We start from the raw sequence: 70,949 nt of genomic DNA on the forward strand, positions 1-70,949 counted from the left end.
TGAGCGAGTCGGACTTGCGCCGGGCTTTTGACCGCTTCGGGGTCATCACAGAAGTGGACATCAAGCGTCCGGGTCGTGGCCAGACCAGCACCTATGGCTTCCTCAAATTTGAAAATCTGGACATGGCACACCGGGCCAAGCTAGCTATGTCTGGAAAGGTGCTGCTGCGCAACCCTATCAAAATTGGTTATGGCAAAGCCACTCCTACCACCAGGCTTTGGGTGGGTGGCCTTGGCCCCTGGGTGCCACTGGCTGCCCTGGCAAGGGAGTTTGACCGTTTTGGCACCATTCGCACTATTGACTATCGTAAAGGAGACTCGTGGGCTTACATTCAGTATGAGAGCCTGGACGCAGCTCAGGCCGCTTGTGCCCACATGCGTGGCTTCCCTTTGGGTGGCCCAGACCGCCGCCTCCGAGTGGATTTTGCTGACACTGAGCATCGCTACCAGCAACCCTACTTGCAACCGCTGACCCTACCACCGCCTGCCCACTATGAGCTAGTAGCAGAGGCAGCTGCCTTTGGGGCTCACCGTGGAGCGCCCCCAGACCCACTTCGGGGGGCACGGGACAGGACACCACCACTGCTCTATAGAAACCGCGACAGAGATCTCTATCCTGAGGCAGACTGGGTGCCACCACCACCACCTGTACGGGACAGGAGCAATCGAGCAGCTGCCTATGACCCACTGGAAAGTTTGGAGTGCCGACGGGATGGCTGGTCCCTGGAACGGGACCGAGGAGAGAGGGAGCTGGGTGGCACCAGCAGCAGTAGGGACCAACCCAGGAAGCGAAGATTGGCAGAGGATGGTGGCCGGCACTTAGACCGCTCTCCAGATAGCGAGCGTTCATCTGTGTCCCGTAAGCGACATTGTTTGGCCACAGCCTCTCCCCCAGACCGCAGTCCTGACCTTGGTGGGAGCAGGGAACGCTATGCTAGTGACACAGAACGCTTATCCTCCCGTTTGCTCCTGCTGGAGCGGCCATCACCTGTTCGGGAACCACGCAGGAGCAGTCTTGAACGAGGTCAGAATGAAAAGCGTGACCGCAAAAACTCTGCTGAAAGAGAGAGGAAGCACCGCACCTCCACTGCAGCAGCCGCCCAAGAGTGCAAGAGCCCAGCCAAAAAGGACGAGCGAACCACGGAAGGAGGCAGTGGTGGAGGGTCCCGGCTCAAACCTCCACCCCAGAAGCAGCAGCAGCAAGATGGAACGTCACAGGCTGGCGGGGCTCCCAAACTATGCCTGGCTTGGCAGGGAATGCTCCTGCTGAAGAATAGCAACTTCCCGTCCAACATGCACCTGCTTCAGGGGGACCTCAGTGTAGCTAGCAGCCTCCTGGTGGAGGGAGCAACTGGTGGCAAAGTGGCCCAGCTCAAGATCACCCAGCGTCTCCGCCTGGACCAGCCCAAGCTTGATGAAGTCACCCGCCGTATTAAAGTGGCGGGACCCAATGGTTATGCCATCCTCTTGGCTGTGCCTGGCACCTCGGACAATCGCTCTTCATCTGGGGCCAGTGATGCTGTCACCACCTCCACACAGAGGCCGCTCAGGAACCTCGTGTCCTATCTAAAGCAAAAGCAGGCTGCCGGAGTGATCAGCCTCCCTGTGGGGGGCAACAAAGACAAGGAGAACAGCGGGGTCCTGCACGCCTTCCCACCCTGCGACTTCTCCCAGCAATTCCTGGACTCCACGGCCAAGGCCCTGGCCAAATCAGAGGACGACTATCTGGTCATGATCATTGTCCGTGGTGCATCCTAAAGCCCTTGTGTTTTCTGTATCCAACCCTGCCTATTTCTCCTCCACACAGCCCCTCCAGTGTGTGCCAGGTGCTATGGGATACAGCCTTAGCCAACTCCACAATTATTTTTAATTAGATCGTTATTTGTAGCCAATTTTCCCCACCTGTTTTTCTGTAACTACAGTTTTCTATAGTTAGAAGCCAGGAAGGTTTAGCCTTCTGCCTGAGTAGGATATTTTGAGGATCCTTTATCAATGAAGCAGGCTTAACCTCCCTGCTACCCTCAACTAAAACTGAAAAATTCCCACTTCTTTTTTAATTTTAACTTTTTTCATTTGATCATTTTTTTTTAAAAGCAGGTTTAAAAACTTCTCTAGAATTACAAACTTAAAAGACCAGGTATAAAGCACTAAGTAGTTTAAACAGAAAACCACATACCAGATAGTGGACTGGCATTGACTCATTTTGAGTCTTTGAAATTCTGTGAAGGCCTTAGACCGGTAGCCCTAAGTTAAATAAGTCCTTTATCAGGCACCTGAATGGTTTCACTTTGAGTTGACTGACTCAAGGTTGATTTCTTTTAAGCGACTAGCACCTCATCTTGTGGTACACTGTAGCTCGAACATTGAATTCCTTTGTAGGTATTAATTTGAGGATTTCACTCAGTCCACAGAAATGCATGCCCAGAAGGTATGCTTTTAACAGGTGTGTTCCTCCTGTTCTGAGTTCCATTGTATCCCATATATGCACTTTGGGTTTGTAGCAGTAAGATTTTGGTAAATAGGTGAGGACTTTGTTACAAACCTTGAATGTCTTGTGCTTACTCTAGTATGCAAGAAACAAGTAGGTGCTTTAAGAACAACTAATCATTTGATGGGTTTTTTGTTTTTACTGCCTTTTTCAGAGTTGCAAGTATAGTGGATTCCACAGTGCAGACTCCAGACAAGTATACTCTTCAGAGAGGGCTTTTAATTCTGTGAAAATTAAACTATGTAAAGTTTTCATCACCGTTTTATCTTTGTTAATAGAAAGAAACTGCTGTCTGTCTTCTGAGGTACAGTAGAGTGGGCATTATGTGAGGTTTCATAGTCATTGGGACTGCAGTGTTTTTTAGCATTTTGGCAGAGTATTAAAAGTTCTCCAAAATGTTGAAAAAGTAGTTCACCTTGTTCAGCAAACCTAGTTCATTTTCATTTAAATTTTTCTCTATGCTTTTCTCCCTTGTCTTGATAAAACCTAGGGAAAAAACAGAGATCAAAACATTTTAAAGCCCCCCACTTTAGGTAGTCCCCAAATGAAGTGTAAATATGAATATACTTATTTACACTCTACAAACTTCTTTGTAGAAACATGAACATGATCTTGAACTTGGGTCTTCTTTTTCCCTAGGTTTAAACTATGGTTTTTGAAATGCGGCTGTGTGAAAGTGACACTGACTTACTCAGACCCTGTAGTGTATTCATTGTTCACTACTGACTAAAACTAGTTTTTGCTGCTCCTTTTTTCTAAACTAAAATTACAAACCTCATTTAATACTCTTAATGTTCAGTGAAAGTAAAATCCAGGACTTCTGGATTGTCCTTCAGCATGACTGTAATAGGCTTATAGAAGGCAGAATGCAGCTGTTTGTCTTGCTATTAACAGTGAGAATTGTGGTATTTTTGGAAATGGCACCAATTACATAAGGGATGATCCATATGTTGTAGGTAATTTAGCATATTCACTACTTGTGACAAAGAATGTCTGTTTTATTTAGCTGGTGTCTATGTTGCATATTATCATGTAATTCATCACAGATGCTGTGTTGCCCATTTCATTGTCCTTTAAGCATTTGTTGCATTTACAGTGAGTTTCCTCATTGAATTTGAGTTGCAGGAGTAAGTTAGAATCACTTTAAAGCACTGGGCTAATTACTCTTAGTGTTTTAAAGACCACCCATCCAACTTTACCACTGGGAATTCAAAAATGTAAAATACTAGCAGTAAGCTTGTTTGTATTCAACATTTAAACTTGCCAAGAACAGTGTTTGTTACTGTCATATGCAACAAACACCTTTTGGTGGCTTTTTTGTTTTTGTTTTTTTTAAACAAAAGAAACCAACCAAACTTGGGGTCAGAGTACACCTATCAGCAAATCTCTGACAACTAACACTTAAGGAAGTCCTCCTAGGAAGGCGCATTCTGGATGCACTTTCATTTTTCCTTGAAAATTAAGTAGTCATGTTCATTATCTCTGGCTTCTATGAGCTTGAGATGTGCTATACTGAAAATTAACATGGGATGGACAAGATTGTACTTCAAACTCCAGGTTTCTTGGTTTCTTATTTAATGAGGTATCTGCTTCTGTTAAATCTGGTTTATTTGCTGTTCTGTTTTGCAAACAAGGATTTGAAAACCCTTTAAGGGTACATAAAGTCAAAACAAGTGACAGGCAACATTTTGACACAGCACTTAGCCACAGGCTGCATCAATTCTAATACAGCTCTTTTGGCTGTATTTTCCCTTGCGCTATAGAAGCGCACAGCATTGGAATAACTGTCCACTTAAACCTCCTTTGCCATAGCTGACTGCTAGCAGAAGTCCATATTTAATGCCACTTCTGTATAGAGTAAAACAGATTTAGCAGAGTTACGTTTTCTGGTTATATTTGTTATTATGTGGCTCTGGTAAGAGCTCAGTATCTTTTCTAATGCTGTGTGCAGCTGATGTTCCTATATTTCATTAGATACAATGTACTGAATTAGCGTGGAAAAGGGATGTCCCTTTCCTGAATCATCATTTCATAGTGTGCTTTATACTTTGGGGAAAGAACCTCAAGTGACTCATACTTTTGTTAATATTTTAGATTTTTACAAATTGCAAACTTTATACAACTCTCTTGGCTGTTAGCCAATGGCTTTGTTTGCTTGAATCTAGTGTACAGTCTGTTTGCTGGCGCTGTGGCGTGAATCTCAAGGCTACCTCAAACTATTGCAAGGTATAGACTTCTGTGGTTTAGACAGTGATGTCACCCTTGCACGGATCGCAGAGGGGAGATGAGAGGTATAGGCAACACAGACAAATAGGTCTTAAACCTTTTTAAAGAAGGATGAGTTCTCAGTCAGATGTCTCTTCTTGCCAATGGTTGTTGAAGGTATTTTGGAGGCAGCCTCCTATGGAGGGCAGAGAATAGAGAACACAAGTTCCTTGCGTAGCTTAAGGAACCATCTAGTGGATGTTAGCTGTGGTGTGTAGGGCCTTGAGTATTAGTGGGGAATAGAGAACAAAATGGTGGGGTGAGAGTCTAAAGACTTCTGAGGTTTTGCTTGAAGGCTTCTGGGGACATCCTTTCCCAATTCAGTGTTGACAGCAGTGCTTATTGGGAGCCTGCTAAGAGCCTACTATGAAAAGATACCAGACTTGAAGAAATTGTTGCCGTGTAACTAGAGGATTTGGGATTCTTTCCCCCTGCCTCCCATTCTTAATGACTTTCTACAAGTAAAAACCAAGGACAGCTACTCCAATGAATCATTAAACTTGACATAAAAGTAGTCTTTGTATGAGACTTAAAGCAAAGCAAACCATATTATTTTGAAAATGTTAAATGAATTTAATTTCATGCAGTTCTAATTGTATGAAAATGGTGGAGTAGAAATACTACTTGAATAGTAACATCTTAAGTTTTGTTTATTAAGTGCATCCTTGAGTTGACCTCTTTGCTATAGTGCATCCTGCTGTTGGAATTATACAGCAAAATGAGAAGATATCAACATGTAACACTACATTTCATGTTTTTATTGAGAAGTTGCCTTCAGGAAATGTCCTTTGAGGAAAATCAAGTGAATTATAAACCATTCAGTTGATTTTCCTCATGGCTGATTTTTGACATGTTCTGTTAGCTGTTAGAAACCTGTTGAATATCTTCAATCCTGTATATCTTCAATCCTGTAAACCTAGTTTAACAGCAGTCCAAAAAAAACCTGCATTACTTGTTATGCATTTATATACAGAAAGTGACTTCATTTCAAGGTTTTGTGCCGGTGGGTGGTATTGGTGCTTTTCAAAGTCCAAGTAGAATACTTAGAAAGGCCTTGTTGTTTTTTATGTTCATCTGTATAGTGTGGGGAGGGGAAAACCTGTTGTTGTTTCAGTACAAATGTTTACCTTTTCTTTCCTCCTGCAAGCAAAGCTGGTGGACTGCGGAAGATAACATGGGATTCCAAGCTCTAATGGACCTTTGCGAAGAGAAGTTGTGGCTCATGTGGAATTTACATGGGCCTCTTGATGGAAGAAAGCTTATCTGTTTAGTATTTGTGCATTTTACTAAAATGGCAGCTTAAAAAAAAAAGTTGTGTATCTGCTATTGTGATGCCAATGCCCGTGTTTTAAAGTGGAAAAATGACCTCTTTGCTTTGTGCTGTGTACACAAGATTTCTGGAAAAGTAAAGGAATACCCTTTTTATGGCTCACACAGCTTAAAAGTAGCTGTCACTCAAACATGCGCTCACAGTTGAGCTGATTTTGTTTCATTCTAAATAAATTGTTTCTTTTGAGGAAAATGTTTTTCTGCCTGGAAGTGAATTGACGACAAACCTTTGACCCCTTTGTTTGCAGCTAAGGGGTACTTGCTGCAGCTGCTCAGTTGTTGATCTGATAGTTGTGGGTCTTGAGCAAGAAGCAGGGAGACCATCACTTTCATATTGACCATCCTGTTGTATCAGATCTGAAGAATCTAGTTCATTGTGTTGCTGTGGCACCTCCCTTTGATTGCAGTGAAGGGGGTCATTTGCTGCTAACTCCTCATCTTTACGAGGAAACGGTGCTGATGCGGGCATGCAAGAAACAGGGAAAACACCATAAAAGCCTCAGAACAGTGTGCAAGTCTGGGGCTTCGCTGGTTTGAAGAGCTGGAGTTCCTGAATTTTAAGTTTCTGATTTATTTTGTTCACCCAACTTGTTTGGCTTTAGTTCTGATTTTTTTTAATTTGAAGAAAAAGTGTGAAATTGCTTTGAATCATGCACGTAAACCTTTGCACCAAATTGCCAAAAGAAAAGAAAAATGAGTCTCATTAAAAAGTGTTAAATGATGTTAATAAAACCTTTCCTGACACACTTTGAGGAGCTCCTCCATCTCCAGGGGCTTTTCACCAGAGTTATGCAGTGATGGGTTTAGTTCTGAATGGATGAAGAATTCCAGAGAGCTAGTTTGTAATTAAAACGTTTGCATTGGTATCAGTGCCTTATTTTGGCCAGTTTTGAAGCAAATGTTCCACACGCCTTGGATGTGCATGCACCCTGATCGTTTCATAGGTACAACTGCACATTTGCTTGCAGTCACCTCAGTTTGTAGTACAGATTGTGAGAGGAAAATATGGAGGCACCTGTGAAAAAATTGTATGCTGTAGTTCCTGCATTATCCTGTACGGGGGCTCCTGAGCTTTGGAAGGCTGTTCCAGTACAGGAGTACAACTCCATGCTTGCTGCAGGAGACTTCGGGGCATTTGACCACACCAGAGCTCAAGAGGAAGCTAACACTGCTGCATCGTTGGCTTCAGAAACCTCTCGTGTTATGTTTGCCAGTCTTTGTTAGAATTAACTAGTCGCCGTATGACATGCAGATGAAGACACCTTGAGATGCGAGCTTGCTCTGGTTACCTTGAAACCGTAATCTACTGTGGATAAAGAACCCTGGTCCTGTCCTTCATCCATGCAGGATGATTGCTAGGCAACAGGTGCATATCAACAAAGGATGCCACGATTTTGTTCTGCAAGGTGTCCGTTCCCGTGGCAAACAGCTGTATAAATCTCTTATAAACAGGTAAGGGGGGTTTTAAAGGTCAAACTGAATTGTGATTTATAGGGAGAAGGTTATGTTGACTCAAGTGTTTTTTGTTCTTTATCCTCTACCCCTGAGGTTACCTACTAATTTTTACTAACGTGTTCACTCCATGTCAAAGAGCCATGACCACCAATCTTTGGGGATTGTACTGTACTCTTCAGTACCACTCAATGCTACATTTTAGTTTGGTCCTGGGGGTTCATGTTAAAGGATGCAAAGCACCTCTAGCAACTGGGGGTGCAAGACAGTGGTCTCTTGAATAAAACCTCAGGTTTTCTAGCAACCTAGCATATGTCTGCACTTCAAAAATAAAACCTGTGGCAATGAGTCTTGGAGCCCAGGCCTGCAGACTGGCTTTTGCTACAGGGCTAAAAATAGCAGTGTGGCTATTCCTGTTTGGGCTAGAGCGTGGCCTCTGAAACCTGGTGGGGATGATGGGTTTCAGTGTCTGAGGGGTAATGTACGTGCTACTATTTTTAGCCCTGTGGTGTGAACCCGAGTCTGTAGACCCAAGCTCTGAGAATTGCAATTGTGAGTCTTTTTTTGCAGCATAGACATACCCCTTGTCCTTCACCTAATGCTTGAATGAAAACACTAACAACCCAGAATACTACCTAATTTGTGTGTGTGCGTGTGCAGAGCTGGCATAAGCAGACTAAGCAGTTGCTTAGGGCTCCAAGCAGCTCAAGGGGCCCCCTATTAATTATTAGTGATGTTGTGAGGGGGTGGGAAATATTCCTGCTTAAGGCCCCCAATGGGCTAACACTCCCACAGGGAGGGTGGGTGTTTGTGAATGTGGGCACACTGAGGACTGGCCAATGATTCAGCAAAGCTGTTCATCTGTTTATGGTATGCTGGTATAAGTGTAGGATTAAGCTGCATAACACACATGCTCTGGAGCTGTTCTAGATATGTGATAACTAGAAAATTCCAACTTCATATGGAGTTTGTTTCCCACACGAGTTTGTATTCATTGTAGTCAGGAATAAGACATTTTTACTCAGTGTTTCCTCTCCCACCTTGCTCAGATATGCCATCTAAATCTTAAATTTGGTACAATAATTTTAATTCCATTTACAAAAAGTATGTAGACTTTGGGCCTGTAGTAGTACTGTGAATCAGAGGTGTGATTGACATGGCTGGGTTATCAATCCCAGCCAGGGCGATGGAGTTTTATTCATATGATCCAAATAATTGGGACATCTTCAAGAAGACAGATAATGGAGACAGGCAATCTGGGTGGGTGGATCAGTGATCGGGCATTTACTATCTGATTTTCATGTCCTTCCTGCAAATGCAATGTGGTGCCCCTAGAGGCTAATCCATAAGAGGCCCCTCTAGCTGTATTCAACATTCAGTATGAATCTCCTTTAATTAAGAGATGATTTCTACTCGCCCTGTATAAGTAGATACTTATACCCCAGTGATTTTAATTAGTGTTGGTGTGTGGTGCAGGGTGATTCTCTAATGGCTGTTCTGTAATAGTGAGTTATTTCTTCACAGGATTGTTCAGCCCCTTTGGATTGGTTAGAGGGATGCCTTAACGTGCCAGGTAACTGCACATTTTTGTTAAAATTAATAATTGTAAAGGTTAACAGTGCTTATATGCATTGAATTAATTTGGCTAGTGGGACTTCAGGTAAACAAGTTTAATGAGAAAATGGATTTATAAGACGAATCATTTAACTGCACTGCTGTGTTAACTGATTCTAGCCAAACAAGGGGAATTGGCTATTTTAATTCACACCCATGTTTCTTTGGAACTGTGCTCTTTATCTGCTGCAGGTGTGTTGTAAATAGTACAAAATTTCAATCTGCTCTTAAACTTGAAAAGCTGCTAACATTCACAGTAAGGTTTGTGTAAGACTTAGCGCTATACAACTAACATTTTATAGCAGAATGTCAAGAAATTAGATCATAGCGCGACACTGTCTCAGAGAACTGAGAGAGACAATATGTGCGGTGGTTTTCAGAGTGTGAGTAGTTTGGACAAATACTTTTTAGAAGAGTGAAGAATGTGACTACTTTGGAACTGAAGGAGTCTGCCAGCCATTCACTTGAGCTGCGTTATTGCTCACTTGATAACAAGATACTATTCAGCTCTCACTCCAGTAAACCATAAACCAATGGAGGACCTAATCTAACTTCATTTTGAGCATAAAGGATTTTTTCCATTGACTTTTCTAATGGGAGCTTGGGCCCTGTATGAGGGACCTGAGACGTTTGGGTATTAATTGACATCTTTCTCATTGAGTCAGGGCATCTCAAGCAGGAGCAGACCACTAATTGTACTGGAAACAGTCTGGATTCCTTTCGCTGGCTAGTCCTTGTATTGCCTCCAGTGAAGAGCTTACTCTAGTGATGTTACTTAAATCCAAAAAACAAATTTGACTGGAGAATCAGTTACATTCATATTAGTTTTACATCCTGAACTGAAGATCAGTTTGGCTTCAGATTTTAACTTTGGCTCAGAGTTGCTGCATTCTCAGTGTGCTTCTTGGACTATTTAATTATAATGACTAAAGGATCTATCGTGTTGGCAGCATTATCTAAATTAATACTAAGATACATGTGCTGTCCTGTTCAGGGCAGTATCTCTGCAGCACATGACAATGATATCTAGTCTTGGAAGCAACCTTGCATTAGTTATTTCCTTGTGGGTTCCGCAATGTGCAACAAATGAGCTTTTAGGTATTTCATGTTTAGGCTGCACCTTCTTTCTAATCTCCAAGTCCCACATTTGAGTCACATCAAATCTAGACACGACTACCCTAAATTGTTCTATTTCTTGACTAGATTTAGGGTGCCAGGTGGACATCTGTTGTGTGAAATACCTCTCCTTCCGTGGGCTACTGCTTCCAAAAGCTATTGTGAAGATCTGTATTTGCTAGTGCTTCAGGACTCTCTAGCTCATTGTAGCCAAGGAATTGCTCTTAGTCAATTATTCAAATTTAGGCCAAGTCAGCATATGTGAAATGAGTCTCCATTCAGAGCTATGAACTTCTTGTCAATCTCAATGGAGAAGGAATTGAAAATGAACCTTCCTTTTGGCCCTAAAAGATCACCACTCTGTCAGGAAAAACAACGAGGAGTCCTTGTGGCACCTTAGAGACTGACAAATTTATTTGTGCATAAGCTTTCGTGGGCTAGAACCCACTTCATCAGATGCATGGAGTGAAAAATACAGGAGCAGGTACTAAAGACATTGGTGGGGCAATGTAAGGAAGCTAACATTGTTTTCCTGAACTGCCACTATTGCATGGATGAATGAAAGACTTTATTCTCCGTGTCTATCAATCCCATATCTATTCATCAACACACACATTCATTTTTAAATGAGGATGGATGTAGCAGCATGCTTCCTAACTGTCAAATAGTTCTTAATAAATGCCTTTAGTCTTTCTCATTTCAAACCGAACTAGACTAGAAGGACCTAGCATGACCAGGATGTGTGAAATCTAGCCTGACTGCCCTGGTACTGATTCCACATGTATATGGCCTTTATAGATATAGATCTCTACACACACGAAAGCAGTTGGCTCTAGAATGTTCACATAATGTTTACTGAACTTTAGCATCTAAAACTACATCCTCTATGTCCATGGGGATTTTCCCAGCTGCAGTGTTCTTTGTCCGTGGCCCCACAACGTCACAGGACCTCCTGGTCAGCCTCCTCCTAACCCTGGCTAAAATCAGGGAGAGGAGGTTGGCCAATGGGGACTCCTGTGACTGTGGGGCTTGTTTCTGGTCCTCTGTCCATTCATGCATCCGGGCAGAGTTCCTCTGGGCAGCATCCACTGACTCCCTTAATGCCTTCGAGGAGCAGTGGGTGCTGTCCAGGGTTCTCTGCTTGGTGTCCCCGTCAGGCTCCCTTCTTTTGACCCTCTGACCGCGCTCCTGTCTGTTGTTTTATTAGTTATCCCCCGAACTCAGTTGGGTTTTCAGGTCCTATAGATCCTCCTCTTAGGCTTGGGGTGGGGGGGAGGGAATCCTTTAGCATTGGGCGGGCTTCTGCCTGCCCACTTCCTGGAACCCAATAGGTGCAGCTGTTCTTTTCCCACAGCTTCATCTTAGTGTCTCAAGAGTACTTGGACTGGATGGTTCTCTTCTCTCTCTTTCCCCCCCCCCCACTTTTTTTTTTTGGTGGTGACACCACTCAGTGAGACTGGGAAGGAGTTGCTATTGAGCAACATAGACACTCTTCTTTGTCTCTCTTAGCCCAGGCTGTGATCCTAGTCCTTGCTGGCCCAGATGAAAAAATAATCTAGGCCAGTGATACTTACTCACTCAGTGGTTCAGGAGCCAAATTAGTGATCAGCATTACCTGAAAGAGCCATGGTAGTGTGAATTCATTGTTTCATTTATTATGGTACTATATATTCATATTTAAACAGTATATCAGGATGTGTGTGTGTGTGTGTTTGTGTGTGTATTCTCATTCTCACAGCAAAATGACTGACCAAGTATTATCTTATTCACTACAGTTGGTTAATAACATAGTAAAAGCATCCTGATTTTTAATAACCTAGATTGGTTAATAATAAAATCACAGCGTTTTAATATCCTGTGCTGCAAAGAGCTGCAGGAGACGCATTAAAGAGCCATTTGTGGCTCGCAAGCCTCAGGCTGAGTACCACTAATGTAGGGTAAAATTTTAGAAAGTGCTTAAGTGACTCAGGAGGCAGCCTCAATCCACATTACATAAGGACTTTGGCTCCTGAGTCACTTAGATGATTTCAAAAACTTGTTGAAAATTTTACCCATAGATTAGACAGAATTTTTTTGTCTTCCATGTATTATGCCAATAGTTCACCAACTAGTTCAGAATAATTTTAAAGGGACAGATGTCAATCTTTTAAAACCTAGAATTTAACCTAAGTGAAAACTCCGGGGCGGGACTAATTCTGTTCCCACTGCGGTCAGTGGTAAAACTCCCATTGACTTCCGTGGAAACAGAGTTAAGCCAACACCGAGCACTCTTGAAAAGCTCACCTCCGTTTTCTCAGGATTTCAAGCATGCAGTAAACTACAGAGTTTTGGTTGTTTTTTTTTTTTTTTTTTTTTTTTTAAAGGAAAACTTTCCCATTCTTGCTCTGAAGAACTCTGTAAGAAACAAAAGTTTCCCAAATCTAAACCAAAGATGAGCACAGATGCACATTCATGTTATTTAGGGAATGTTGTTCCTAGAGCTCTGAGCATTCCTGTTTTCAGTGCTTGTGTACGGGGACAAATCAAGTCACAACCATACAAAGCGTTTGCCAGACCGAGGAGTGGAGAACCATTCTGCTTCCCAGTGCCTGGGTGATGGGAAGCCATATTGTCACATCTTTTCCTGATTTGGTGGCCACGCTTGATGAGCAGCGCTGCATCACCAGCGCTGCAATCATTACACCCCAAGCAGACCAGGTGTACAGCCAGCGCTGCAGCCAGGGAGTTGCAGCGCTGGATGTGCCTTGCAGGTGTGGACAGTTACTAAGTTGCAGTGCTGTAAACCCACCACCAACGCTGCAACTCTCCAGTGTAGCCAAGCCCTGAGTTTCTTTTTATCATTTTTCACATCATGTTGTTCTAGTTAGGGCATAAATAAACGGCAGCTGATGGGGGGTAGTTCTGTCAAGTACTCAACCTTGGGTGTATTGGTATGTACCTTAAATCAGCCAAAAAAAAATGTGGGTGTCCAACATAGCCACTAAAAAGCATGAGTTCATATTAAAAAGTTGTAAACTTTAAATATGCTTTTTATTTCCCATGACTAATGCTCACTATAAACGCTTTACATTTTGAAACAACTGTGTAAACATTTATTCTCACAGTATCCCTATAAGCGGTGAATAGCGTTAGCCCCATTTTGTACATAGGGAAATGGAGGTACAGTAGTGATGTAACTTGCCTAAGGTCACAGCTAGCCAATAGCAAAGCTACGATTGAAGTGAGGAGTCCTTGACTTCAGTCCCTGTGCTCAAACTGCTTGGCCATGCTGCCTTCAGCTTTTTAAATGTTAAGTGAGTTTTAATTCTTCAGTTGACTTTGGAAATTGTCACTTAAGCCTTGTCTACACAGGGGGATTGACTAGAATAAGCTGTTCTGGAATAGCTCCCCATGTAGACATACTCTTCTAGAGTAAGTCACTTAATGCTGAAATAATCACTGTGCTTATTCTACAATAAATATTCCAATCAGTTTCCCTGTATAGACAAGGCGTTACCTTAGCAAGCAGTCAGCAGCTGACATTGACAACATAAGATCTTATGTTTGGCTGTTAACTCTTTTGGTTGAAAAGGTTGCTATGCAAACTATAAGGCAGGGATAAGAATTGTTTTGTGTAGCTTGGAGTTGTCTAAAGCTATATTTTAAACCTTTGCCATGACTTTTGATGGTCCAATGTAGGTTTCCACAGATATGGAAGCAGGAACTGAAAGCCCGCAACTGAGAGACGGAGTACTAACAAATTTACAGTAATTTCTGCTTTTGTGGAAACAGGTACTGGGTCTTCAGATATATACGGTAAGGATTTAAAATACTGTAAACTCTTATTTTAACTTTTATTTTTTGCAAATTTGACCTCTTTTTCTACAGAAACAATTGAAAACGCCATCAAGATGAGTGATTTTTTTTTTAATCGGTCATGATGAACAGCCATAAGGTTTTAGATTTGTTACTGCATTTTTATCAAAAATCAGAGCAGTCGCAGTAAATGTTTAGTAAAAGTCAAGGATTTTGTGCTGATTGATTTAAAAAATGCTGTGACAAATGAAATTCAGCTGTACCTTGCTAAAATCATAGGCCAGCATCCTTCTCTGCTGCTTCCTCCTTGCCCTGACCATCCACATTAGCACCCACCCTCTGCCCTGGCACTATAACACTAATCCTGCCTGGTGAAGGGGCATGGCCTGAGTGGCAGGGGAGGGGGGATTGTGCTTACTTCCTTTAGGCACCTTTGACTATCCCAGGCTGAAAGAATGATTTATCACCACATTGAGTCTTGTTGCCATTCTGAGTCTGGTCGTAACTTACGATGTATTTCTCCTTTTTGGTCTTTCACATCATCTCCCAAAAGCTGCCCTTAGACAGATTCTCAAGTATAGGAACAACAATATGAATCAACTCCTATAAGTCTCATTGCTTTTAAGAATTGTATTTCACTCTTCCTTATGAAAGTATCCACGGGGAGCCTAAGAACATGCAAAGGGTAGGCTTGGCAGAGGAAGAAATGAATTGCATGGTTCAAGGTAATGAGGAGATAGAGCCTTTGTCATTGATTCAACCATTGTTAATGGAAGCAATTACTTCCTGAAAGGTGTTCAGTGGCCTATTGATATTTGTTTGATCATACATAGTGCAGGTGCAGAGTAATGACCACTTAAAAGTGAAAAACAAGATGGAGAACCTGGGAACCCGATCCTGCATTAGTGAATGCTGCTACAGAGCTGCCACACTAGTCTTGCCTGGCACCAGGAGTGAGGCCTAAGAAAGGGGCATCTAGTGAAGCCTTCACTTGCCATAGCGAAGATCAAGGTATATGGCATTCTAGGCACTCTTCGTCCAGGCTAGTGTGCTTGGACCTCAGGAGGTCATCTAGTCCAACCCCCTGCTCGAAGCAGGACCAATCCCCAGACAGATTTTTGACACAGGTCCCTAAATGGCCCCCTCAGGGATTGAACTAACAATCCTGGGTTTAGCAGGCCAATGCTCCAACCACTGAGCTATCCCTCTGAATCCCTATCTAGTACATCTTTCTTGTGTCATGGATTTAAGAGTTAATTCACTCAACCAAATCATAGGGTAACATTTGATAATACAGTTAGAGATTAATGGATTGACTACCAGAGGTGTTCCTTGCCTGCAGTTTCCACTGAAATTATTCAAAGCTGTGAGAATCTGAATCTTTGAAAAATCAGGCACCTTAATATCATTTATATTTGATAAATATTGCAGATTTAAAGCCAAATTTTTCCCTGGTATAAGCAGGCACAGATTTTTTTTGAAATCAGGGGAGTTTAAATGAGGGCTGAATTTGGCCCATTGTCCTTAAGTGAGTCGTCTTGCCTTCAGCAATGTCTCAGATCCTTAATAAACTTGTAATGTTTGGTAGTTTTTTGTTAATTATACACCATTTACTTTCATGCTTGAAATTGCATGTTAAAGAAATGTTTCTGTAATGGAAAATTCTTTTAATGATAGAAGATGGATTGTGCCATTAGCCAAAATAGTTTTCATTTAAAAATACTGCAATTCCAGATCAATTAATAGTTTTCAAATCGCTGGTGATAGATATTGCAAAGCCTGAAGTCACTGTAGTGTGAAGAAAGCTAAAGCTGCTGTATTAGATCTTGCCCTTCAGAGATCGCTTTAAACATTTTCGTGCTGCTACGTTCAAGTGTGGTGCGAAGTGTCTAGGTAAACACAAAGAATGGAGGCTAAGTGAGAACGGTAATACAATATGCTCAGATATTTAAGGGGCATATTGGAAACTAAAGATATTTGGGGGCATAAATGGAATTAGATGTTTAACTCTAGTGATGCTTGATCATGTGTAAAGAACTGCACTAATTGCCATGAGTTGGGGAGAAATCCTCCACCACACTCCCCCCTTAAAGCACATGCACAGTTTTTTGCCTTTCTAGGGAATATTCGGAGGTGCCACCTTTAGGAGAAGGTAGGAATATATTGTATATTCCCTGCAATGTGCACACACTTCTTGATCCTTTTAGACTGTCTGGAGATTTATTTAATACATAGGCCCAACCTGGTAAAGTTAAACTAAAGTTTTTGGCTTGGCTCTGACAGCTGAATGTAGTATGTGCATGCCCCAGTCACTTGGAGGGATGGGAAGGAGATCGGAGGAGCCTTTGATATCTGCCTTACAGTCCTTTTAAACTTGCTGTTTTATGACCATTAGGCAGTGGCCCCTGGTACACAGTGCACCTGAATGGGTAGCCCAGAGACTTGGGTTCTGTTTGTAGCTTGCTGTTTACCTTCTGTGTGACCTTGAGCAAATGTGTTCACCTCTCTACATCCCACCCATTTTTTTTCTGTTTAGACAGCAAAATCTTTGGACTGGAAATTATCTTAAGTCATTTGCCCAGTGTCTAGTACAGTCTGGGTTGGGCCTCGGGGCATTGTTATACAAATAACAGGAAAAGACCATCTGACCTAATATACCTTCCCTTTTGCATTATATGGGAGTATAGTAACTTATGGGGCTAGAAGTGAGAGTTCTTCGAGTGATTGCTCATATCCATTCCAGTTAGGTGAGTGCGCCGTGCGTGCGCATTCGTCGGAAAACTTTTATCCTAGCAACTCAGTGGGCCGGCAGGTCGCCCCTTAGAGTGGCGCCGTCATGGTGCTCGATATATACCCCTGCTGGCCCACCCGCTCCTCAGTTCCTTCTTACCGCCCGTGTCGGCTCACCGGGTTTTAAAATGAGCTCGGCCTGCCAGAAGCCGATGCCGAAGGGAGAGCCACACGACTCCTGTTTGAAGTGCCTCAGGGAATCACACTTGACAGGTAAGTGCCCCATTTGCAAGGCTTTTAAGCCGAGAACAAAAAGGAGCGGGACTTTCACTTACCCCTCCACCTTTGGCACCGAGCAATGATCAAGCGGCTGGCAGAAGCGCCTCCTCGGCACCGGACCCCGCCGGTACTGCCAAGGCCTTTCGGCACCGGCCATCACCGGCACCGAAGTCGACTCGGCACCGCTCCCTTCCTCCGAGGTCGAGGGAGCCTACAATTCCTGCTGGTTCCTGACGGCTCCCCGGCACGCGCCGTGGTTGAGCCCCCTGCTCCTGCTGCTTCCGTGCCACCTGCATCGCAGCCAGAGAGCTCATCTAAGTCAGATTGCCTGGCACCGACACCTGCTGAGGCACCGACGACGTCGGTACCGTCGATTCCAGTCCCCCAGGGCCATTGAATTAGTGCCTGTCAGCTCCCCGGCACGCGCCATGGTAGAGCTTACTGCTCCCGCTGCTTCTGTGCCAACTGCACCACAGCCAGAGAGCTCATCTAAGTCGGATCGCCCGGCACTGACACCTACCGAAGCTCTGACGACCTCGGTACTGTCGATCCCGGTCCCACGAGGGCCGTCGAATCCGGTGCCTGACAGCTCCCCAGTATGCACTGTGGTTGAGCCTGCTGTTCCCTCCACGCCGGAGACATTACCAACGGCGAGGGATCTCATTGCCATGACAGAGTCGATGCTGCCTGACCCCGGCACCGCCGGTGCGGGTAATACAGTTTCTTCATATGACCGTCCTCTGTCAGCACAGCAGAGCGGCACCGTTCATGATCACGGTCCCGCAGACGCTCCAGGTCCTGTCGGCACACCCGACACCACTTGCAGTCCTGGTGCTGTTTTCCTCATCGATACTGGTCGCACTCGCCGCACCGGTCGGTATCCCGTTCGCCGACCCGCTACTATCGGCACCGTTCCGACTCCCGGCACCGCGACAGGTACCGTGACTCCCGTAGCCTCTCCCCGAGCCTCGAGATCTCGGTCGACTTCTCGGCACCGTTCTGGTTGCAGGTCTGGATCTCGTTCCAGGTACTGGTACGCCTCCCGGTGCCGAGTTGGGCAAGGTCCAATAGAGTCAGAGACTCTGCCCATGCCTTTTTTTTTTTAGTACCTCCATGGCCATCCAGACACTCATCCGTGTCATCCCACATGCACAGATCTTATGCTCAGGACCACGATTCTGATACGCCCCCCGACAACCTGAGGTGGAGGAGGTCCCAAAGGTAGAGGACCCGGTATGGTGGCCTCTAAGGGGTACGACTACTCGTCTGTCCGCTCTCCTCTCTGCTCACTAGTCTTTTTCAGTCTGTTAAGGAGAGGTATTGGCATGGCCAGCGGGCGCCAGCCCCGAAACCGAAGGAGGCTTGGCGAATGAACCTACTTGGCCGCCAGGTGTACTCTGCAGAGGCCCTGCAGCTCTGGGTAGCAAAGCAACAAGCCTTGCTTAGCTGCTATAATTATAGCACCTGGGTGAAGGTAGTTTAGTTTATGGAGTTTCTCCCTCAAAACTCCCGCCAAGAGTTCGATGCCGTCTTGGAGGACGGGGGAAAAAGGTACCCAGAGCGTCCCTCCAGGCCTCGTTGGACGCAGCAGACTCAGCAGCCAGGACTCTGGCCTTTGGCGTCGCCATGAGGTGCATCTCATGGCTTCAGGTTTCAAACCTCCGGCCGGAGCTGCAGTATGCCATTCAGGACTTACCCTTTGTTGGTAAAGGCCTCTTCGCGGCAAAGACAGCCCCAGGCTGCGAAGCCTGATGGACAATAGGGTCCTAATGTGCTCTCTCAGCATGCATATGCTAGCGACCAAACGCAGGCCTTTCTGTCCCCAGCCGCCATACTCTGTGCCTAACCAGAGACAGGACTTTGGCAAACAGCGAGGCCAAGGTGGTCGCAGACAAACATCAGGACCCCTAAAGAGCCAAGGTCAAGGTCCCTCGCAATTACCACTGGGACCAAAGACGAACCTTCCAAGGTGCGCCTGAGGGCGGTGTACCAGTCACAGGCCGGGATCCCAATCCCGCTTTCTCCTGGTGTGGCCCCAGTTAATTTCAGATCGCTGGGTCCTGCACACGGTGGAGCATGGGTACCACCTCTAATTTGTTCCAACCCTGTCCCCCTTCAGGGACCTCTCTCACGAGCAATTCCTCGTACAAGAGGTGCAGACGCCAACGGACAAAAGGGGCAACGGGGTTTACTCCCGTTATGTCCTAGTCCCCCACTCGAATAGAGGTCTCAGACCTTCCTAGTCCTGCGCGGACTCAACCAGTTTAGGATAAGTTGAAGTTCTGCATGGTATCCCTGGGAACCATTATCCCATCCTTGCTTCCTGGGGACTGCTATGCCGCCCTCGATATGAAGGACGCGTACTTTCACAACTCCATCTTCCCTCCACTTTCTAGCCAACTGTCAGTACTTCTGGTTTACAGTCCTACTGTTTGGCCTTTCTGCAGCCCCACAGGTATTGACCAAGTATATGGCCATAGTCGCCGCCTACCTTTGCTGATGTCGGATATACGTTTTTCCATATCTGGATGATTCGCTTATCCGAGGAGACTCCAAGACACAAACCACTCAGCACGTGGGCATCGTCACGGTCTTATTCACAGGTCTAGCTCTGATGTTTACTATAGAGCAATCCACTCTGGTTCCCACGCAGAGGTTGGACTTCCTAGGGGCTATCCTGGTCTCCGACCTAGCCGGAGCCTGCTTATCACAGCCGCGGTTTTAGGCGATGGCAACAATCATCCAAAGTCTGCAGACTTTCCCAACGACCTCGGCTCGCACTTGTCTCAGTCTCCTGGGTCCACGGCTGCCCGCAAGTTTGTAACCAAACACGCCAAGTTCCGCCTCCGTCCTCTCCAAGTCCGGCTCACCCCGGCGTACCGCCCGGACAGGGAGCCAATGGTCATGGTAGTCACCGTTCCCTCGAGCACCTTAGGCTTCCGAGTGGTGGCTAACTCCCTCCCTAGTGTGGGCAGGGATGCGGTTCCATCCGCCCCAGCCCTCACTGCCCCTGATGATGGACGCGTCATCTCTCTGCTCGAGTGCTCATGGTCACCTCCGAGCTTAAGGCCTTTGGTCTTCTCGGGAGCTGGCATTCCACATCAATGCCCCAAAAATGAGAGTAGTCCACCTGGCGTGCCAGGGGTTCCAGCGGCAGCTGCAAGGCCGTGGTATCTCGGTGTTTACAGCCAACACAACGGCCATGTGCTTCATAAATAACCAGGGAGGGACATGGTCCTCCCCCCTTTTGTCAGGAGGCCATCCATTTCTGGGACTTTTGCATGGCCCACTCGATGGAGCTGGTGACGTCCTTTCTCCCAGGCGTTCGGAACGCCTTGGCGCTTTGACTCAGCAGGTCTTTCCTGTCTTACAAGTGGTCACTCTGCCCCATGTGAGGCGTTCTGCTTTCCAGAAGTGGAGATTTTTCCTCACATAGACCTGTTCGCTCACCTCGAGAGCAGAAAATGCCAGATGTTCTGCTCCTTCCAAGGTCTCTCCTCGGGATCGATCTTGGACGCATTCCTGATGCCGTGGAAAGGCCAACTCCTTTATGCCTTCCCACTGTTCCCACTGGTTCATTAGGTCCTATTCAAACTCTGCAGAGGCAGAGCGCGCATCATCATGATCAATCCAGCGTGGTCCAGACAGCACTGATATACCACGTTGCTCGGCCTGTCAATAACCAACCCAATTACCCTGCCACCCTACCCAGACCTCATCACTCAGGGCCACGACAGGCTTCATCACCCGGACCTGCAGCCTCTTCGCCTCACGGTGTGGCTGCTGCGTAACTGAGCCGGGGTGGCAGGAAGCCTTCCACCTGGTCAACATACCTGGCCGAGTGGAAGCGTTTCTTCTACAGGTGCAATACGCTCGATCTTGCTCCTACTGAGGTCTCGATCCCCTCTATTTGGCCTGCCTCTGGCCTTCAGCGGCAGGACCTGGCGGTATCATCGCTGAGGGTACACTTGGCAGCCATCTCCACCTTCCAGCCAGGCTAAGGTGGACGTTCCGTGTTCTCACACTCTATGGGTTCGAGGTCCCTCAAGGGCTTGGAGCACTTGCACCCTCGGGTGCGCTGCCCAGCCCCAACCTGGGACCTCAACCTAGTTTTAACCAGACTTATGTCTCCCCCATTCGAGCCGTTCGCGACCGGCCCTCTGCTATACCTGTCTTGGATGACAACTTTCCTCGTAGCTGTTACATCGGCCAGACGAGTCTCCGAGCTCAGAGCTCTTACGGTGGTTCCGCCGTACACTAGGTTTCACAAAGACAAGGTGCAGTTATGACCACACCTGGCTTTCCTCCCTAAGGTGGTTTCGGCCTTTCATGTTACCCACAGCTCAACGCAATGGGCGCAACAATTGCACTCCCAGGACATCTGTAGAGTGCTCGCATTTATATTGCGCTGACAGAACCATTTCTTAAGGTGCCCCAGCTCTGTCACGGTAGCAGACCAAAGGGAAGGCTTGCTTGTTTTCCTCTCAGAGGATCTCATCTTGCGTGATGGCGTACATCCGCACTTGTTATGATTTGGCTCATATTTCCCCAAGCCACATCACCATGCGTTCTACCAGGGCTCAGGCTTCATCTGCTGCCTTGCTGGCTCGTGTTCCTACCCACGAGATCTGTCGCGCAGCTCCATTGGTCCTCGGTCCATACCTTTGCTTCGCAGTATGCCCTGGTTCAACAGTCAAGAGATGCTGTAGCCTCTGGCTCAGCAGTTTTCTTTCTGCCACATTTCACTCCGACCCCACCGCCTACGTAAGGCTTGGGATTCACCTAACTGGAATGGATATGAGCAATCACTCGAAGAAGAAAAGACGGTTACTCACCTTTTGTAACTGTTGTTCTTCGAGATGTGTTGCTCATATCCATTCCACACCCGTCCTTCTTCCCCACTGTCGGAGTAGCCGGCAAGAAGGAACTGAGGAGCGGGTGGGCCGGCAGGGGTATATATCAAGCACCATGACGGCGCCACTCTAGGGGGCGACCTGCCGGCCCACTGAGTTGCTAGGTTAAAAGTTTTCTGACGAATGTGCACGCGCGGCGCACACACCTAACTGGAATGGATATGAGCAACACATCTCGAAGAACAACAGTTATAAAGGTGAGTAACCGTCTTTTGCTGGTTTCAGAAGGGTCTCTTTTCTAGTCCCATTCCTTTTCTAAAGGTTTTTTCCAACTCAAGAATTCCAGCTGTGTTGCTAAATTTTTAATGAAAATATACTCAGCAAATCAAATAACAATTTGTTATATTGTATGAACAGAGGATTGAATTTAATATTATATCTTAGTGCCTTCTTTAATTAAATTATGTTTGGTTCCAACATCCTGTGTGTTATAACAAAGATGCACTATGCCCGTGGTCAGGAAAACTTTTAGCAGTCACAATGTTGTTTCCTTGGTGCAGAAAAACAGGTTTTTATGGACTCCCTCTGTTTCTCTGAAGCTTAAATTTAATCCTCTTTAGAGCACTCTCTTCCCTGGATCATTGTTCTAGATATTTTTAACAAGATCCTCTGTTTTAGTACTTTTGAGGGCCTTATCTGCTTTATGTTGAAAGCTGAGTCTGTTTTTAACTCCATATGTTTGGGTTAACTGGGTTTAGATTGCCCTTCAGGCTTAAGGACACTGGCTAAGCAAGCTGGAAAAGCAGAAATGAATTGCCTAACACAAAGCCTCTTACTAATCATGTTAAACATATGAGATAATATACACTGGGAGAAGAACAGAAGCAGTGAAGTTGTTTTAAGAGATGACTAGACTTCATGCCAAACGGAGGATATTTTTAGGAACAAAGTCTTGTTAGCCAAAATGCACATCTTGCTGGGCTCATCTTGATCTTAAACACCACTTGCTCATGAAGTAACATTTATGGACAATAGACTCATTTGAGTCTTTTGTTGTGACAAATGTCAGTTTTCATTTTTCTTCCATCTTTTATAAATTAGTGAAAAGTCTGTCCTAATTATCACCTTCTGATCATATACTGAAGTCAGGCTTCTTCTTTTCTTTCAACTGCAGCAGAGCCTCTCTGCTAAGAGGTCACTTCATTCAACTCCTTTTCTTTCTGTAGCTTCCATTTATGGGCGGAAGGCTCGAAGAAGAAGGAAATGGGTGCGATGAGATAACATGTTCCAGCAAAGAGAAAGGAGCAGGCATATGTCTGAGTGTAGTCATACAGCCAACCTGCAATGGATGAGGGTTTGGTTATTAAAGCTGCTGGACTTTCCCACATAGTAACCTTCCAAGGTTTAATAATAACACTGAACTGAAATGAGTTATGACTCATAACTTCATTGAGAAAATACTGAACCATAATGTATACAGATATTCTACTGCCTTGTGGAACCATAATTTGAATATGTAACTAAAACTAAGTGGAATGCAGTGTGTATTAATGGAAGAGTTTTTAAAATAGTTCCAGTTTAAAGTATTCTCTAGTTTTTTCCAAAGGTGGTAAAAAACATGATTTTACTTGGTAAAAGCCACCTCTGGTAAATTCAATGACATCTCTGTGTTGCCGCTGTACAAGCTACCTAAATGAAAGCTAGCTTGAGTGTGTCTGCATGTGCTGCAGTCACACCTCTGATTGCAGTGTAGACAGACACTTGGCTAAACAAGGCATGTTGACAACAGTACTGAGACGAGATGAAGACCTGATGAGCCAGATTCTCAGCTAGTGTAAATGTACATAGATCCATGGAAGCCAGTGCAGTTACTCCAGTTCAGGATATGGCTCAGTATATCAGAGGTTCTAAAACTAGTCTCCAGTCAGGAAAAATACGTAACAGTCCTTACTTTTCCTTGGCCACATGGCTGTTTTAGTCAGGGGTTCTGTCTGTGTGGGGAGAGCCTAGACCGTAATAGAAAAACCAAGTAATTTCTCAAATTTAGATGTGAATAAAAATAAGAAAATGTGAAGAGGAAAAAAAATCAAATTTTAAAATGTTTTTAATGGCCATTTTAGGAGGATGAAGGCTAATAGGAGTTCGAGCCAGTAGTTGCATCTCACTAACTGCTGCTCTGAACTCGAGTTAACTAGTTGTGATATTTCAACTCCTTGCATCATATCACTTCACTACGGTGACATCTTGTTTCATTTTCTCAGGGATATTGTTTGGGCCCTTCCTGAACTTGTAGGTTTTAAATGACAAGTTATGGGTAATCTAATGGGATGAGGTAAATGCTTTATTTCATAGGATGTGGTGACTTCATATTGTACAAAAGTTTGCGATGTTTTAGATGGGTGGGCTACTTAACTCTAATCACAGGATTAAGATGTCCAGAATGAAGTGACATGAGCTTCAGTTTTTAAACCCATTATGTGTAGAGCTTACAGAGAAACTGAAAAATACCTACTTAACATAAAGGAAAGAACACAAATTCACGTTTTCCTTTCAACTCAGCTGTTTTCAAAATCATCAGTAGGTGGTGCCTGCCTACCACCTCTTACCAGCTGGCATTACAGTACATTCTGAAACACATGCAGAGACTTTGATCACAAAGAGATGTGTGCATGGTTTCTTTTTGTGATTACTGGTTGGAGAAAGCAAATTGCAGCTAGCCACTCCGTGTTGCGGAAGGATTAGTCAGTGAATTGGAGAGAACTTAAAAGGGGACGCAGTTCCTATGAAAATCCAGAAAAGCAGCATTTCTCTAAACGTAAGTAGTGCTGATAAATCTTTGTTCTATAACTAAACACTCTAACCCCTCACCGCATATGCCTATGCTATATGTTTAAGTATAGCTATCATTCCTTTTATTGCCACTAATGGAGCTGGAGGTGCCTGCTGTGCTTTTTTTCTGCAAATTGCCTTTTGGCTTTGAATTGTAACTGTTTTGTTAAAAGCATGGTAGTTGGTTTGTATTGACCCCTTTCGCATAGCAAGCCTCTGAGTGCGCACTCCCCCCCCAAATTAAAAACACTTGTTAATATATTTAACACCATTATAAATGCTGGAGGCAAAGTGGGGTTTGGGGTGGAGGCTGACAGCTCGCGACCCCCCATGTAATAACCTTGCAACCCCCAGTTTGAGAACCCCTGGTATTGTTCCTGTAAAGCTTAACATAGTTCACTTCCTGTGCTTGCTTGTGCCTCTAAGAATCAGCCTGTTTTGTTCTCCTGTGTTATCTTTAATTTCGTTTCTAGAATGTCAGAAGTATTCACAGCTTAAACAGGTGTCCCTTGTATGATGAGCAGGTAAGTGGTTCCTACTTGCTGGTGAAGCTTCAAACTTTTTAGCTCTGGGTGGACAACCACTGCTTTTGATTTTTGTTTCCCAATTCTTACTTCTAGGTCCAGTCTTTCAGGTAAATAGCTCTTTTCTTTCTAGTATGCATGTTTTGAGGTTTGTTTTGTTCTGCAGAATATGCATCCTTCACCTCTTACTGGTGTTATGTATAGTGTATATTGTACTAAGAATACTAAATGTTTTGAGTTTGTGGAAATATTTTTTAAATGAGCCTTGACTTGAGTACTGTAGATAAGTTAGGAATAGTACATTTAATCACAGTCAAAGGAAGAGAAACCCGAGAACCATCTTTAAGAGCAGTAAGAAGCTGCTTTCATTTTCACCAGAATTAGCTTTCAATGTGAAGTGTAAGGAGCACATGCTTCTGCAGTCTTGGAGAGTTAATATTTTCTAGCATATGCAGCTTTCATACTTAACTGGCTTGATGTGAGGGAAAAATTGCAGAGTTGATCTTGGATCATAGGATTGCACCCTGAACATACAATCGTGCTCGATCCCATCTTCCCTTTCCCTTCGTGGGACAAACTGGCACACACAACTGAGGGGGCTGGAAAAATGAGATTGCTTCGTTCCTGGTTGCCTCTCCTGCCTGTTGCTGGCCCTTTCCCGTCTCAGGACTTAGTCTGGCAGCTCCTGGCAGTCCAATACGTATAGCCTGCACCCTTCCCCCCCGCCATAAAGTATTAATGGTTAGTGTTTTATTAAGAAAAATTTAGTTGTTAGAAAGAAGAGACATCACCAGTTAGTGAAGATATGTTACAAGCAGGTGAAAGTGCAATGGCCATGTTAGCATGTATGATGGATAGACAAAAGAAAATGCAGAAAGTGAAGTAATTCACTATATAAGGTACTCAGGGCAAACTTTTAATGAAGTATGTGACCAGGTGAGACGCAGCAGATCATTTGGTGGGGATGCATACAACGAACTGTAAATGCAAAATTTGGTTTGGCACTTTTTATTCTATGTTCCTGGTCTATTTACAAGATAGATGAGTGACCGAATGCCATTGGCCCACTGGTATTTGACCTCGCAGCTTTATCCATACACTGTAAAATGCTAGCTTGGGAATGGCTGAAGATGCTGACCACACATCCAGATATGAGGGTAAGGTGAAAGGTTCAGTGAAGGACAGGCTTTGCCTTGGGCAGAGGTGTGCATGAAACAGCATGCAAATTTCTCCTCAATCTAAGTGGATAAAGAAATATCTGACTCTGAATATTTATATTAATATAGCCCCCAAAATGTGCCACACACTATATATAGAAAAAGATGGTATTTTATGGGAGGGGAGGGGGAAGGCTCCCACTTACATTTAAGCTTACATAAGCTGTTTAATAGTAGAGATTTTGAATCTTTAGTCAAGTCAGGAGATGACAACTGGAATCACTTCGGTCCCCTCTGCTCTATGCAAAGCACTGCAAATATAGCACCTACCCCTCATGCTGCTGGGACCATGTTATCACCTCTTCAGATCCTTTCAGCATCAAGTTAAACTGAAATAACAGCCTGAGCTGGGTAAAGTCATAATTTTGACTTCTTCCCCTAAAGGGAGGGTCAGAGCTAAAGAAAATGCTGTGTGGTTACCACCATTAACTCATTCACTTGCATGTTAGTTTTTGTTAGAAATTAGTTTTATCTTTTGAAGAAAAAAGTCATCTTGACTCTCAAATGTTTCCTAGTAAGTACTCTGATGCTAGAGAAGAACTAAGAGTATTTTCTATTGAGAGGATAGAGGGGAAATATTGCTTATGTTACCTGCTATAGGAGGTCCAGCGATGGCTGCTATCCCAGCAAAGAATGAGGCAAATCCTAAAGAACTGTGGAGTCTGGGGACACCTACAAAATCTACCTGTTCATGGAACCAGAATTATTATTACTTTATATAATGTACAGACACATTAAAATGAAAAATGTTTCTCTGGGCAGTCTCCTCTCTACTCGGTTATAGTTTGAAAGTTTGTCCATACAGAATTAAACCCAAGATAGAGATCAGTATCATCAGTGCTGACATCACTAGGATGCTTGATGCATTTCTAGCCCTGGGCTGTACAGACATTTGAAAATCAGTAATCTTTACATCTTTGAAGAGATTTTAAACTCTCTCTCTCTTTGGAGATGCTGCTGCATTTTCATGTAACTATATATCTGTACAAATCTTGCTTGTGCAATGTTATACTGGTCATAGGTATTCAGAGCCCTTCACCTTACCAATATTGATTTAGGTTACAAATGAATGAGTTCTCCTCATAGTCTCTAGTCGACAGAGTGCAATACCTAAGCTGGAGCAATGGCACTGAGACAGGACTTGGGAAGCAAAGTGGTTGAGGTAGATCACTGGAAATAGGTTGCGAGGGCACTCCCAATACTGTGCCTCTGCTGTGTCTGGCCGGCAGATGACACTGTAATCCTAAAACCAGTAAACTAACAAGGTTCCCAGTGGTTTGATGTTGAGAGTTCTGAGCACAGGACCCTCAGGCTGAAATCTCTGGCAGCTGTGGATACTGAATACCCTTGAAAATCAGGCCATAGGATTTCAGATGTTTGAGATGCTCAGTTGGAAGTGCAGAGCATTACTGTATTACCTCTTGATAAGATCCTTTACTCACCAGCACAGGGAGCAGCAGAGCCAGGTATCCTCCACAGAAAATGGCAAAGCTTACTGTGTAGACCATAAGTAATGGGAAGGATGTGGCAAGAGGACCCAGCAGGTTAGTGATGCCACACAGAATAAGGTAAGTCTTATGGTAATGATACTTCTTGATCCAGTTCTGATCAGCGATCCAGCCAGAAAGCAATTGGCTGACTGTCTCTGTAATCCCTAGAAGAAACAGAAAATTCTTGTGAAGACTCTAGCCAAATCTTTTAGAACTTGTTCATTAGCGGTTTTGTGCTCTTCTTGATTCTTCATAACGTACAAAAACATTTGCCTGAAATGTTTTGTCAAGAAAATTCTGCTTGTATTTTACATTTAGGATACAACATTGCAAGAGATGAGGATGTGATTCTTAGATTGTTCTGAAATGTATGTTTTTCCATTCAGTGCTTGGTAAGCATCCAGTAGGCATCTGGAGTTGAGAGAGGATGCTCTTTTAAAAATTAAATTAAGAGGTGAGACAGTTACAGTAAACATGACACGTGCATTAAGACATCCAGCAAAATCAGAGAAGACCAAACCCCACCTTAATCCATCATGAAGAAGCAAAAAAGGGCATAAATCTAACATTTTTAAAAGTACAGGGTCACTTTTAATAAAATACACATTATCTTCTGGGTATGTTATATGAACTAGTCTCAAGTTCAGGAAAGTGCTGATTACCACTGAATATCCTGTTGGCTAGAAAGTGGTTTGAGTGCAAACAACATATTACCTCTGTTCCTGCCAATGTCACCTGCAAATTAACCATTTTGTTCTTAACCTAGATCAGTTGCCTCTTTAGCCCAAATATCCCCTAAATAACATTCCAAGGATGTTGGTTTCACTTTAGATAAACTTTCTTTGTACAATAAAGGGCTCTTTAATGCTAGAGAGTGGAGCTACTTTCTTAATGGAACATTACTTGCGTGCTTTGAAACTAGAAAGGTTTGATTTTTGAGGTGGACAGGCTTCATGCACAACAGCTGTACTTTAAAATAGGCTGGCCTGTAAACTACTGCCAGTTTGTAGTGCACCATTGTGACCTTTCCAACTTTCATAAATACAAAGTGTTTCACAACAGAAGCCATTGTGCACATAGTGTCTGGGAGGGTTAGGGGAGAAGATAAAAGGTAGCACCCTAAGGTGTTGTCTTTACTGCAAAAAAAGAAAGCGGGGTGGTGGGGGCGAGAAGAGTTGTTCTCTTAACTTGATTTAAGCTAAGACTTTAAGGCCAGAATGGACCATCATGATCTGCTAGTCTGATCTGCACATTGCAAGCCACAGAACCTGGCCCATAACCTCTAGCTGAGTTACTGAAAATCCTCAAATCTTGATTTAAAGACTTCAAGTTACAGAGAATCCAGCATTTACTCTAATTCAAATCAGCAAGTGACCCATGCCGCACAAGGCAGAGAAAGGTAAAAACCGCTTAGGCTCTTTGCCAGTCCAACCTTGGGGGAAAATACCTTCCTGACCCCAAATATGACAACCAGACCCTGAGCATTGGGGCAGGACCTATCTGCCACATTTGGGAAAGAATTCTTCATAGTAATTCAGAGCCTTTCTTGTTTAGTTTCCCATCACATGCAGTTGGAGATGCTTGCTAATAGCAGTCATGGATGTCCCATTGTACGCAGTCTTATCATACCATCCTCTCCATAAACTTATCAAACTCAGTCTTACAAATGGTTAGGTTTTTTTCCTCCACTGTTCCCCTTGGAAGGCTGTTTGAGATCTTCACTTCTCTGATGGTTAAACCTTTGTCTAATTTCAAGACTAAACTTAATGATGGACACAGTTTGTCCATTTGTTCTTGTGCCAACATAGGTCCTTAACACTTCTTCCTCCCTGCTGTTTATCTCTCTATTTACAGAGAGCAATCATTTGTCCCCTCATTCTTTGGCTTGTTGGGGAGATCGTTTTGTTAGTCTAAAGTCTCATCCTAGTAGCCTTCTCTGTACCTGTTCCTGTTAGAGTTCATTTTTTTTTAAACAAGGGAGACCAGAATTGTCCTCTAGCTGGTCTCACTAATACCTTCTATAATAATTGCAGCTGAAATAGGGAAGTGTTCTCTCACCTGATATCGTAATATTGTATTAGTCTTTTTTTACCACTATCACATTAGTGGTTCATAATCATCCTGTGACTGACTAGTACGTGCAAGTCTCTTGCCCTGTTGCTTCTAACTGTATGTCCCCAGCTTACATCAAAAATTCTTAGTAGTCCATAAGTGCATGACCTTGCATTCTGTTACTAAATGTCATCCCATTTCTATTACTCCAGTTTTCAAGGTAGGATATTCTGGGGGTCTTCCACATCAGCAATATTTCCAACTTTGTCTTATCTACAAGTTTTATTAGCTCACACCTACTTTTTTTGCCAACATCACCTATGAAAATGTTAAAGTGGTGTGCCAAGACCAGTCCTTGAGGAACTCCACTAGTAACCTCCCTCCACCATCACAGTATACCTTTCAGCATGACATGTTGTAGTCTCCCCTTTGAGCTGTTCCTTACCCACCTTTTGATCCTACTCTTCTCTAATTTAACTAATTTCCCAAGTGGCACTGTATCAAATGCCTTACTGAAATCCAACTAGATTAAGATACTGAATTTTCTAGACAAAGGAAATACAGTAGCCCCAAAGAAAGAGCAGTTTGGTCTCACATGCGTAACCTTTTGTAAAATCATGTATACATTAACTACGCTCTTTCAAAATATTTGTTCAAAGACCTTACATACAGTTGAGGCCAAACTAATGGGCATATAGGTGCTTGGATTACTTTTTTTCCTTTCTTAAACCTTATGACTGCAGAATTGCAAATATAGTATGACCCCCTCACATTTACAGATTCATTAAAAATCCTTATTGGAGTTGCAATTTCATGTGCCAGTTCCTCTAATATTCTTAGCTGGAGGTTAGCCATGTTCCTCAGTTTGGTCCCATTAAGCTGTTTGAGTTTGGCTTTTGCTCTCAGATGTGGCATATCCTTTTCCCCATTAGCCACCACTGCCCCCAAGCCCTTCAACAAGCAATTATTCATGGAGTGTGTAAGTACCTAAAAGAGGTCCTATAAAGAGTTGAACAAGCAGTGTTGGTAGCTTAATTTAAAAAATGAAAGAGTAAGGTTTGGGCTAAACTACTAGAGGTAATTGACATTCTCCTTCTCTAACCAAAGGCATCTTTCTTGGGTCAAAAGACAGCTGCCACTATTTGAATATTAAAAATTGGCAATTAACTCTGCAATTATGGATATAATCCAGATGTAGGAGCAGAAAGGACATTGTCATGTGTTTGCTGCCTTCTTGAGCACTGAGCAACAATTCCCTTTTAAGAGTGGCTGACTGCTACACCGTTTTTTGATTTTAAGGGTTATTACATTTCTTTCCTACTCTGGATCACTGTGTAAATATAAATACCTTTTTAAAATAAGGTTAGACTCTTGCCTACCAGCTACTGAAATGAGGTAAGAGGCATCCATGCTGTCTATGCCCAAGGTTTTGGCTCTTGCTGCCAGGTGAAAGGTGGGAATGAAGTAGGCCAGCTGGCTGAACAAAAATGACCAGACAAAAATACAGAAGAAGGGATCTTTCAGCAGTGAGAAATCAAGAAGAGGCTGCCTGGAGGGAACAGGCCGTGAGTTGGAATTCCATTCCTTTCGCAGTGGAAAGTTGTTATAGCTACAGTCCTTGTCACTGTCTCTGCCAGGAGTGTAGTGGTTGGAGGTTTCTCTCTCAGACCCTTCCAAACCAGCAGATTTCACTGGAACTAGTGATCTTAATGTTTCAGCTGACTGGAACCCATTTGTTACAGCGGAATCTTGCATAGGAGAATCCAATCTAATATTAAACTGTGTTTCTGTGGTACTAATTTTATCTGGGTGGCTTGTAAGAGTTGCTGGATGTTTACTTTGTGTTAATGATCCACTCTCTACATTTCTAGAAAAGTCCTGGAGCTTCTTGATAACAGGTCGCAGTAACATACTAGAAGGCACAAGGTTTAACATGATCCCTCCAAAGATCAGTAAAGTACCTGAGAGAAGAGAGAGGGAAGGAAGATTAGGGTGGAAAAAAACACACTTATGCTTTGATCAGTACACAAACATTGTTTAGAATGAGCTTTTTTTCATACTAAACACACAATGATCTGAGGCAAGGAAAAACAGTATTTGTCTTGTGTCAGGCCTTCTGTTTGACTTCTTCTCTAGGTGAAGTCACCTTCCTGTTTGAGAAATGTCAAACAGATTCTAGCTAGGAAGCAGATAAACTCAAGGGTATGGCTACATTTGGAATTTGGCAGCGCTTTGAAGTGTGAGTGTAGTCAGAGCGGCAGTGCTGGGAGAGAGCTCTCCCAGCGCTGCATGTAAACCACATCCCTTATGGGTGTAGTGTGCAGCGCTGGGAGCTGTGCTCCCAGCGCTGCTGCCCTGATTACACTGACGCTTTACAGCGCTGTATCTTGCAGTGCTCAGGGGGGTGTTTTTTCACACCCCAGTTGCAGCGCTGTAAAGTGTGAGTGTAGTCAAGCCCTCATAAGAAACATAGCTACTCTCCATCCCATTGCCCTGCCTACTAAATTGAAACATTTAGTTCTCTTTCCTTCCCTTGTTTTAAGGTTTTTTCCTCTTCTTGTATTTTCACCACTCAGCATGGTGTCTGCCAAATGAGACAGGAACTGAATTTTTAAGAATACAACACTGCAAGAGTGTGAAAGTTTAGCAAATGAGAGGAATTTTTAATCACTGGTTAATAGCAATATAACTTCAGTGACCGATTACAATATCCTTCTTCCAAAATGTAAAGATTTAACAATCCCAGAGAGGACCAGAGTTGCCATTCCTGATATGTCAAAAATAAACAAAGCAGCTTAGCCCCTCTGTCAGAAGAGCCAATAACCAACTCCACAACTACATCTTTAAAATAACAACCCCTTCTAGGTAGTGAAATGTGGAAAAAGTAAAACCACTTTACCTTGCCAACCATAAAAATCTATCAGAAGTTGAGTGAAAGGTGCTAGTATAAATGTCAGTCCCATTCCTGAGCGAGCAATTGCATTGGATAGAGCCAGTCGCTTTTTAAAGTACCTGGCAGTCATCACAGCAGCTGCTTGATACAAGCAAGCAAAGCCTAGCCCTGAAATAGAAGAAAGATTGTCAGTGCCCAAGCAGTGACTCCTGTGGAGTAGAATTTTCATCTCATGCAAGCGAGGAGCAGAGCTTCTAGTTCAAGACCTACCCTCAATGAGTTACCTCAACTAACAGCTGTATTGTGAAGACAGGAGACTGCATGTGATGCACACAGGGAAATGCCCAAGCTGTGCCTGTTTAAAAACAATGCAAAGTAGCAGGGATTGGCAGTTGGCAATAGTGCTTTCTGGCAACTCAGGTAAAGTGCAATGGCATGGCTCCCCAAGGTGCACAGGGTAAAATCAGGGCCAGCTTCAAGTTTTCTGCTGCTCCAAGCACATGAAAGGTGTAGCAGCATGATCGCACCGCTCCTCTCTTGGGTGGCAAGTCAGTGGCAGGTCCTTTGCTCCGAGAGGGACTGAGGGACCTGCTGCCAAAGACCCAGACATGCCACCCCTATAGCGACCAGAGTGCTGCCCCTTGGTATTGGCCGCCCCAAGCACCTGTGTCTTTAGCTGGTGCCTGGAGCTGGTGCCTGGAGCTGGCCCTGGGTTAAATACTAGCCCTAGTGAAGTCCATGGGATCAGGATTTCACCCATGGTATTTAGAAACTGGCTTCTTTACAGATATATTGTTCCTTTTCAATGAGGGATTAAAAAGGTCAGGTTTTGCTACGCATCGTGGGTTTACAAAAAATTGAAATTCACACAGTGGCTCTAGTAAGTCAAAACTTTCATTAGACCTTCCTGAATGTAAAACCTGCAGGAAAGAAACTCTTCTTTTTGCAGCCTTTGCGTGATACACTAATATAAATAGGATAATCAAGCAGCCACATGGCTTAATGGTTATCTGGATCTGCTGGTGCCCTGTTGTAAACACTCAGGAAAGTGGCAAAAAGGCAGCCAGAGTGAAACTTGTGAGCTGCAGGAGGTTACACTCACCCAGTAGAAGTCCCATAGACACACACAGGAAGGAGATACTAGTAGCCTGTGTGCTGATCAGACAACCACTGCTAACTAGGCCTGCCCCAATGATAGAAGTCAGCTGGTCCCCCAGCTTCCCACAGGCTATAGTGACCAGTGGACCTGGAAGATAAGTCAGTTGTGAGGTAAGCAGTTGGAAGATTTAGAGGAAAACATTATATAAACAGCTCATGGTACAATAGCATCTAGAATAGATTCTTGATATTCTCTTACCCTGCTCTGAGAATTCCATCAGAGCTACAAGGAGCACTCATGTTATGCTCTGTGGAGAGAAAGGTAATCAAATCTCCTGTTTGGAGATGGTCAGGAAGGAATTCCTTAACCTGCTCCCTTTAGACAGCAGTGCTTAGTTAAAGTGGTGGATTATTTAGTGGTGGGAGAGACTGCTTTACTTTGAAAGATTGGGTATTAGAGGTAGGATACTGTGCTAAATAGATCAGATCTGGCATAGCCAATTGTGTACAGAGAAGCGCAGTGACTTGTCAAAGGCTGTGTTTATACAAACCCTCTTCTTTAAAGATTTCCCTGTGCTATCACCACCAGTTCAGCTCCCCTGGAGTGCTAGTGTAGACAAGAGAGCTTCCCCATAGTTAGCCAAGGGTCACAGCCTTTCAGAGGGAAGTCTTCAAAGAACAAGTATGATAGTACCAGTAATCGCTTCTTTTAGTGCTATTGAACCTTGCTTTGGAGTGATTGCCCTCTAGCCCTGGAGGGTTGTTCAGCATTCAGCCCCAGTTAATTTTTGGACTCTCTAGGAGTGCCAACAAATGTGCCAATTGCACTAGTTTGTCGTGTAGACACAGGAGTTTGGCAGGTCATTTCATGTCAGCTATTTAATGCGATCAAATGGACTTAAAATTCAAAGACTAGAGTCCTGTCTCTGCTACTTTCTGAACCTTACGTATCCCTGCTGACCTGCTGAGAAGCGAAGAGATGACATGATGGAGCCAATCCAACTGATTTGTTCTGAAGAGCCTCCCACCTCTTCTTGAAAGACCACAAAGAAAATTCCAAAGGTTTTCAGCATTCCCATCACGAGCACGTTTACCTAAACCCAAAGCAGATGCAAGTGAATTGCTGCACATAGTTGGAAAAATAGCCTCTCCCTGTTCCTCAGGACTGTGATGAATCATGTATTGGGAGAAAAGCTGATAAGCCAGAGTCAGGGAAAAATCCCCTTTCTTCCCTATCTACACACATACACACACCATTATTGCAAGTTAGATGCAATATTGGGATGGGACAGTGTGTTGCTGCTTTCTAAGCCATCTAGCAGCATTGCTTAGTGGTAGAAATGAGGACACTTGTCTGGTACGATTGTGAGAGACACATTCAGTGACTAGGTCTAAGAGGTGCCCACGTTCTAACTGGAGCAAAGCCTACACAGTAGGGGCATTTTTCCAACAGATCAGAATGGCACTGCACTTGAGGTGTTTAAAAATTCAGATTCCTTTGAACTGTATTTGGCATATTTCTGTAACTAGTTCTTATAAAAACTAGAGACTGAAAAAAATCTTGAAATAACTAAACACTGTCAGTGATTTAACAAGCAGTACTGGAGTGTTTGAATTCTTGGAAATCTCAAGAGTCATTGACAGATCAAAACTGGTAGGCTTTTTGGCATGAGCACTGGAAAGATTTCCCAGTCAAACTGCCATGCTGCCTAATTTTCTTTTTCCAGTAGCTGACTGGTAAATAAGCAGGTAGTATAATATACTAAACACACTTGAGTCAAGATGCCTGGCTCCTATTCATAGCATTGCTGTTTTGAGCTGTGACATTCTGAAATATGGGTAATATAAGGCTCCCTACCTTGGAGGCTTAGCTAAGCAAACTTGTGTAGTCTTTTGACATCCATGGTCAAAATGTACTTATAGCAATGATAACTACTACTTGATGTTAATGTACAAATTGCAGGTAAACGAGCTGTCATTTTGCAGCTGCTTAGCAATTAATTTTTTTATACAGACTGTGGGCCAGATTCCAGGGTTGGCAGTTTCCTTGGAAAAACTAGTTTAGGACAGCACTGGTAAACACCAGTTTAAACTGGGAAAAATTAAGTTATTAGAATACTAACGAAAATTACTGAAATATAGATCGCAAAAAACTTATCAAATTGCTAAATATATTGTTTACATAATAAGAAAGTCATGACCCCTAACTTCCTTGAGAAAATACCAAACTAAAATGTATACAGACATTCTGATGTTTAGTATTATGTATACTGCAGTTTTAATTTGTATTTGTACAACAATCTAAATTAATCTCTGAATCTTCTGTCTTATGGAACCATACTTTGACTATGTAACTAAGGTTAAGCAATGTGGTGTACATTAATGAAAGTTTTTTTTAAAATAGAAAATACTTTGAACTGGGACTAACTAGTTGGTAAAAACCATGATTTTACCTGGTTAAAAAACAGCCCTGGTAAATGCCATCCCTGCCAGATTCTCAGCTGTTGTAAATTGGTGCAACTGCATTTACACTAGTGAGAATCTGCAGCCTTTTTCCCCACAGAGCCTCATGAAGGAGACCAGAGTTGAGTTCCTCTATGGTTATCAAGCTAACCAGAAGTAACAAGAAAGCTGTATGATCTCTACAGCAACAATGTGTACCTCTGGAGACTTGGGGAGTGAACTGCCACAAGCAAAGAGTACCAAGTCCAACTGCTTTTTAATGAAGGCCAGAGATCAATCCTTTCTTACAACTAGTTACACATTACAGGCAGAGCTTATGCTCACAGTGAAAAGTTACAGACCAGTGTGCAAGACTCATTAAAGTAGGACTCCCACCCTCCTTGGCAATGTTAATCTCTGCCATGAGAATGTTAGAATCAACCTTGTGTGCATCATATGCTGGTTTTGTCTAAAAAGCATTCTGTGTGAGAACACAACCCGTGAAAGCATCTCTTTCCTCCAGGACTTAACCTTGTGGGACCCTTGGGAGTTCTCTACTTACCAGAAAGAAGTGAAGCACTATCATCCATCCCCATCCTCCATCAGGGGGTGGTATGGGTTGCTGTTCCTCCTCCTCCATTGCTGTTAGACGATTTTGTGCCTCTGCCCCCTTCCTTTCTCCTGCAAATGAGAATTTCAGGAAATAGTCACACTTCACCTTACTGATCAGGTTCTTTTAGGTAAACAAGACTCAAAATTCACTTTGCAGGATTTACCTACTTTAAAAACAAGCTGATGCTCGCTTCTATCTATCTTTCCTCCTGTTCACCAGCCTCTGCTGCTGCTAACATGGGAGACAATATTTTGCATTTAGTCAGTGATCACAAGTTGCTTTTCAAAGCTGGTTAGGCATTGTTATACCTTTGGGAAAGAGGAACTTAGATTTGCACGGTCACACTGTTGCAGAGCTGGAGATGGAACTCAGGTCGTTAACTCCCACCTTTTTACTCATTTCTAGACTACAGCTGTCTCCAAGTAAAGACGACTCCTGCATGTTCAGGTATGTTTCCTTTGGCGTATTTATACATAATTCAGTTTGTGCCAGAACTAGGGAGCCTGCTTCACCATCTGCCTGTGACTATTCCCCGCTCAGTGCCCCTCTGAACCTCTTCCCAGCCCCATTGCATCTATGCCATTTCATTCCTTCACCATTTCTGTGAGGTTTCTGTCTGTTACTGAGTTTGCTCTAGGAGTTTTGCCTCAGTGCAGCTGAGACCTGCAAGGGGGTTAGCGGGATTGTAACCCAAAGCTTTTCTCTTACCGTCTGGATGATGCATAGCATAAAATGCTGCAAAAATAAGATTAAGAAAAATAATCTGTCTTCATTTGTTGTTGGCTAGCTACAGCCTCTTGAGTTAGTTCATTTAAGTCTGTTCCTTAATTCCTCTCTGCACTGGGGAACACAAGGCTCATTCTTCTAAAAGAAGCCACGAAGCAAAGAAAGCAGAGCTAGCCCAAAGAAGAAAAAAAGCACAGCCCCCTAAGTGCAGGGCCTTTTGGACTTCATCCCTCCCCTCAGAAAGTAATTAGCATATTCAAGGAATTTCCGCCCCACCCCTCATCCAAGATGGAGGGTGGGGAATGAAGCTCTCTGCTAAAAGTATCCTGCTTGGAGGAAATTGGAGTCCTTAAAGTGCTGCCCGAAAATGTAAGGGAAGGCTTGAGGGCAGGCATATGGTTTTGCTTGTTAGTCACCATGCGGGCCAGTAGGTGGCATCAGTGCACAAAACCAGTTTCCAGTACAGGTGCCACATCTGAACTTGTGTGTGTCTACAGCAGGTAGAGATGGGGAACCAGAGACAGAGGGATTCCCTCCCTGCTGCATAGCAGGTACCATAAGCAAGATCATATTCCTTAATTCACTGTTGAATGTTTGTGTAGTCTTGACACAAGGAGTGCTTGGAGACCCTCATGGGGCTTGGCACCTGCCCCAACACTTCGAGGCTAAAGCAATGTCTTCATTGCCCAAAATGATGTGTTTTTACTACAGCGAAACTAATATGCATTAGCTAGTCTGCTGTAAAACCCTAATGGAGGCAAAGCACTGTAGTTTTTCAATGTCAACCACTAATAGAGGTAGAATGTTGATGTCACGTGGTTATCTTGTAGCGCCTTGTCTCTTAGGATTTTACTGTAGGCTAGCTAATGTATTATCACACTGTTCAAACAAAGGAAAACTTTTTTTGCAGTGGAGACATATACAAAGACAGATTTGTGCTGCAACTGGGGGAGGAGAGCTCAGAGTGAGTGACCACAGGTGAGACCTGCTGCCTTCATCTGCAATCCTAGGCTCTCTTGCAGCAACTCAGGCCATGTCTACATCTAAAATTTTGCAGCGCTGGTTGTTACAGCTGTATTAGTACAGCTGTATAGGGCCAGCGCTGCAGAGTGGCCACACTTACAGCAACCAGCGCTGCAAGTGGTGTTAGATGTGGCCACACTGCAGCGCTGTTGGGCGGCTTCAAGGGGGGTTCCGGGACGAGAGAGCAAACCGGGAAAGGAAACCAGCTTCCCCGCGGTTTGCTCTCTCGGTCCCGGAGCCACCCAGCAAACCGCAGGGAAGGAGACCTGCTTGCTCGGGGTTCCGGGACCGAGAGAGCAAACCGGGAACGCCGCGGTTTGCTCTCTCGGTCCCGGAGCAAGCCAGCAAACCACAGGGAAGGAGACCTGCTTGCTCGGGGTTCCGGGACCGAGAGAGCAAACCGGGAACGCTGCGGTTTGCTCTCTCGGTCCCGGAGCCAGCCAGCAAACCGCAGGGAAGGAGACCTGCTTGCTCGGGGTTCCGGGACCGAGAGAGCAAACCGCGGCGAAGCTGGTTTCCTTTCCCGGTTTGCTCTCTCGGTCCCGGAACCCAGAGCAAGCAGGTCTCCTTCCCTGCGGTTCGCTGGGTGGCTCCGGGACCGAGAGAGCAAACCGGGAAAGGAAACCAGCTTGATTACCAGAGGCTTCCTCCTTCCACGGAGGTCAAGAAAAGCGCTGGTAACTGTCTACATTGGATTACCAGCGCTGGATCACCAGCGCTGGATCCTCTACACCAGAGACAAAACGGGAGTACGGCCAGCGCTGCAAACAGGGAGTTGCAGCACTGGTGGTGCCCTGCAGATGTGTACACCTTCAAAGTTGCAGCGCTGTAACTCCCTCACCAGCGCTGCAACTTTCTGATGTAGACAAGCCCTCAGTTCACTTCAGGAAAAAGTGGCATAAGCTACAGTGCAGCGGTGTGGAGGTTCTTCTGGCTGTAGAGGCTCCCATTGGAAGTGGCTTAGGAAATCTGCTACATGAGAACAAACAATGGGAGCAAGCTTACCACCCCCCCAATCAGACTGTAGTATTCATGTGTTACCCAATCTCAATGCTCAGCTTCCCGTATACCTCTACCTTATACAGTTATCCACTCTGCTGTGTAAAGATTCTGTGCCCTACCCTATTTTAATTGGAACACCAAAAGCTTCTGATCCCCTTCTTTTAAAAATCCAGCACAGATCCTGTCAGATCTCAGATTTGGCACAGCAGCCTCAACTGTTTCACTGTCACTGTGTTTGAACCCCCGCTCTAAAATACCAGCTTAGAGCAATCAGTAGAAAGGGAAAAGAGCCTATAAACATGAAAATGAATTTAAAGAAAAATTTGACAACTTACCTTACTAGCGGAGAGTTGACACATTTTCTCAGTAATATGTTTGGTGTAAGCATGGAAGGGCTGTGGGAGAGAATACATCTGCTGTGTCTGCTCCTCAGCAAATGTAACTTTTCCCCTCAAGTAACTATGTAGCTACATGTGGCACTGAACTTTATGTATTTGTTCCAGATAACAATGAAACTAAGTATCTTAATGCATCCTGGACAGTTTAAGAATACACTCTTTACATTCTTTAATGCATTGTTTGGCAATTATGATTGATCACTTGGAAAATTGAACTACTTGACATTTCACTTCCTTACAAGAGATTTGAGATGAGGTATTGGTCAAAGCTATAATGGTGAGACAATCAACAGAGCTGTAAGAGTACTTCCTAGTCCCCACTGGCATTACAGGAGGTTGGAGAGTACCAAATGCAAGAGGAACAGCTTGTAACAGTCAAAGTTTGAAAAGTAAGGATCCTTTTGGCCATGTCCCTATCAAGGATTGTATTGCTGTGAGATTTAGGACTAATAGTTGAATCATTTTCCTGCTAATGTCATACTAAAAATCACTGGTCTAGTATTGTCTATTGATGTTGACGTTATCCACTCTGAGTGCACCACTACCTAAGGTCACCTTTCTTATACTGATTTAAAACCATACAGTAAAGATTTGTATCTCCATGGGTTTAGTAACTGAGACATTGTCAGGTCAAATTTGGCCCCAAATCTAGGTTTTCTAAGTAAGCTTTTACTATATGTAAAACAAATGTTTCCATATATACTAGAACACTAAGGGAGGGAGTTTTTAAACAATGTTTTCCCTGCAGTGTTTGCAATTATAACAGTATCATTAGGAGTTAAGTCTGAAAATCCTGGTGTGAAATTGACAGTTTGACAAGTCCATTTCCAGTGTCAACAGTAACACAAAACACGGTAAGTAGTGCTGTTGAACTTAAAACTTCAATTTTAAACAAAGACATTTGTAACAGACAAGGAAACTGTTTATAAATGTATGTATTTTTAGCCAGATCGGATTAAAGGTGTCCTACAAAAAATCTTCCTGGGGTTTGGCTCTTTCTTTGATGTATAAAGGCAACCTACATGAGTTAAGCTTTCTGCTTTTTTACCTTAGAAAAAAAATCAGAGCTTGCCTGATGTTGTTGAGAGAGGATCATTGGGAAGTGCAAGGGATCTTTATTGTAAGATGACATATCTGTAAAAGTCTCTCTCTATATATAGTATTAGTCAGAGGTTCAGATAAACCAGCATTCAACTGAAGCTTACATAGCCAGCTGTGTATTTCATCTCAGATAATTTATTGAATTCAACAAGTAAGGCTACACATTAGGGTATTTGATCATTACACAAGTAAGGTAAGTTAAACCACAGTCCATGCTTGACAGTAAGTTCTGTGCTGTGCTGGAAGTTTTAGTACTGTACTTCAGTCAGGGTCTGTGTTTAAATAAGGAGGGAAGCTACCACATATTTAAGATTGGCCCAAAATTAGTTCTGCAAGCACTTTCTGGATATGATCAGCAGAGGAAATAGATCAGTCCAACAACAAGGAGTTGCTCCAAGGGTGAGAGAGAACCAAGCAGATGTATGAAAGGTCAAGATGCCATTTTGTGCACTGCCACAGTGATGCTGTCATGCTTCTGGATCATGATATTCCTGAAATAAAACAAACAGTTATTGAAAACAGGTATAGCTACTACAGTCCTGAAGAGTTCTCACAATCTGCAGGTCACTAGCAAAAGTTTAATATCTGCTGCATGCTGTCAAAGAGGAAGCACTGACTAGATCAGCATTTTCAAATGCAGCCACCAGGGACTTTTCTTACAGCCACTGTCTTGTGGGGGAGGGGGGAGCAGCAGCCCCTCCCCCAGGGCTGCTGGCAGGGGTTGGGCCAGGCAGTGGGGCTCAGACTTCTGCCCTAGGGTGGCAGACTGCAGCTGCATGTTGGCAGGCTCCATCCCCTAAAGTGCAGGGCCCACCATCACCCTCATTGCCCTGGCTCCTGCTGCCTCCCTAGCCACAGCTTAATTAGTCTATTTCCTCCTCCTCCTCAGGCTGAGTACATCTGTTGTGAAAAGTGATTAACATACAAACAAATATCACTTTTCACAGCAGCAGACTTGTTAGCTAGCTAGGAGGCAGTGAAAAGTTACATGTACAAATATTACTTTTCCCAGATGCAGACTTACTAGCTAGCAAGTATAAAAAGAAAACAGCCAGAACATGCAAAGCACATTATTGTTTACTGGACCTAAACAGAGACAACTATGTTATTTTTCAGTTTGTGAAAAACCCCTACATACATAAATATGCACATATATATGTTCAAATCATAGTAATTTGTTTTTTCTAAAGTTAATTAGGAATTTTAGGAAGAGTTGTCATAGTGGCCATACTGAGGCCACCAAAAAAATTGTTGAGAACAACCCTGGACACAAAGGACTAGGACTCCATTTTCCATCTTTGTTTACTCTGAAGATATTTGAGCTCTAATTTTCCCCCTTAACACCAACACCTCCAGGTACTTCAAAAGCTTGAAGTATGGGAGATTCCTGGGAATCAGGTCTCCCTTTTATGAAAAGTTTTCAGGAGGATTAAAACAGGATAATAAGGTCTAAGCAGCCATTACAAACATGCTGCAGGAATGACTAATAGCTAGTATTGCATCCTTATATCTGGCAGCAGCCTCTCTGCTTTTTGAAGCATCCAGTATGTATAGAAACAAGGTTACATTCACCAATGCCTTAGGGCCCCAATTTTAATAAGCAATCCACATTCCAGCTCCAGAGAAAGGCAAGAATGACTTTCCTAGAGTTGCTGCCATATATGCCACTGGGGGCAAAGCTTTCTAGCCTTTTATCTGTCATTGTAACCAGGGGCACGTGAGCAGAACCACCTAGAAGTGAAGGAGGCTGTTCTAAAGATCTAATATTCCCAGAAGATCCTAATGATAGGATACAGAGCAAACAAAAAAGAAAAGGGAATGAGAGACATCTCCAGATGCTCACCCATTATCTGACTCCAGACACACAACAGGAACATCAGTAGGATCTGAAGTTAGTTTGGCTGCCTGCTGGGCTAGAACTGATATCACACCTGCATGTTCATCTGAAAGGGTTCCACGACCTATAAAATAGACACATCTTTATGTAAGTGTAAAGCCCCTCATTACATGACAGTAACTACATAATCAGCCAGCCTAAGAATTTAGTTGAATTATGTGTGCTAATTGAACCCATTTTTCAGGTTATCCCAATAATTGCTAACACATTCTAAGGAGTTTTCTCTGCCAGTGCCTACAACCATGTTATCTGTACCCTTTCCAGATAAATACGGTCATCGCAACTGTGATTTTGGTGGATTTATATAGTCATATTTGCAGTATACCCTAATGTTCAGTATCCAATGCTGCCTTATTTCAGGCAACCCCATTCTTTTAATTTTGGCTGAAAGAAGAGGCTAATCTGTTTACTTATAAGCCCATTAAGATACCTATGTCAAGGGCAACCTTTACAATTCATTCATGGGCTCCTCATTCCACATTTTGTCCCCACCTTTTAATTAACTGGGCTAATCAGATGATACCTGTTACCAAATCAGCAACAGCTGTGTCTTATACTTCAGTTCTGTGTGCTAAGACAAACAGGAACCTGGTCCACAGCACCAACGGACCCTAGCTACGGCAATACAAATAATTTTATTAAAACAGAGGCTAGTTTGTTCTCCCTATATAGATTAGTGGGGTTTTTAAAAAAATGAGTTAGTTGGCAACCACTGGTAGAGAGAGGCAGGCAGACCATGTACACTTCGATATTTCAAATATTGGGACAGGAGAGAGCAAGAATAAAATGGATTTTAAAGGAGTCGGAAATGGAGAGTTTAACAGAAACTGCAGGGATCTGCCCAAAGCTGACAGACAGCAGATTTATTTTGTGTGTGTATTTTAAAGCATGTACACTATTTCAAGATGAAAATGTTCCTGGTACCACATGAAAGTGGAAAGGGGCCTCATTTTCTGAAGCAAATAAGCTGCTTTGTTACTTACAGCCAAGGTTCAGGCCTTGTGAATCTGTGCAAAGGACTCCAACTATTGAAGGATTCTTCATTCTAATAAAGATAAAACCTGAGATCAGCAATTTAAGCATTAGATGGGAAAGAAACAAATGAGACATCAAGACAGCAGTGAGAGCCTCACATAAATCTGAAACAATTTAAGAAGTGCCATCTTTTTAGCCCCATAACAGCCCCCCTTGTCAGGGTGTCAAAATAGTTCAGGGTGGAGGGAAAGCAGGAACTTTCATAACTGCAAAATGCATTTTATTATTTAGAAATGCTGGTTAATTTGATACCATCTCAGTCAGCCAGTGGGGTAAGCCTCACAGAATCCCCTGTTCAGAAGGGGGGTTTGTTTCCATCTGAGCAAGAGAACAGGAAAGCTCTAGGACTTTTATCAACAGGAAACCCTGCTCCGTGGAAGCAGGAGAGAAAAGATGAGGGAAATGAGAGGGTTCTCAGTTACCACGGAGAAAAGAGCAAAAGTTGCCAGTCACCTGAAAAGTTCCTACTCTCTCTATCCCATAAAATCATTATTCCCCAATTCCTACCAACCAGAAATCATTCTCACCCCAGCACTCCCTCTTCTTACTTATGCAGGTATGCCCACTGCAGATCCTTCCCAGGCAGTGCCCCCATCCAAGTAACCCAAATCGTCCCTCCTCCCCACCCTAACACCCCACTCTTGGTGTCCCCAAAGAACCCCCTGCCAATCACCCTCCCAATACCAATCAGGTGCCCGCAGCCCTGCCCCAACAGTATCCCCAGCACCCCACCCTCCTGCTAGTGTCCCCCCTTCCCCTCGCCAGTGCCCCCAGCATCCCCAATGCTCCCCCTCGCCCCACCAATAAACACCCCCTCTTCCCCGCGTTCCCCCTCCCTCCGGCCAGTGCCCCCCCCAGCGTTCCTCCTTCCCCAATACAACCCCCCCCAATACTCCCCCACCCCAGCGTTCCTCCCCTCCGTGTTCCTCGCGTTCCCCCTCCCTCCGGCCAGTGCCCCCCCGCAGTATTCCTCCTTCCTCCACCAATACAACCCCCCCCGTGCTGTGCTCTCCCCTCCCTCCGGCCAGTGCCACCCCCCAGCATTCCTCCCCCTCCCTCCGGCCAGTGCCCCCCCACCCCAGCATTCCTCCTTCCTCCACCAATACACGCCCCCCCCCGTGCTGTGCTCTCCCCTCCCTCCGGCCAGTGCCCCCCCCAGCATTCCTCCCCCTCCCTCCGGCCAGTGCCCCCCCCAGCATTCCTCCTTCCTCCACCAATACACGCCCCCCCCGTGCTGTGCTCTCCCCTCCCTCCGACCAGAGCCCCCCCCAGCATTCTTCCCCCTCCCTCCGGCCAGTGCCCCCCCACCCCAGCATTCCTCCTTCCTCCACCAATACACGCCCCCCCCCGTGCTGTGCTCTCCCCTCCCTCCGACCAGTGCCCCCCCCAGCATTCTTCCCCCTCCCTCCGGCCAGTGCCCCCCCACCCCAGCATTCCTCCTTCCTCCACCAATACACGCCCCCCCCGTGCTGTGCTCTCCCCTCCCTCCGACCAGTGCCCCCCCCAGCATTCTTCCCCCTCCCTCCGGCCAGTGCCCCCCCACCCCAGCATTCCTCCTTCCTCCACCAATACACGCCCCCCGTGCTCCCTCCGGCCAATGCTCCCCCCACCCCAGCGGTCTTCCTCCCCCCTCCCCGGCCAGTGCCCCGCCCACTGGGATCAATGGCACGTACGTGTCCTCGAGGTGCTGCTCCAGCGTCCCCTCCATGTTACTCGGCTGCGCTGCCGTGCAGGGCGGGGGGATCCTGGTCTCTCTCTCTTCCGCCCACCCCTCCCAGCTACTCCTGTACAACCCCCCACCCACGTGACAGACGCTACTACAGCTGCCGGACGGCGGCGCAGGAGGGTCAAATTTCTGAGGAGCGCGAATGCTCTGCAGGCGCGTGACCGAGACTCGCAGCGCAGGGGGCGGGGCCCACGGCTGGTAGCGTCACAGCCCGGCCTGAGCCTGCGCCGTGGAGGTGGTGCTGCGTGCCGCGTGACTGGCCGGCAGCCAGCGCCAGGGAGCCACCCCGGGGCGGGGGGACCAGCACACAGCGCCGCTTGCGGCCGGACTGAGCGCAAAGCCAGCTGGGAACGCGCCCGGGCCAGTCCCAGGCTGATTCGGGGTCTGACTCCCTAGTTTTGAACTTTCACAGCTTGGCAATTCAAGTAGACGGGATAGTAAACAGCCCAGCCGGCGCCCTGGAGAGGGCGTCCCACACTTTGGCCTAATTACCAGATAATTAAAGTGGAATTCCGTCAAGATCGACACTGTTCAGCTTTTTTCTCACCAGGCCCAGGGGAAGACTTGAACTAAAGGCTCTACGCCCCCACCCCCACCGCTGGTCACATTTGCGCTGTGGCTCCCAACTTTTCCAGCCTTTCAGGAGTCTGATTTGTCTGGCATAACCCAAGGTCCAACTCACTTAGAAACTACTTGCTTACAAAATCTGACATCAACATATAAAAGTGTCACAGCCCCACTAGTACTGACAAATTACTTATTTCTCATTTTTACCATACAATTATCAAAGCAATTGGAATATAAATATTGTACCACATTTCAGTGTGATACTTGAGCCTGTTTTTCACTTGTGAGCCTTGGCTGAAGCCCGAGTCCCACCGCCCAGGGCCGAAGTATGTAACTTAGATTGCAGGATCCCTGTGGTATAAGGCCCCAGGCAATTGCCCTGCTTGCTACCCCCTATTGCCAGCCCTGCATTTGCAACCCCCCAGACCTGTCCTGTGAGCCCCCTGGGGGCTGCAACCCCTCAATTGAGAAACACTGATCTAGATGAGTTGAGTTACCCCTGGAAGATCTCTGAGTGCCCTCAGGTGTCCATGTACCCCTGGTTGAGAGCCACTTCTCTAAGATATCAACTGTTGGTTATTGTGAGAGCCTGAGCTTGATGAGTATATAATAAATAATAACAATATATGGAGATATACCTCTCCTGTAGAACTGGAAGGGACCCTGAAAGGTCATTAAGTCCAGCCCCCTGCCTTCACTAGCAGGACCAAGTACTGATTTTGCCCCAGATCCCTGAGTGGTCCCCTTAGGCATTGAAGGCACAACCCTGGGTTTAGTAGGCCAATGCTCAAACCACTAAGCTATCCCTCCCCCCAAAGTAGTCTGCTTTGGAATGAAAAATCCCACTGCAGATGCCCAGTTTAGTCTGTCCTGTTCCATTGCCACCTCCTCCTCTAGGTCATCGATCTCATGTGTAAGATCTTTATCACCAATACATGGCAGGTGTTTAATACGTTAACATACTTGTTTTCAGGAAGTGACAGAATAGAGTTCATTTACAGAGGCGGGAAGCTCTTCATTCCCCACTGGAGGGCACTACACTTGCATCCACATGGAGACCACACTGACTGGAACCGCACACCTAAATCCGGGTTACAGAAACCCTTCCAGACAATATACCTGACCTACCGTAGCAGCAAATGGCACAAGGATACAGATACTTGAGCCAATAGCGATGTAGAGACTGTGTTCCAGGTAGCATAGCAGCTTATGGCTACTCCAGTCCCTGCAGCACTCACTGTAGGCAACGGCACAGGAGGGCTGGCTAGTGAAACCACCGCTACTCCAAGCCAAGCCTCCCCAGCTGCTTGGAATGGAGGGTGGGGGAAGCTCATAACTCCTACTGCCTCCAGCTTGTCCCAACAGGAGGTGCTGAGGAAACAGCTACCCTGCACCAAGCCTGACTCTATTACTTTGCACCTTGTGTTGTCATTTATCAGAGGGGTAGCTGTGTATAGTCTGGATCTGTAAAAAGCAGTGAAGAGTCCTGTGGCACCTAAACTAACAGATGTATTGGAGCATAAGCTTTTGTGGGTGAATACCCACGTCGTCAGATGCATGTGGTGGAAATTTCAAGAGGCAGGTATAAATATGTGTTGTAATTGATACTGCTGGGAAACAGGTGTCAAATGCTCCCAGATCAGAATGGTTGTGTTTTCCACTCACTGGTGTAAGTGATGACCCAGGGTGCAGGACAATGGTGAGTCAGACTCAGAATCTATAGAGCTGGGATTTTGTCCTTCCTATTAAGCCTGGAATCTGAAGTTGACAGTGGCCTTGGCTTCTGGCGCTGTGAACGGACACCCTCGTTTCTTGCCCTATTGACGCAACTTGGACATGACGAATGGAAAGGAAGATGCTGTGCGTAAGAGACAGTGGCGTAAATGCCTCTTTGGCTGCATGGTGACGCATTTCGGGGCAGCATGACTCTGGCTGGGTGGGAGTGCAGATCGGATCAAATCCCCATTAGTCACCCCATCCCCACAGCAAATGGAGTTAGCAGCTGGAAATTAATGGAAAATTCATTACATAGGTTGCTGATGGAAATTTATGCAAGACCATTTGGCTGGTGCTGAAGCCTCTCATCTATTGTAGGATTTCAGCTCCTGGGAGATGCAGATGAGACCCAAGAACCTCCGTTAGGGCCCCATTGTGATTGCCTTACTCCATAGGCATAGTTTGACTTCTATATTTGGTGTGGGGGGGGGGGGGAAGCTCCTGCTAGGCCAATGGGGCCCTGCATGGCAGGGGGAGCTATTTTCTGCTCTTGCCTGAGGCTTGCAGTTTAGAATCATTGGTCAGGGCACGTTCCCACATCCATATCTAAGCTAAGGGCCCAATCCTGCAAGCTGTGGCAGATATATGAAATTGGAGTTTTATGCAGGCTCAGGGGTCTGCTCCCATAGAACAGTGATCAAGATCAGAGGCCAAGTGACCTGCGTTTGACCCACCTTTGAGTATCACTGGTTTAAATAGCAAGGTGCTTCAGAAGCCAGAAGCTCAAAGTCAAAAACTAGATCATTAAGGGATGGTCAGATCCAGGGCTAAGTCGAATCTTCCCACATTGGAGAAGCACCTTCTCATTTGGACCATTTATTTTATTTAAAGAGATACTACCCAATTCCTGTACACTACAGTCCCCCTCCTCCCCGGACTGGAATAGAAATGATATCCCAGTCTCCCCCCCCTACTGGACAGCCCCAGTTGGTCGGGCCCAGCTTTCCAGTGTAACAATCTGAATTGAGTGTTGGGTGCTGCATATTAAATCAAATGGCACGTTAATTCTAGCACTTCAGCACTCTCTCCCTGATGAGAAAGTCAGAGGCAGCAAGAATAATGCCTCCCTTGATAGTTCCAATTGCCAGCGGCAAAATATCCCATCTGTCAGAGTGGCGCTGGCCCTCACTGGCAGGCAGGGTCAATTACTTGCGGGAGATAAAGATTTATCTCTCTGTGGACACAGAGATATGAAACAGAGCCAGACCTCCTCAATCATCCAGCCACCCTGGGGCAATTCCCTTGCCCTCTGAAATCCTGCACTGCTCCACGCTACAGCTGCCCACCCTACATCTGCAACTCATTCCGTACACATCACATACACACACCTAATGTGGCACATGCTCCTCTACCAGTTTACCCAGAATCCTGAAGAAAGCATCTGAATCAGCCCCGCAGTGCAATTGTGTTCATTCCACCAGGATAGCGTCACCTCTCTGCCTAGCAGCAGCAGATGTTGGGGGGCCCAGCAGGGTAGCTTCCCATTGGCAGACATCTCAGTGATAGGAAGTCTGGATTTATTCATAATGTAACTTGTTTATTTATGCTGAAGCAGACCTGGAACAGAGGTGGGCACAAAGGCAATCCCTTATTTCTGAAATCTCAGCCCAGCCGCTGATGCCCAGTCAACAGCAAGCAACTCTCCCCCAAGAATTGATGCTAGTTGGTGAGATTAAGGCAGTGAAGAACCTTGCTAGCTGTTCTACAACTTCCCTGAACACAATATTGAAAAACAATAGGGCATGTATTCCAGGACCGAACACTGCTCGCATGCTAAGACAAAGAACACGTACGGCTCTGTGTAACGGCACTCTGATATTTATTGCCGTAACAGCAGTTGTTGTGGCTGTCTGGTCAGAGGGAAGTAGAGAGAAGGAGATCCTGCCGGAAATCTGGGGGCAAAAGCTTACTCTCCATTGTTATAGGTGTTATTCAGAAAGAGGGTAAGTCGGAGTTTGTGCATGTGTATAGACTTTATTTGGAGCAGAGTGCGAAAGTCATCTGCTCACACTGCAGAGGCACTGCAGAGGCTCACACTGCAGAGGCAGTTCACTGTCAGGCACTTTCTTTCATGTAAGCAAATAGTGCCTGGGTTGGCATCCCAAAGCCTCGACATGAGGAATGCCACGAAGACCAGATCTAATCGGGGTTGCTTACACCCATCAGAAGACATTCTGAAGCATTATCTGGCCCTGCGGGCTAATGACACTCTGAATTAATGCTCCCTCGACATCTATGCAAATGGACACACAGCCTCTTCACAGTAATTTGCAGCTGATGTCTTCGATCGACGTTTGGTGACATTGGCAGAAAGATATTTTGCAATGATGGAGGGAGGGGGGGAATTCTGCACTTGATGCTTCCTGGGGGAAGAACTGAGCATTAGTCAGGTTGGAACTGAACCAGGCCCCCCGGCCATATTGATCAATTGTTTACCCAAAGGGCAGCAAAAACTCAGAGAGGTGGTTTTGAGATGACCGGTAAGTGGTAGGGCACTCCTGGCTGTAACCACAATGAAATAGAAGCAAATCTTCCCAGGCTAACACACAATCTGTGTGAGCATCTTTCGATACCCTTTACTATTTGCACATGGACACTGCTAAGCCAAATACAGTGAGGAGATGGTAAACCTGAGACATGACCACTTGTGGCCATTTGAACTACTCAGCTGCTAATAGTGGTGTCCATGTGAACCGCCTAGTATTTGAGATCCCACAGCACTATTTGTAAGCAGCAGGGCCACGCCTCAGCTGGCATCAATGGCATAGCTCCGACGACTTCAGAGCTATGTCCATTTGTACCAGCTGAGCTGCATCCTCTTCCTCCCGTGGTTTCAGTGGGGGAGGGGGCAACTTTTGCACTGTGTTGCTATGGGCTGGTATGCAGCTGCCAAATTCCACCCCAGAGGTAGCTGCATTTCAGGGCTTAAAGCGATTCTTGACTGTATGTATAAAGTCTGAAGGCACTCTGTAATCTAAGATGCCATTATAGGTATTATAATGACCAATACACACACACCCTGGAGCCCATGAGACATGAGCTTTGTTAGTAAGGAGGTGAACTTTCACTTACTGTAGGTGTGAAAATGCCTTATGACATCTTATGGAGCTGATCCCAGGTCAAATTCAGCGATCAGTCAAGAGGGACCCTCCGGAAGTATAATTGACCAGCCCCTTTCTTTGTACTTTACACCCATAAACCTCTCTAGATTCACTGGGACTCATACCCCTTATCCAACTGTCATTACACCCCACAAGTATTCTAGCCACCTGAGCTCTGAGGATGGCTCCCATGCCTGAAAACAGGATCTGTAGGAAGATACACATGTTGGCCAAGGACATCAGCTCTTTAATTTGGGGATACAAGTCCTGAGTCATTGCCTGACCCGTGGTAGCTCTCAGAGGGGAGGGCGCAGAGCTGGGCTGCTGGAGGTGGTGAGAGCAGGAGTTGGTAGCTGTTCTCTTAGGGTATTTTGCATGCTTGTATTTTCTGGTTCATTGGCAACCATTCACAGCAAGTGGGACTCTGCCTTTTAAGCTCACCGGAGGCTGGGCTTCCTGGGGACAAATTCCAAGCTCCTTGGCCAGGCAAAACTCACATTTAAATCAAAAAGAGTTTGCTGGTGAGAGGACTGGGTAGAACTGGAGCATTGCGCTTTTTGCGTGCTATCCGGTCCCTCTATTCTTGGAGTGAGAGTTGTGTTCGTATTCTTGGCATCAAGTTGAGTTCGTTCAAGATGGGTATTGGATTTTGCCAAGGGTGTGTCTTGTCCCTACTCCCACTTGTGATTTTCATGGCCAGGATATCAAGGCGCAGACAAGCTGGGGAGTGCATCCAGTAAGGGGACATGGAGGTGGCATCTCTGCTGTTTGCAGATGATGTCCTTCTTGCTTCTTCAGACTGCGATCTCCGACGTGCACTCGAACATTTTGCTGCCGAGTGCAGTGTCTGGAATGAGTCAGCACCTTCACATCAGAGGTCATGGTCCTCTCCTGGAAGAAAGTGGACTGCTCGTTCCAGGTGAGGAGGAAACAGCTGCTCCTGATTGAAGAGTTCGAGTATCTAGGGCTCTTTTTCATGAACAATGGCAAGCGGGAGATCGACCGGCGGATTGGTGCGGCAATGGCGGTGATGCGGGCGCTGTACTGATCCATGGTGGTGAGGTGGGAGCTGAGTTCGTGGAAATAGCTCTAGGTTTACAGGTCGATCTATGTCCCCATCCTCACCGATGGTCATGAACTTTGGGTAATGACCGAAAGGACGAGATCATGTGTACAAACGAACGAAAGGAGATTTCTCCGCAGGGTGGCTGAGCTTACTCTCTGAGACAGGGGGAGTAGGTCGGCTATTCAGGAGGGCCTCACAGTAGAGCCACTACTCCTCTGGATCGAGAGGAGGTGGTGTGGGCGCCTGATAAGGATGCCTGCTGGGAAGCTTCCTTGGAACTTTTCTGGGCACGTCCCACTGGGCGACCCAGGACACACTGGAGGGATTTTATCTCCCGGCTGACCTGGGAACGCTGGGCAATCCCCCCAGGAGGCGCTGGAACCTGTTGCAGAGGAAAGGGAGGTCTGGTCCTCTCTACTCTCAATGCTGCCACCAGGAAAAAGCAGCATAAAGGAAAAAGAAGAAGAAGAGAGGGTGAAAGCAAAACAAATAGCAAGGAGGAGAGGAAAAGAGAATGGTTGCTGTTACTTCTAAAGCTCCATAGAGAAGGTATGCAGAGGCTGCATAGGGCTGGAAAGAAACGGTGGGGCTGATTCCCCTCTGACTCATTCCAGTGTAAAGCAACTCGGTGACACCAACATCAGACAAAAACCTAGGTGCTGGGTTCTACCCGGCCTTCACACACGCAAACTCCTTTTGATTTAAATGCGAGTTTTGTCTGACTGAGGAGCTCAGAATTCATCGAGGCTTCTGCAGCATGGATTGCCTGGCTCTGTACCAGTCAGAGATGAGCAATAGTGGGAGGATGGGGGGGGCATTTTCTGGAAAGCCTCATGGCTCAGGCTTAGCTGTAGCTCCGATCCAGATGCAGAGAAGTTTTGGGGAACAGAGGACCAGTGATAGTTTGGGGCTCCACTGGCTTTATAACATTCACCTTCTGGTTTTCAGCTCACCGAAGGCACAATGCCAGACAGAAGGAAAACAGAGCAAACTTTACTGGCATGGGCGCAGCCCCAGAGAGAGAGATTATCCATCGCAGCACAAAAGAAGCCCTGGCTGCAGCAAGCTTAAACAATGCACAGCCCACGACTCAACCAAAGGATGAAGAGTCACCCCAGCGATGATGCTTATTGATTTGGAAGTGTCAGAATTAGAATGTTCACGAGGCCAGGATTAAGGGGAGACTTATTTATCCCCTTCTCCCAGGGGAAATCAGGGCAAGTGGCTCCTTCTGAAGTCACACAACAAACATGCCCCTTGGCAATTCAATTTGCTGCCAAATTCGTCAGGTTCATGCTTATAAATGATCTGTATTCCTCCCTCCCTCTCTCTGGAGATATTTCAGACAGGCCGGCGATGACTATGTGCTGTGTCCCAGAGGAAGATGCTAAATGGGAAGGTTGTTTTCCACCCTTAGAAATGTCTCTCTAAGGCCTAATCTACACATAGAAGTTTGCTGGCCTAGGTACATTGGTTAGGAGTGAGGAAAATGCCACCCATCTAACCATCAGAGCAATGCTAGCAGATGCCCGAGGGCGGACGAAGTCTTTTTGCCTGCCTAGTTTATTTCATTCAGGGAATTGGTCTACAAGTTGCATCTCCTCTAGGAAGGTTTGCCGATACAGAGCTTGTCTACATAGCAAGCTCTTGTGTGGCCAGTCAGGGTGTGAATCTACACTTTCAAGTAGGTGTAATGTAAGCTGCATTCCGGTCCTTTCAGTGCCCTGTAGCAGTGTCCTCATGGGATGTTACGGCACAGCAAGCTAGCGGGTTGTAGACTCACACCCTGGCGTGCAGCCCTGTTACTTGCTCTGCAGACGAGCATGGTTACTGTGGCATAGCTGGATCAGCAAACCCTTCCTCGTATACACCAGACCTGAGGCAATGTCTACACGGGGCTAAAAGGTGGGCTTTGTCAGAAAATGCGTTAGCTCACATGTTTTAATTCAGACTTGGTCCATGCTATATGCTTCCATCCACGCAGCTGCTGTTGTCCAAGGGAAATGTTGTTCCTTTGCTGATGGAAAACCCCTGTTCTATCGCTGTAGGCTGCATCTACATTATAGGGTTATGTCAGCTGCTATGGTGACCTTCTATGCCTCCTACCCTAATCACCAGCCTTTTCCACAGTGCCCCAGTGAGGGTGAGAATTCACACCAAGGGAGGGTGAGAAGGTGTTAGCACGGTCTGCCACCTATCTGGAGGTTGCAGGTTGCACTCCGGGCTCCAGAGATGCCATGAAGACTGCTGAGGGAATGCTTCAGGTCAGCACATTGTTGGCCATGCCCCATTCACAGTCAGCCCCACCTAAGGATGGGCCTGGAATGAGCTTCCCCTCACACCCCCAGCCCAGGCATCAGAGAGATTTTGTTTGCTTTGTATCCCATTTCCCTAGCTGCCAGGTCCATGGGCTGCTCCGCTGAACTGGAGGAGCCCATCAACATGGCTATCACCCATTCAGCACAAGGAGAAAGAACTAGTGGCTGGATGCTGAAGCCAGACAGAATCCATCTGGAAGTACAGCACAATTTTTTAACGGTCAGGGTGATTTACCCATTGGCACAAACTACCAAGGGAAGCGGTGGATTCTCCATCTCTTGAAGGCTTCAGATCAAGACTGGATGTCTTTCTGGAAGAGATATTTTAGCCCAATACAAGTGATTAGGGTCAATATTGGGGAGATGGAGAGAAGGTGGAATTGAAGGACCTGTGTTACGCAGGAGGTCCGATTAGGAGATTGAATGTCCCCTTCTGGCAAATAGCTCCCTCTGAGGATAGGGTGGCAAAGAGGAAGTTCCATCAATCCCGGATCATCTTATTCCAGCTGAACATTTGTTTATTTTTATGTGGCTAAACCTCATGACTAAATATTTCTGTAGGAGAACAAAGAAGACAGGCAACAAAGACAGACCTTTCGATTAGATCCCCGGGCAGCTGAGGTGCACCAGCCAGAAAAGAATCCTGGCAATGCACTGATCAGATACAACAAAACAGCACAAAACCAATCGCCTTCTGTTCCACAATAAGAGAAGCCAGAGGGACCAGATGGTTCAAGGGACAGTGACTGGAACTGCAGCTCTCTCTTCTGGCTTATCTATTCAGACCAATTCCAGCTGGTAGAGCCCCAAAAATCTTAGCACAGCAGTTGAGGGACACTGAAGATCCCAGAGCCTTTTATGTGAGAGTAGGAGTGGAATCAGGTGTCTCCATGTTTGTACAGCACCGGGCACAATAGGACCTCAGTCCTGATTGGTGTTTTTGGCTGACTGCACTCTAAACACCAACAATCCCACGTCCTCGCCAAATTATAACTGAAATGATTATATCCTGCCGCCCTAAAATCCCTTTGCAATTTCAATAGGAAACAGTATTTTTCTCCACTTCTTGTCCTAAACTGTTGTGTCATGTTGCTTTCATCCATCCTTCGTCTCGCATGTCTATTTCCACTGTAAACTCTTTGCGGACCTGTCTCTCAGTGTGTGTTTGTACAGCACCTGGCACAATGGGCAGCAATCACAGCTGTGGCCTTTAGCCCTATTTACACAAATAACACACAAACCTTTTCTTTTATCCTGGGAACGGCTTTATGAAGCCAGCCAGACAAGCATCTTACGGAGGAGAACCATGTGATTCGATCTGCAGTGTCCGGGACAAAAGCTCCATACATTTATCAGCATGCTCTGTCAAAGGCCGGATAATTTCTCCAGCCCAGTAATGCTGGGGTGGGTGGGATGGGGGTTACAACCCTCCGGCTGTGGTAGATTTCCCTGAGGGCAGTTCAGGAGTCATCTTTATTTCAAAGGTTCCACTTACAGTTGCAGTGGGTGAGGGTCAAGTTTTGCTTTCTTGTCTTCTGAACAGCAACTCTGTTAACTCTGCTACACTTCTCCTGTCATGGTCCGTGGGAGCAGCAGTGCATAACTGTGACACTATATTTCTGCCATTAAGAAGCTGGTTTCTGTCAATCATCCTCGAGAAGGTCCCTTCATTTGCCCTAGAGCCGGACTATCCTTTGTTTAAGAGCCTGAAGGGTAATAGCAGCTGGAGAACAAGGAAGAGAAGCACTTGACATGTGCTCTGAATTAGCATTGTTCATCCCTCAGCACCAGCCTCTCCTTGATTTAAGAAGTCACAATTGGAGACCCAAACCTCCGTTCTTGTTTCTCAGCCACCAGTGATGTGTAATCCAGGTAAAGGTCAGTAGCTGGAGCACCTAGGCATGCAATGCAGGTTAATCTTGTGGTTAAAATACTAGCATGATGTTCAGGAGATGTGGGTTCAGTCGCTGGCTCTGCCACAAACTCCCTGTGTGACCTTGTGAAAGTCACTGATCTCTCTGTGCTTCAGCTCCCCATTTGTGAAATGCAGTGAATGCAATTTCCTATAATAATATCAAACTTGTATAGATTACTCTTTACCCATAGAACTGAAAGCACTTTATAATAGCAGCTAAGTCTCATTATCCCTATTTTACAGCTGGGGAAACTGAGTCACAGAAAGAGTAAGTGACTTGCCCAGGGCCACACAACAGGTCAGTGGCAGAGCTAGGAATAGAACACAGGCTCCCTGACTCCCAGGCCAGTGTGTGAAATGTTGGACCACACAAGAAACTGTCCATTTTCTCTATTTAAATTATATGCTTTCCAGGTCGGGGGGGGTCGTCTCTTATTGTGTCTATACACCGCCTAGGACAATGGGGCCCGGATTTAAGTTGGGGTCTCTTGTTGCAGCTATAATATGCATCATAAAATTGTAATAATGGGCCAGATCCTGTAAACAGGCAGAGATCCACAGAAGTCAATGAAGCTGTGCCAATTTACATCAGCAGAGGATCTGGCCCCATAAGAGAACCTTAAGAAAGTGAGGAGGAATATCAATAGGGTATAGAGACCAGGACAGGCCATGGCTGGTTTTACAGCATTTTCTATTTCCATCGGCACCTCCTGATGCCATGATAACTTTCAGACAACTATCTGGAAGGAGTAGAGGGGAATTTGTGGTGTCAGATGAAAAGGAAAAGGAAACCACCATGCCCAATAAAAGCTAATAATCTCTAAGGGAAAAACATTAGAGCAGCAGTAGCTGTGAAAATTGGCCTGTTGGCCCCATTCACATTTAAATGGTGGTACATTAATTTTATTTGTGAGTTCCACTGCACAGGTGACTTATCCCTGCAAGAAGCCCAACTTGGAGATGCTGCTCCCCCGTTTATTGCACCGTTAAATGAGCCCACCTTTCTCATTTGTTCATGCAGCAAGCCCAGAGGTGCCGGAGCTATGAACTGCCAGGCCTAGAGGCGCTGGGGCTTAGCCCTCGCAAGCCCTGGCACAAATTAAGCTCTGCCCCCAGCTCAATAGCAGGAGTGGAGACTCCTTGCCAGGGGCAGTTCCAGGCCCCAGCACATGCTTGGGGCGGCATGCTGCGGGGGGCGCTCTGCCGGTCGCCGGGAGGGCGGCAGGCAGGTTGCTTTCGGTGACATGCCTGCAGCGGGTCCACTGGTCCCGCGGCTCCACCGAAGCCGCGGGACCAGCAGACCCTCCGCAGGCACGTCTGCAGGAGGTCCACCGGAGCCGTGGGACCGGCGAGTGGCAGAGCGCCCCCCGAGGCATGACGCTGTGCTTGGGGTGGCAAAATGTCTAGAGCCGCCCCTGCTCCTTGCGGGTCTCTATTCACCCTGGAGGTTGCTGGAGCCTGGCAGGTGGGAGTGATGACACATTGTAGTAAAACAGCTTGTAGTAAAACCAGCCTCTTCATTCCTCCCTTGGATCAGCTGCAGGAAGATCAGGAGTGAGGGAACTCTCCCCACATGGGATAATGATAACTTCTTTCCTCCCCATCCTTGTCTGTGCTGGCTGAAGCCTTAGGTCTTCTGGGAAGCCGAGCGTTAAGGTAGAGCAGCCCTGAGGCTGCGTGACTTATGCTGAAGGACTTGAGCAGTCCCTTGAACAGCTCTAGAATGAAAAGAGAGTCTTCAAGCTTCCTCAACTACTCCATCTCCATCCCGGCACCAAACAGGGGACCTGAAAATCGGGCCCATTGTTCTCAGCAAGCAGGGAAGGGGTGTCTTGTTTGGAGTGATAGTAATAGTATTTATTATTTGTACTGCAGTAGCAACCCCACCCATGGATCAGGGTCCCATTATGCAAGGCGCTGTATGAACATAACAAAAAGACAGTCCCTGCCCCAAAAAGCCTATAATCTAAGTGAGTCCTAAGCATCTCAGATGCAGCTATTTCCTGTGGCTTTGAGTTCTGAGGGTTTTAGCCCATCACAAATATACACTCTGACAATTGCTAAGCATGTAACGTTTTACCTCTACGAGGGATCAGGCTACCTTCTGCCCCCCAGGAACCTCTCAAAAAGCCGCTGTAAGAAAGTAAGAATCTGATTTATGGAGAGTACTAGGGAGAGCTTCAGATACAAAATAAGGTGTTTGCTGCAGTCATTTCACCCATCTTCTTTCAATAGATCTTGGCTTGTCAGAGGAGAAAATTAAAAAGTTATTGATAGGGAAAGTGAAGGAATTTTTTTAAAATGGTTTTGAGAAATGCCATCCGTCAGCAGAGCTGGTGCAGCTTTCACACTGCTTTCCAACAGCAGACGTCACAGAACTGATGCACTTTGTCTGATGCCGTCTCTAGGGCAAGAGACGCAAGGCTTGGAAAGTCCTGAGGAAGGGGAGTCAGGACACCTGGGTTCTGTTTCCAGCTCTGGCACTGATTTGTTTAGCAAGTCACTTAAACCTCCCTAGGGGTGTCTGTGCAGCCGCTGGGAGACGTGATGCCATGCTGGGGTAGATGTACACACACGAAATAGCACCTCAAAATAGCAGTGTGGCTGCAGCAGGAGCAGCAGCTTGGGCTAGCCAGTGAAGTATAACCCCCTGGGTACGTACCGGATGGCTAGCCTGAGCTGCAGCCTGTGCTACCATGGCCACGTTGCTATTTTTAGGCACTAGCTGGAGCAGAGCTAACCCGTGTACGTCTACCTGCGCTGGGAATTACACCTCCTGCCTTGGAATCTAGGACCAGAAAATAGCTGAAGGAAACAAGACAAACAAAAATGACTGAAAAGCCCCAGTTGCGTGATTCGGTCCAGGACCCAGCTATTCTCTGTCCCACAGGAATCCTTGAGGGGGGGAAATCATCGAAGTGATTGATTTCAGGTCATTTCCTGGGCCAAGCCTTTGCTGCCTTGTTTTCTTTGTGGTTGGAAGTAATTAGTTGGGGCCCACGTGGGTTCGACCTTATTGAAGCACTAAGATGAATTAGAGCAGCTGCTGCTTCAAAGGAATGACTGGACTCCAGTGCAGAAAACTGCTAGGGTATTTTTAGACCACAGACTAATTAAATATATAGACCATGCAGCATCTAGCTGATAGTCTTGCAGAAAGGAGTTCTGCTCCCAGTGGAAAAATCCAGCTGAAATATACAGCGTGAGTTGCAGAGGTATCATTCTGTTTCACTCGCTTTGTCCATCCATCTGACTCTTAATTTCACAAGCACCATCCAACAGCCTAGTCCAAGTTCCTCCATCAGTATCAACCCCTCCACCTGCTTTGTGCTACTCCAGCCAGGCCAAGCAGGCATAAACCTGGCTGAACTGGCCAGTTAAACTGGGATTACAGCAGTTTTGCAGCCACAGCATACTGGTGAATCTGGCCCCATTGTTTTAATCTCCCTCGCAGAAAAGAATTAGCCCTGATGTGTCAGGCAGTCAGCTTTTTGGGGCAAGAGGGCTGTCTTTCCAGCTCCTAGCACAATGGGGCCCTGAAACCTGCCTGGGGCATCTAGGCCCTATTGCAATGCAAACAATAAATAGTAATGAGAATGGGAGATGGGTTCAAGTGAGGAGTGCAGGCAAGGGGTTAAAGGAGAAGGATGTTGTTGAATCAGAAAGGCCCTTGCACAGTGAGGAGATAGTGGAGTGGAGCGGAGCAGAGATTGCAAAGCACTGTGGGTCCTTGGCTAGATTCCAATCTCACGCTGCTGTAAATTAGGAGTCACTCTGTTGAACTCCGTAGGGTTGTTCTGGATTTACACCAATAAACAAGATTGGAATTTGCAGATGATACAAAACTACTCAAGACAGTTAAGTCCAAAGCAGACTGCGAGGAGTTGCAAAAGGATCTCACAAAACTGGGTGACTGGGCAACAAAATGGCAGATGAAATTCAGTGTTGATAAATGCAAAGTAACGCACATTGGATGTTTTCAGAGAACTACCCACAATGACTTCACGATCTCTTTCTTGAATGGTAACAGCTAATTTAGGCCCCATCATTTTATATGTATAGTTGGGATTATGTTTTCCATTCAATGTGCAGCGGCAGTCAAAAAAGCAAACAGAATGTTAGGAAACATTATGAAAGGGATGGATAATAAGACAGAAACTATCACATTGCCTCTATATATTGGAATTGGAAAAGGTTCAGAAAAGCTTCCATACGAGGAGAGATTAATAAGACTGGGACTTTTCAGTATGATAGAGGTCTATAAAATCATGACTGGTGTGGAGAAAGTAAATGAGGAGGTCACAGTGTTATTTACCCCTTCACAGAAAACAAGATCTAGGGGTCACCAAATGAAATTAATAGGCAGCAGGTTTAAAACAAACCAAAGGAAGTATTTCTTCACACAGCACATAGTCCACCCACGGAACTCTTTACCAGAGGATGTTGTGAAGGCCAAGACTATAATGGGGTTCAAAAAAGAACTAGATAAATTTATGGAGGATAGGTCCATCAACGGCTATTAGCCAGGATGGGCAGGGATGGTGTCCCTAGCTTCTGTTTGATGATTCCCTGTTCTGTTCATTCCCTCTGGGGCACCTGGCATTGGCTACTGTTGAAAGACAGGATACTGGGCTAGATGGACCATTGGTCTGACCCCCTATGGCCGTTCTTATGAATTTGCCCCTTTTGTCTTAATCATTGAGTTAACTGAGTAACACCAGGCCTAATAATGCAGCAGAGCAACAGGAAGCTTGAAAGGTATGCAGAGTTCCTGTGTGAATGGTATTCTAGGCACATGGGTGCTCGCTTTCAGATATGAGCCTGTTCTGCCTACGGTTAACATATCCCACATCAACCGAATGGACACAGGCTGTTCAAGACGTGGATTGTCATTTTCTAGATGTTTGTGCAGCACCCAGCAGTTCCAGCCAGGTTGGCCACTAGATCCTATTGCAATATAAATATATAATAACTGAGGGCTTTAAAAACCTCTTGAGGTTGCGATTCCACTTAGCAGTGGAGAAGGAGGTGTCCAGCAAACAGTTCACATTGATGGGGCATTACCATCAACCCCTGTTTTGCATTGTTGACCCCCCTTTTCCGCATCCCCCCATGCTCTGATTCCCAGCTCAGGAGCTCTCTCTGCATTGCAAGAGGTCTCCCACTCTACTTGGGACCTGATCCAAAGCCTATCAGCGTTCATGGAAAGTCTCCCATGGACTTCGGCGAGCTTTAGATCCAAGTCTTAGAGCTCTGGCAGTTTTGAACTTTGACAGAAATTAGGGTGACCAGATGTCCTGATTTTATAGGGACAGACCCGATATTTGGGGCTCTCTCTTATATAGAGGCCATTACCCCCCACCCCCTGTCCTGATTTTTCACTCTTGCTATCTGGTCACCCTAACATAAAACCCTCCTGCTGTTCTTTACAGGTACACGACCCTGAGCGTGTTAACGAATCTCCTGCGCTCGCCTGGTTTAGCTGCTATCGCTCAAGAGCAAAAACAAAAATAATTCCTGATTAGCCACGGAGGAACAGAGCGCGAGATGGAAGGACAGGCCAATCAACTTGAGATGGAGAGTGGCTCCGGAGAAGCCCATTTGGCTGAGAAGTAATTGCAGTGATATATCCCTGCACCAGAAAGTTAGAGAAACACGGAGTGGTGAGCCGACATCTCACTTCATGGTTTAGGAGGCTTGGAGTTGGGATCGTCACCTCGCACCTATCACCAAAGCCTTGGAAGATGCTTTCCCAACAGGACAGGTAAAAGCCCACCCACAGGTCAGCTGGTGTCTCTACCGACGACATGGAATTTTGGGAGAAAGCCACGGGGAACCATTAGCAGAGCGGAAGGGTGATCTTGTGGCTAGAGCACTGCTCTGGGCGGTGGGAGACCTGAGTCCAGTTTTTTCATCTCAGACTCTCTGTGGGTACGTCTGCACTGAGGCAGGGAGCTGTAAATATCAGTTCAGGTAGCCAGACATGAGTTAGCCCAGGAAAATTAGTGTGGCCACAGAGGCACAGGCTAGCTGCCCACATACAACCTGTCTGAGATAGCAGACAAGGAGATGGATCCTGACAAATTCTCACCCCTTCCCCTGCCCAAAAATCAGCACCCCTACCCCAGTGGGCTTGGCAGATAGCTTATGCTGCCACCTTACCTGTGGTTTGCCCTGCTCTTGAGAGGCATCCCTGGGAGAGCTGTTGGTTGGAGGAACCCCTGGAGGACATTACCCCTGTGCTGTCCAAGGACTTGCAGGGCAATGCAGAGAATATGTGCTAGGTGTATAGGCTTGTCTCCAGGGGATGCACTGAATTCTGCGGCCTGGCAGTCAGATCCACAGCTAATATAAATCAGCATAACTCCACTGAAGCCAATAGAGAGATACTGACATTCACCACTGAGGATCTCAGCCTCAGAGCCAGGATTTTTACCCAGGGGCAGGAATGGAAGCGTTTTGCTGTCTGTAAAGTGCCATGCAAATGTACAGCTCTCTATAAATACTTAATAATAATAATAATATTGGGCTTGCCCAGGGACTGGACAAGCTTACTGACTGCACCAGTGGCGAGAGGCAGCCGTGCTCATTGATGAGTAAATGTCACCATAAAGCAAACGCTGCAGAGCCGAATAGACACAGGCTGGTAGCTGATTAACAGCCAGCCGAGGCCCCACAAGCCCCTGGGGAGCGATGCAGATGCCTGTAGGTTTATCACACAACTTATCTGAGGTTAATACATCAACGGCCACAAGCGGCTCTTTCTGGCAAATTGGAAACACGTCCTCCCCACAGTTAAGTTGTTAGGCAGTTCATTGGTGGGTTATGGATGTGACTGCTGAGTTAGTGTGTGATGGGGCTGTGATTAAGTGGCCTGCCCATCTAAGTGTGCGATAAACAGGAAGGCTGGGGTTTTCAAAGCACGCTATGAGAGCCAGGCATCCAAATCCCACTGATTTTTCAGGGAGAACTGGGTACCTAATTCTCTTAGGCACTTTTGAAAATAGCAGGCTCAGGGCCTACAATGGGTGCTTAAAATCTGAAAGGAAAGGACCAGGGTGTGTGTGTGGTGGGGGACGAGCCTGTGCCTTGAGTTTGCAAAGAGATACATTCTTCACAGTGCAGAGGGGCCAGAGAGGCCTCAGCATCACCTACATCCTATTTTGGAAGCTTAACTGGGGTTTAATTGTTGCCTGGGCTTTGCGCTTTGGCCTTCTGCACAGGGGGTAATTTTGCCTAGTGGAAGCAAAGAGCTTATGTCACATCTTCAGTAGCAACTGGGCTGGGTGCAAGTGATCCCTCTGCCCAGCTGGCTAGAGCCTCTCTTGTACCCGTCTGTTCTCATCAAACAGGGTCGGACCCAATCATTCTCTACATGAGGAAAGGAACATCCGCTGCAGAAATAGACTTTTCCCAATGTGCATCAACACCATGTATAGTATCAGACTTCTGTAAGCTCTTAGGGGGAGATTCACTCAGCACACATCCTAGGTACCACTTAAGTCCCACCTCATGCCAATTTTGAAGCTTGGCATTGGTCCACAGCCCAGGGATGAATTCCACCCTAGATTTCCAGTGCTCCACAGCCCCCTCTGCTTATGTCATTTTGCTCTTTGGATTTCCCCATTTGCTTTTTGAAAGGGACACTGCCAACATAAAAATCCTATATATTAAAAAATCCCTTTTTTGCATTACTTGGATTAATTCAAACAGGAAGTAGGCACTTTTTTATCTCTGCTGTTCATGTACTTTATTAGTAATTCACTCATCTTAGATGGTGACTTGGACTAAAGCCGGTCAGTTTCACTTTAGAATCACAGAATCAGAGGGTTAGAAGGGACCGCAAGGGTCATCTAGTCTAAGCCTGGGCCAAGATGCAGGATTTGTTTCTTTCTAGTCTTTTCACTCTACGCCTGAGCCCAGAAGCCTGATGAAATCAATGCAAAGATTCCAGCTCACTCTTCTCTACAGTCTCAGAGTGTACCATGGTAATGCAATAGTCAATGCCTTAACCATGATATAACTTAGTTCCGCTTTGCCTGGACTGGACCCAATTGTGTGCTAGAAACCATGTTACAACCCTGTAAAGCTCATGTGCTCGCCGTGTAGGTCTGCATGTGTAGACGTACCTGAGCCACACATGTGGCCATACTGGCTGTTGCTTCAGTATAAACTCAGTGTCATCCCAATAGAGAACTTGACCCATGGATTACAAGCAGCTTTCGAGATCACCTACCCCAGGGTTCTACATCAAGCAGGATTGGCCTCTCCCCTAACCATTGGCTAGACTCCCCTCATTAGGTAAATTGTTCTGCTCTGCAATGATCATCCTTCTCCTTAACACTGTTTCTCCCCCCCCCACACACACACACAATATCCCAGCTGAATATTGCTGCTGTTAATTGAAGCCCATCACTCCTTCTCACTGCATTAGTGTCTGGTGTCATTTTCCCCCTTTTTACATATTACCACAGATACTGTGGAGCAGCAAATTAATTAAGGCTGCAGCTTTGAGTTTCCATCCTGCCTTCTAGAGCATTTCCCTCATGTTCCTCAAACAATCCTTGTGAGTCTTCTCTGTTCCAGTGGCAAGGGATGAACCCCACCAGTGTGAGAGGAACAGCACAGAGAAATGAGATGAGCAGCACCAAGAAGTTCAGGGACCCCAGAAGGTGCATGGGATAGGAACTGGGAACAGTGCATTCAGGGGTTAAGTCTATTGGTACTGTTGGAATTAGTTAAGAACGGCCATACTGGGTCATACCAAAGGTCCATGTAGCCCACTCTCCTGCCTACCAACAGTGGCCAGTGCCAGATGCCCCAGAGGGAATGAACAGAACAGGTAATGATCAAGTGATCCATCTCCTGTCGCTCATTCCCAGCTTCTGGCAAACAGAGGCTAGGGACACCATTCCTGCCCATCATGGCTAATAGCCATTGATGGACCTATCCTCCATGAATTTATCTAGTTCTTTTTTGAACCCTGTTACGGTCCTGGTCTTCACAACATCCTCGGGCAAGGAGTTCCACAGGTTGACTGTGCATTGTGTGAAGAAATACTTCCTTCTGTTTTAAACCTGCTGCTTATTAATTTCATTTGGTGATCTCTAGATACCCCTACAATATTAGTTGTATTCCAGTAGCCCTGGGAGGCCTCAAAGAGATTTGAGGATGGGGAAGGTTTTCCAATCCTAGAAGAGCTGGAGATTTTAAAATCCACTCCCACCCCAAGTCAGAACAAAACCTAACGTCATTTGACCTAAAATGTCAAATCTTTAAATAGATTTTGTGAACTGATAATCAGAAACAAAACGGCATTAGGGTCATATGAATTGTTTTGTTTCAGTCATTTCAAAAGACTTGTTTAATTATTTTTTTAAAAGCCAAAATCAAAAGTCTTAAAAACATTTTTTTTAAGTCAAAACTAAAATTTTTAAATAAACAGTCACTTCAGACTGGACAATGAAACTCTTCATTTAGAAAATGTTTTGAAATTGAGAGAGTTGTCCAAAGTGACCCTATCCAGTGAATGGTTTTGTTTTTGATGAATCAGCAATTTCCAGTAGGGTGGGAAAAAAAACAAAACAAACCCCAAACAAACATTGTAAGAAAACTCCCAAGCAGCTCTAATGAGGACCTCACTGTGCTAGGCACTTTACATGTACCTACTTAGAGACAGTCTCTGGCCCCCAAAAGCTTACAATCGGGGACCATCTATTCTGTGTTTAAAGAGCACCGTGCACAATGGGTTCCATGGGTGCTATGGTAATAAAAACAGGCAATACAGACTAAAGTCTTGTCACCTCCATTTTAGAGATGAATCCCTGAGGCTGAGAGAGATGAAGTGATATGCCCAGGGTCACCCAGGAAGTCAGTGGCAAAACCAGAAATTATACTCAGATCCCCTGCAGCTCAGGCCAGTGCCTTAACCACAGAGCCATCCCTCCTCTCAGAGAAGACAGTGTCACCCACTGAAGCCTGCCCCAGTGTTTCCTAGAGCAAGCAAACATGTCCCCATCTCAAATGGGAGGACTTCTGTCAACAGCAGACAGTGGCTGGCAGGCATAGAGAAACAAGGCACTTGAAGGCTTGTTAGCAAGCGGTGATCCATTTTAGGAGACAATTTAATGCTGCAAGAATGAGTTGTGCAGAGAATTAGCTAGCACAGACGTCACCCAAGCCGCCTTTGCTAGTGCGAATGGAGGTAATTCTTGATATCCTTACGGGACCGAATCATCCTGCAGTGATGCTGGCCTGCCTCTGACCCTGCTAATGCGTCAGGCCGTGAGATGAGCTATGGAAGTGTTCTAATATCCATGGGATGCATATGCCTATCTGAGCCTTGACTGGCACTTCAGAACATTTCCCCTCTTCTCAGGAAGAGACCCCTCTCCCGCAAGTTATTCTGCTCATTGAGGTTAATAGAGCTCCATGTAGGTGCAGGGATCTTCCCCGCCAGCAGAATGCCTTGCAGGATTGGGGCCACTTTGTTAGTTGTTCCCTCCACTAGGTTTTTGGACTGTTCCTTTAGAACCTTTTGTGGGATGCTTTAACCTTTTCTCTGAGAAAATGATTTAAAAAATACACTTGGACAAAAGCGGAATGAGAGAGCTGATGGGGAGGGGACAACATGCAGCATGGGGGGAGGGATAGCTCGGTGGTTTGAGCATTGGCCTGCGAAACCCAGGGTTGTGAATTGAATCCTTGAGGGGTCAATTTGGGGATTGGTCCTGCTTTGAGCAGGGGGTTGGACTAGATGACCTTCTGAGGTCCCTTCCAACCCTAATAATCTATGACCTGGTAGAAGGGAAGCCTGGAAAATGAAAGGGGAAGGGAATAGTTTGCCATGCCCCTAGAGTGAGTCTCATGGACAAGGTGACTCTAGGCCCCAGCATACCAAGCATATGCTTGGGGCAGCATGCCGCGGGGGGCACTCTGCCGGTCACCGGGAGGGTGGCAGGCGGCTCTTATGGACCTCCCGCAGATGTGCCTTCGGAGGGTCCGCTGGTCCCGCGGCTCCGATGGAGCATCCGCAGGCGTGGGTCCACCGGAGCCATGGGACCAGCGGACCCTCCACAGGGACGTCTGAGGGAGGTCCAGTGGAGCCGCAGGACCGGCGACCGGCAGAGCGCCCCACGCGACGTACCGCCCGGCTGGGGGCGGTGAAATGGCTAGAGCCGCCCTTGCTCATGGATAGCAGTTCTTGCTCATGCCACTATGTGGGTTTTATCAGGGTTAAGGAATAAAATGCAGCTATTAATAAGCTTCTGAAAATGCTTAGAAGGATTCAATTTTTATTGGTAAATGTGGTTCAGATGTCAATTTCACTGTACACACAAATATTTCTATCAATGTGAATTGAAATTTACAGCTAGCAAAGAAAAATAGGATTGAGAACTTACTTAATTTTCATGGAGGGCTGTTGACTTGGCATATTTTGATACGTGATGACGACAGTGTGTGTGTTAAGGGTTAAAAAGCCTTAACTTTTCGACTCACAATGTCTTCTGTCATTAAATAATGCTGTCTCCCACCCTTAATGCCCCATACCCCCATAATTTCCTGCAACTGTGAAAACAACTGATAAAAATTGGGGAAAAAATGCTTAAAAATGAACATTGACATTAACTGTTGAAATTAGAAAAAGCCCACCAGAAACAGAATTCTGCCAAGCCTACTTATGAATAGAACCTGACGATAGGACGCGATCCTGACAAATGTGGTCTTCTCCAGGTTCCTGCTCCAAAGTCCATTGAAGTCACTAGGAAGACTCACTGACTCCAGTGAGTATTGGAACCCAGGCCTGCATCTGTCTTCTAGGTTCCTCTCATTAGGACAGGAAAGCCCCTACAGACAGGACTTTTCAAAAGGGACCTTATGGGAGTTAGGCATCTAACTCCAAATGGGATTCAGGCACCTTGGAAAACTCCCAAATGTCAGCCTCAGTAATATTTACCTCTTAGCTAGAGCTTTTGTATCTGTAAACCTCAAAGTATTTAACGAAGGAAGGGCAGTGTAATTATCCCTGTCTTATTGTTTTTATCACAGTGGTGCCTAGGGGCCAAATCTGAGAGCCTTTCGTATCAGTGCTGCACATACATAGAGTAAGGCTCTGTGTACACATACAGCAGTGTGTAGACAACACACACCATATGCATCTTAGCATGGGGCTAAAGAACTGTGTAGACAGGGAGGCACTGCTTAGAGGAGTACAGACACACCTGAACACTTAGAGCATCTACCCTACACAGCTCTCTACACACTCAGGAAGTGCCACCCATGTCTACACTGTTATTTTTTTTAAGCGGAGTAGCTCCTGCTGCCGGAGTCTTTCATGGCTGCGTGTTGCTACACAACACAGCATGGACGCAGGCTGCTTTTCATGGTTGCGTGTTGCCACACATTCCCTCCATGCTGCCACAAGTGTTGACACGGCCAGAGAGACAGAGCCCAAGCCCAAAGAACTTACAGTCTAAGTAGACAAGACAGGCAAAGGGGGGGTGGGGGGGGAGGTAGAGCGGTCAGAAATTCTCTCCAGTGAAAATGCTGGGTTGTTGAACGTGACGCTTTCCATTGCAATGTGTCAATTTCAACATCATTTCATTGGGGGTGGAGAGTGAAAGTGTTTAGATAAGGATGAAACATTCTGTTTCAACTGCCTCAGAATGGAATGTTCTGATTTTTTTTTAATGACTTTACATTTTGAAATGATATTCTTTAACATATTAAACAAAACTGAAAAGTCAAAATCAGAACAAAACTTTTTGGTTTTGAAAGAAATAAAAACATTTTGATGGACCTGAAATAGTTCTTTGAAATAATTTCATTTGGGGGCAACTTTTTGGTTTTGTTCCAGTTTGGAATGAAAACAAAATTTTGAACTTTCCCATGGAACAGACATTCTGAATTTGGACCAGCATTAGAGGGAAGGAAAACTGAGGCACCGAGTGGTGAAGAGACTTGGCTAGGGTCACACAGCAGGTCAGTGGCAGAGTCAGGAATAGAATCGAAGTTTCCTGAAACCCAGCTGCGTTCTCTGTCCATTGGACCATCATGTGAAATACCAATATGACTTTTCACCGGTTATAATTATCTATGTATCTATTTAAGCAAGTGTGTTGTTCATATTGTTTCCTAGACTTAAAATGTTTTGGAAGATATTTCAAATATAAACAGACAGAATATTTTCAAACCTACATTACGATATTTACATACTATATTCAGATATAATATTATCTCTCAATTCTCCCCCACACCCACACAACACGCTAAATACACTTTTCAGATACCAACAGTTTGCATGTTCTGCATTAGCATGGGGGGGGGGGTGGAAATCAGCCTAATTGTGTCTTTGTTTTTGCAAAAAGGTGCAAACCCTTAATTTATGCTAACACAAATTTATAGTGGCTATAGGAGGACATTTTAAAACAAATCCAGATGTTTCTAAATCATTTTAAAACTGAATAATTTGTAAGAGTAGAATGATAGTCTTCTCCTCATTCTAGTTTATTAATTCTGCCCCCACCTCCACCATCCCCCTATCAGCAGAGTTGGGTGTCATCTGCCTATTCTGAGATCATCAGAAAAAAACATCACATCAGTGAAGGAGATTGAAGGGGCTGAGATATTATATACAGAGCCAGGCGAAGGAGGGTGCTCTCAGATCTCATCAGAAGGAGAGCGAGGAGAAAGGGGACAAGGACTTCAGACACCGCACGGTTATTCTGGCACACCAGAGAGAGAAGAGTTTCCTTATTTTCCTAGTTACCATGAAAACGGTCATCCAAATCTTGTGCTTCTTCCTTTTAATAACTTTTTACAAATGTGCAGTCATCACTGGGGTAAGTCTGACTTTCTTGCCTATCTAATGTGACATCTGAACATGTCTGAGATCTTGTATTCCTTCTGAGATGTGGGTGGTACGAGATACCCTAAGATCGGAGAAGATAATCGCATCTTTAATAGTGAAAATATTTATTTTCTGTAATTCAGAAAAGAATTTCCTCCTGAAAGCTCAAATAAGAATACGAACAGCAAAAATATATACTGATGCTTGAAGATATAAGCAGTCTTTATATTAATTATAATATATCATTGTGTGTGTATTAGCTCAAATTTTGGTCCCAACAGATCAGTGATAAAAAATAAGCAATCCTAAACCCAAGAGAAATGCTTGTGTGGTTTTAATTTTCTGTTTCTGATGGAAACTCTTAGTTTGAA

General features: G+C 45.4%; 4 protein-coding genes across 5 annotated transcripts in view; 2 read left to right on the forward strand and 2 right to left on the reverse strand.

The window, feature by feature from the left end:
* Positions 1-6,278, forward strand: part of RBM15 (RNA binding motif protein 15) — a 7,460-nt gene extending 1,182 nt beyond the window's left edge. The window contains exon 1 of the mRNA XM_030561212.1: positions 1-6,278. This exon is cut by the window's left edge and continues 1,182 nt beyond it. Within this exon, the coding sequence (XP_030417072.1) occupies positions 1-1,757 (1,757 nt within the window). The 3' untranslated portion in view covers positions 1,758-6,278.
* A 15,913-nt stretch (positions 6,279-22,191) lies between these two features.
* Positions 22,192-40,188, reverse strand: SLC16A4 (solute carrier family 16 member 4). The gene is made up of 9 exons (XM_030562205.1): positions 40,165-40,188; positions 37,028-37,198; positions 34,985-35,117; positions 34,028-34,171; positions 32,932-33,093; positions 31,412-31,993; positions 27,933-28,144; positions 27,082-27,175; positions 22,192-23,259 (listed from the first exon to the last, which is right to left on the reverse strand). Exons 1-9 carry the CDS (start codon positions 40,186-40,188, stop codon positions 23,108-23,110), a joined length of 1,674 nt encoding a protein of 557 aa, XP_030418065.1. The 3' UTR covers positions 22,192-23,107.
* Positions 40,189-41,443: 1,255 nt separating this feature from the next.
* On the reverse strand, positions 41,444-46,084 carry LAMTOR5 (late endosomal/lysosomal adaptor, MAPK and MTOR activator 5). Of its 2 annotated transcripts, XM_030561214.1 has the most exons (4): positions 45,934-46,084; positions 44,209-44,270; positions 43,172-43,289; positions 41,444-41,819 (listed from the first exon to the last, which is right to left on the reverse strand). In XM_030561214.1, exons 1-4 carry the CDS (start codon positions 45,966-45,968, stop codon positions 41,759-41,761), a joined length of 276 nt encoding a protein of 91 aa, XP_030417074.1. In that variant the 5' UTR covers positions 45,969-46,084; the 3' UTR covers positions 41,444-41,758. The 2 variants fall into 2 exon arrangements, with proteins under 2 accessions (XP_030417074.1, XP_030417073.1); XM_030561213.1 differs by lacking the exon at positions 45,934-46,084 and having other exon boundaries at positions 44,209-44,323.
* A 24,414-nt stretch (positions 46,085-70,498) lies between these two features.
* The window catches only part of PROK1 (prokineticin 1), a 9,747-nt gene continuing 9,296 nt past the window's right edge, over positions 70,499-70,949 (forward strand). The window contains exon 1 of the mRNA XM_030562677.1: positions 70,499-70,570. Within this exon, the coding sequence (XP_030418537.1) occupies positions 70,499-70,570 (72 nt within the window). The remainder of the gene's footprint in view (positions 70,571-70,949) is intronic.

Source organism: Gopherus evgoodei, chromosome 4 (genome assembly GCF_007399415.2).
Source record: "Gopherus evgoodei ecotype Sinaloan lineage chromosome 4, rGopEvg1_v1.p, whole genome shotgun sequence".
NCBI classification, from domain to species: Eukaryota; Metazoa; Chordata; order Testudines; family Testudinidae; genus Gopherus; species Gopherus evgoodei.

What these genes read in the sequence shown, in the direction of transcription:
- SLC16A4 (XM_030562205.1), bottom strand. Translation starts at nt 40,188, where the DNA reads ATGTGTCAACTCTCCGCTAGTAAG. An exon ending in ATCTCTTCGCTTCTCAGCAG is followed by an intron (nt 34,172 to 34,984) that starts GTCAGCAGGGAT and finishes CTTATCTTCCAG; the next exon opens with GTCCACTGGTCACTATAGCC. An exon ending in AGATTTTTATGGTTGGCAAG is followed by an intron (nt 31,994 to 32,931) that starts GTAAAGTGGTTT and finishes CTCTTCTCTCAG; the next exon opens with GTACTTTACTGATCTTTGGA.
- LAMTOR5 (XM_030561213.1), bottom strand. Translation starts at nt 44,308, where the DNA reads ATGCTTAAATTGCTGATCTCAGGTTTTATCTTTATTAGAATGAAGAAT. An exon ending in ACAAGGCCTGAACCTTGGCT is followed by an intron (nt 43,290 to 44,208) that starts GTAAGTAACAAA and finishes TCTATTTTATAG; the next exon opens with GTCGTGGAACCCTTTCAGAT. An exon ending in TGTCTGGAGTCAGATAATGG is followed by an intron (nt 41,820 to 43,171) that starts GTGAGCATCTGG and finishes GTTTTATTTCAG; the next exon opens with GAATATCATGATCCAGAAGC.